The following is a 59,547-nucleotide window of genomic DNA, read 5'->3' on the forward strand; positions in this document are numbered from 1 at the left end:
AGATTAAATTCAAAAAAATCTGCCTTCAGTCACCGCACTACATGACAAACTGTTGCAGTAGTACATTAAAGTAAATAAGTTCAAAGGGGTGTTACTCCTAGAAAAATAATTGAATCGCAATTTCCCGTCGATATGCACAACTACATACTATGTCCTTATTATCTGGAAAGGTTTTGTGAAATTCTGTTGTGTGGTTTGAGAAGAGTTGTGATGACAAACTGTTGCAGTAGTACATTAAAGTATATAAGTTCAAAGGGGCGTAACTGCTAGAAAAATAATTGAATTGCAATATCCCGTCGATATGCACAACTACATAGTATTTCCTTATTATCTGAAAAGATTTCGTGAAATTCTGTTGTGTGGTTTGAGAGGAGTTGCAATGACAAACTGTTGCAGTAGTACATTAAAGTAAATAAGTTCAAAGGGGCGCAACTCCTAGGAAAAAAATTGAACCGCAAATTCCCATCGATATGCACAACTACATAGTATGTCCTAATTATCTAAAAAGGTTTTGTGAAATTCTGTTGTGTGGTTTGAAAGGAGTTGCCATGACAAACTGTTGCAGCAGTACATTAAAGTAAATAAATTCAAAGGGGCATAACTCCTAGAAAAATAATTGAATCGCAATTTCTTGTCGATATGCACAACTCATAGTATGTCCTTATTATCTGCAAAGGTTTTGTGAAATTCTGTTGTGTGGTTTGAGAAGAGTTGTGATGACAAACTGTTGCAGTAGTACATTAAAGTATATAAGTTCAAAGGGGCGTAACTGCTAGAAAAATAATTGAATTGCAATATCCCGTCGATATGCACAACTACATAGTATTTCCTTATTATCTGAAAAGATTTCGTGAAATTCTGTTGTGTGGTTTGAGAGGAGTTGGGATGACAAACTGTTGCAGTAGTACATTACAGTAAATAAGTTCAAAGGGGCGCAACACCTAGAAAAAAAAATTGAATCGCAATTTCACTTAGATATGCACAACTACATAGTATGTCCTTATTATCTAAAAAAGTTTCGTGAAATTCTGTTGTGTGGTTTGGGAGGAGTCACCATGACAAACTGTTGTAGCAGTACATTAAAGTAAAAAAGTTCAAAGGGGCGTAACTCCTAGAAAAAAACTTGAATCGCAATTTCCCATAGATATGCACAACTCATAGTATGTCCTTTTTATCTGAAAAGGTTTTGTGAAATTCTGTTGTGTGGTTTGAGAGGAGTTGCAAAGGGGCGTAACTCCTAGAAAAATAATTGAATCGCAATTTCCCGTCTATATGCACAACTACATAGTATGTCCTTATTATCTGAAAAGGTTTTTTGAAATTTTGTTGTGTGGTTTGGGAGGAGTTGTGATGACAAACTGTTGAAGTAGTTCATTAAAGTAAATAAGTTTAAAGGGGCGTAACTCCTACTTTAAAAATGAAACGCAATTTCCCGTGGATATGCACAACTACATAGTATGTCCTTATCATATGAATAGGACTGACGGACGGGTCAAACACATTATACCTCCACAACCCGTTGCGTGGGGTATAATAAGTATTGTGTATACATGTACATGTAAGTGTGATATCAAAGAGTTGAGACAAACTAATGAGAACAGACTCTGAAATTCAGCAATTTCCTAAACTGTTAAGGGGCATAACTGTACGTAGGAAGTTAAAAGTGACACCACCAAAATTCAAACTTGATCTGTGTTTGTGGTAATAAAGCATTGTGTTTAAGTTTAACAACATTTGATTAAGGCATTGAAACTGTACTTGGGGAACAGAAACCAACTTTTAGAAGTATGGACGTATAACTGGATTCAAGTAAAACTTTATACTGGTTCTACTTAAACTTGTGATTTCACAAATTTGTGAACAGAAACTATGGCGAAGTCAATAGACCATGATTGAAGGCGTGTAACCAAATAATCCAAGATTAATATATGTATTGACAAGGGAATTGCGTAAGAAATTGCAAGGTATTAAGGTACTTGATGTTTCAATGCAAATTAATTTTTTCCTAATAAAATTATATAAAGTAAATAGCTGCATAACAGGAAGAATGCTGTTTGAAGCCTGAAATGATTTGGTTAACTGGAAGTACAATATACTTCATAATTAATACCACTTCTGAGGGGGAAAATACATAGCTAATTTACTACTATAGTACACATGCAAAAAGGGAGGCATATTATGCATGTTTCATCTTTTCATAATTTTCAACAATTCTAAACTACTCAACAATTCTAAACTACTGATAAAAATTGTAAACTGTTTCTTACCTTCGGAAAGTGGATTGCGTTCACTTTACTACATATACATATAAATATGGTCAACAATACTGCAACACCTAGGATAAATAGGATATTGTTTTTAAAATAGATTCAGAAATAAGCAGTCAATATTCAAAGCAGAATTTAAATATATGAAGAATTAAACGTTCCCATTGACTCAAATGATGTCGACCCCTTTAAACACAACATTCAATGGGACATAACTCAAGTATCATTAAATTGACACTTCTCAATTTCATACTTATTATGTAGTAATCAGTATGTATTGTGTAAAGGTCTCGTAACATTTAACATTTGCAGGTTTTGGATTTATAGTGGGAAATAACTCAATAATGATTATAAAGTGACACCAAAAAAATATCAACTTGATTTGTGTTTTATGATAAAATACATTGCGTATAAGTTTCAGGACATTTGGTTGTAGCAAAATTAGTTATGTGGAAGTCTTATGCAATAATCATAAATAGTTTCTGAGAAAGTTTTAAGCGAAAACCATATATTGATTTTGAGACACAGCTGGACATGTGAACCCCCCCCCCCCCCCCCCACCACCACCCTCACCTGGGTTTTTTTCTTCCAAAAAACTAAATATTACTTAAATAAAATTTTGAATTAAAACCAAATAGTTTACAGATCTTAAGATTAATATAAGCAAAGAAGTGTGTAAAGTTTTAAGCAACAATCATAAATTATTTTTGAGATACAGTGCGACATGTAAAAAACTCTCCCCTCTTTTACAAAATACTCAATAACTCAAAAATAAAATTTTGAATCAATCAGCAAAAAGTACACAGATCTTTAGATGAATAAAACAAAGAAGTGTGTAAAGTTTATAGCAGTAATCATAAATCATTTTTAAAATACTAATAACTCAAAATTTGAATCATCACCAAAAAGTATACAGATCTTTAGGATAATATAACAAAGACATGTGTAAAGTTTGAAGCAAAAATCATAATTTGTTTTTGAGATATGGCCGACATGGAAAAAAACCTCCCCCTTTTTTACAAAATACCCAACAATTCAAAAATGAAATTTTGAATCATCACCAAAAAGTACACAGATATTGAGATTAATATAACTAAGAAATGTTTAAAGTTTTAAGTCATAATCACGAATGGTTTTTGAGATACAGTGTGATAAAGACACCCCCCCCCCCCCCCCTGTTTAGTTATAAAGTGCAGTAACTCAACAATTTTATTTTCACCAAAAACAGATCATTTGACCATCATAAGGAACAACTATATTAAATTTCATGGCATTTGGATAAGTCGTTCTCAAGTTATGGTGAGACATGTTTACGTCAGACACCGATTGGTAACAAAGTACAACATGATTAATGGAATTTTTTGCGTTGCTATTAAATCATTGAAACCACGTGATTGAGGCCATCTATTTTTATTGCGGGTTCCACATATCTAAATCGGAATTATAGAAAAAATGGAATTTTGTGAGCAGAATCAAAACAGAAATGATGAACACTGCAACATTTCCATCAAAATAAAAATAGGATGGAGGATCTGTGTATTCACATTATTTGTAAAACTCTCCTTCTTCCTGTGAAGCGTGTGCTTTACATCGAGGCTTATTATGCTAAGCATCGACGCCACAGTACTTCAACCAATCAGACAATGTTTATTTGGGGCATTCTATCTAATTTTACTCAGATTTTGGAATATTTTAATCGAAATTATAGAAAAATGGAACATTGTTAGTACATATAAAATAGAAAAAGATGAATACTTTTAGCTGGAGATAATTTGGATGGGGGTTCTGTGTATTCACATTATTTGCACAACTCTCCTTACTGATGCCATATTTTGGAATTTCCGTGACCTAAATGGTTCGCGAAAATTAATATTTTTATATATAGTATAGTAATAAGAAACGAGTGACCAGCGAAAAATAATGTTATTCCAATTCTTGAACCAATGCATACAAACATCTTAAACTTAGGCCGTGTTCACACCAAACGCCGTGTAGAGTAAACATGTTTACAATTAGTTTAGTGAAGTGTGCACTGGTTTCACATTACATTTGTTCACATCTATACACATTGTTTAGCTACCTGTACATAAGATTTGTTCTCACTTGTAAACTATGTGTCATTTAAATGTTCATTACGTAGAACTGAACAACCATTTGACTTCAAAAGGGGGGGTGGGGGGGGGGGGGGAATGGAAATATTCCGATCCCCAATTTGATAAAAAAAAAAATGATCATACAGATGATAAAAGAAATATTCTGAATCAAAGAGTTTCCCCATACATTATAGTGTTAAATATTGAAAAAAATGTATTTGATCAACAGCATCGAAAAAAAGGAATAAAAACGTACGCGCGAAAAAAAATCTTACTCAGATAAAAAAAAAATAACCCTCCCCCTTTTTAAGTTAAGTGGTTACTACTTTATGAAAGCCATTTTTATAATTTGCAGTAGTTTGAATATACTAGAGATGTCTCGATTACGCACTAGAAAACGTTAGCTGCAACAGCGTGCTTACAGCCGAAAAAAAAGGATTGAGTTATTAGGGATCTCTAAATTTTTATCTTTTCTGTTTGTTTCAAATGGTATTTCTTCTCCCAGGAGTATTTGGTAAAAGAATAGGGTCACGTTTTTTTAAAATTTATTTTAAGTGTTATTTAACGGATTTCAGATACTAGACAAACATATCATTTACCCCACACTTTTTTTAGTCATGCATTTATGCGTGAATCGTTGTTTGAGTAAAGACCAGTGGCAAATATTTCTATGTACGTCAAGTCGATTCGGGAAGACCTTTTCAAATGAATTAGGCAGCAACTATTTACTTCATTTTTTAGGGAGGGAAAAGGGGGGTAGAGGGGCGTGGGCTATTGATTTTTCCAGGACAAATTTTGGTGACAAGTCGAAATCAATTTTAGCATTATATATATAAAGTGGCAGCTGAGGGTGAAACAAACAATTTTTTTTTCAGGGTCAAAAACTGGAAACATTTTTTGTTTCCAAAAACAAAATCCATAGCTCACCCCCCACCCCCTTGCCTTTATGTTTTATACTCAACTATAATAGCCCCACCCCCATGCCTTTGGGTTCGGCAATGATGCTGCTTTGAGTCTTAATCAGGGGTTAATAAAGTACGTGAATTTGTTTTTAACAAAAAAAAATCTGTAAAATTTAGACAACAATTTCTGTAAAGAACTATACTAATAATTATCAAAAATATCAATTTTACTCAAAAATAGTTTCCTCCTTAAATATATACACGGTAAAACTAATGTCCTAAATGCCTAGTTTTGTGTACACTTAACCTACACAAGGCCTACATTGACTATCGACTGTGTGTAGATAAAACATGATTTAAACTACATGTAAACATTGAGTTTTATCAATGGGAACGCAATTGTGTTTAGTTTACGTGTGAGTTACACTAACACAACACCGAATTTAGGTCAATGTGAACACGGCCTTAGTCTTCTGTGCACGATTTTATCATTTTTTTTCGTGTAAATTTCGTATAATCGTTATTTTTTTTTCAATCGGTCAGTGTTGTTGTGAAAATATGGCAGGTAATTAAAGTTCGTGTTTTGAAGCCGAAGTTTAACGATTGTCACCTGTTTGTCAACAATCGACAAAAAATCAACAAAAAAGGATGGAAATTGAGCACGTGTTTAACATGTAAATCCAGATAATAGTTTATTTTAAGGACATCCATGCGTATTGTGATCACCGGATTTTTACGAGATGGGTCACACTGAGGTCACTTTGCATACGGAAAATATGTCGGGGGGGGGGGGGGGGAAATGTTTCCTGGAAGGAAGGAAGCAATTAAAATAAAGTAAACATCTTCTTAATATGAATAAATTAAAGAATTTTCTTCAGAAAAAAGTATATGTATATAAGTTTTATAATGAAAACTATCCATTGAGTTATAAAAAAAGTATGCATTATTTGTTTTGATTTGAGATTTCTTATGACTTTAATAACGGTTTATAGTGTTCTTTCAACTTCTCTTTGATAATTATTAACCTTTACTTTAAGTCCAGTTTTGTAAATATCCCTTTGGCTTTTCTCGGTATACATCTCGCCATTTTGGTATATTTTTGTATTAATGTCTTTTCATTATTGCTTATATGCTTTGTCTATTATATGCCGCCAAGTTTTTCTATCTTGACTAGCTGTAAAATCAGATTTAATCTACCATTTACTACGTAAATAAATTCATGTACCAAGTCTGGAATTTTATAGGTTTTTTTTTTATCTTTTGATTTTGCCATTTGAAAAAGAATTTTTCGTTTGAAATTTTCTTCTGAGTTCGGTATTTTTGTTATCCTACTATTAACAACTGTGGTTATATTAAAGTAATTGTCAATAGTTGTAATGAAGTCTAGAGTATTCGTTTGTGATTATTTGTCAATTATATCATCTGAGTATGCTTTCAGTTTTTATCTCCATTGTGTATACCTGTATATTTGATTTTTTTTGTACTTTGTTCACGAAGTAAATATGTAATATTGTTTTACTCTACTATACACACTATCAAAAATTGTTCTTACATTTCCCTACTCATTCGGTATTCAATAACTTGCAGGTGCTGACGAATCTTTATAAAACAACACCAGTTTCTGGAGTGAAAGTTTATGAGCCAAATTTAATGTGTCAAAGAACGTCTCGACCTGGTTTTTTTTTAAATGTTCATTGGAAGATAACAAAACCTTGTTGGTAATGACTTTGTATCAACTTTTCAAATAATACATGATAGTCTTGAAGTAAAGACTTTGGGTACTGTCGTTGTTTATGGTGTTGATTACGTGTTAAATTTTGTAGTATTATTGTTGATATTCACCCCAAATTTACCAAATTTTAGAACAGTTTCATTGCTATACAAGAAGTTTCGTGGTGTTCCTAAACGAAAGGAAATACAGACAGAAGAAATGTACATAATAACAAAATGATTTTTATTTACCTGTGTATAAAAAAAAAATTCAGGGTTGATGTATTTTTCTAAAATTGTTAAAAGTTATTAGCTGTTTAATACTTTTACTTTTATTATTTATCGCTTAATTTATTTAAATTTTTATTTCCATTGTATCATAGATAAAATTTATTCGTTCTGTGTATGTTCATTTGGGTTAAGTAACTACGTCTTTTGATTGATTTAAGCCATTTCAAGTGATATTTTATAGTGTCTTTCTATGTTGTGATGTTACACTATTGGTTCAGATAAGGGTGAAGACTTGGTACAATTTAAACCCGCTGCAATTGTTTGCATCTGTCCTAAGTCAGGAATCTGATGGTCAGAAGTTGTCGTTTGTTGATGTGGTTGATAAGTGTTTTTCGTTTCTCGTTTTTTATATAAATTAGACCGGTAGTTTTCCTGTTTGAATGGTTTTACACTAGTAATGTTGTGGGGCCACTTTAATATAGCTTGCTTATCGGTGTGAGCCAAGGCTCCGTTTTGAAGACCGTACTTTGACCTATACAAATGGTTTACTTTTATGAATTGTGACTTGGATGGAGAGTTGTCTCATTGACACTCAAACCTCATCTTCTTGAAGTTTCCCTTTATTTGTCCTTGTATGTTTTTAACCTTTACTTTACTTTTATTATATACTTAAAACGTTCCGCCATTGTAGTACTATGGTAAACATTTGATTTTTGTCAAAAAACGGGGAGAAAAGAAATGTCATAAAGGTAGGATACTTTTTTACGTAGCTATAAAACTAGCTTTCACCCTCAATTTCCTTCATAAAATGCTATTACCAAGTCAGAAATATGACAGTTGTTTTCCACTCGTTTCATTGTTTGACATGGCTGAGCGTTCGATTTTGTCAGGTTTTATGTATTTTATGTTCGGTAAATAAAATCCCCTTGTATGGATTTACCTAGGAGACCGGTTTGTTTTCATACTTCATTCTCTCTTGTATACGATTTATATATTTAACACAAGGTTTATTCTGTATATTACAAAATATGTGAACTTTAGCTTAACACTCTCGTAGAAAGCTAAATCACTCTAGCGCGACCCCGAAGAAGACACCGTACACATGACCTGAATCCTCAAAGTGAGAGATTTAATGCTTCTTCTAAATGCATGAAACTTTTATTCGGTCGGTTATTATTCATTGTCTCAACAAGATGTTACAGAAAGGTGTATTTTGTATTTTAGAGTACGGATGGAATTTTTTTTAAAGATATACAAATTCACATCACATCTATCCAAAATGTTATAAAGTGCTTTATACCTGGAAAAAAAATATCACGTCTTTCTTTTATTAACACCGGTAAGTATTGAAGATGCAAAAATTTACGAACATTTTTAGTGAAAATTGAGTTTTCATGTAATTCTGACAGGTAATTACTATGGTTTGAGATATTCAAATTCTACATGAATGCCTTGGAACCCGGATTTAAGATGGTCTTATCACACAGCAATGCTTAAATTAATATTACGGATGTCATCTTTTCAGTAGATTATTGAATTTAACGTGAACAATATACTGCACATGTCAGATTCCATATGCACTAGTTATTTCTTAGAATAAAGCATAATCAACAGCTCAAAAGGATAGACAAGAGGAACCAGTACATTTTATTAGTTCAAAATTGAAAAGAAGAAAGAAGCTGCACGACTGTTACTAAAGAATGATAATAGATTGTTTAAGACGAACCTTCACTCAGTATAGTGGTGATGTGCACTTTCAAATAAAGGCTTTTACTGAAACAGTTGTTGATCTCCTCCAAATGTTATTATTTTTATCAAAGTTCGAAAAAAAAGAAGTAATTGGTGAATGTAAAACAAACATAAAGAAAAAAAATAAAAGGATTATTATAACTTTGTACACTTGATGTGCGATTCGTCTACAGAAGACATATGTATAAAAATGTGTATGACGGTTGCATGGCAACTTGTTTCAATTTGTTCTCTCTAAAAGAATACTGGTTGCTCGTATGGTGTTACTTTTCAATTAAAACATCGTTAATAGATTTCTTATACATAATCTTCACTAACATGAATACTATTAGTGTCATCATTTATAGATGTGACCAATTTCAACAAAGAACTTTGTGCAATAAGCTCATCATAGATACCAGGATTAAATTTAGTATATACGCCAGACGCGCGTTTCGTCTACAAAAGACTCATCAGTGACACTCGAATCCAAAAAACTTAAAAAGGCCAAAAAAAGTACGAAGTTGACGAGCATACAGAACAAACATTCCTAAAAGTTTTGCCAAATACAGCTAAGGTAATCTATGCCTGAGGTAGAAAAGCCTTAGTATTTCAAAAAATTCAAAAACTTGTAAACAGTAAATTTTATATACATGTTTGTCAGAAATGCTCTCAAAAATGATACTTTTACCCAGTACGTTTAAATAAATAATACGATTGCCTATGAGATTACTACCACAGATAGTCTACATAAAGCAAATTTAAGCAAATATAGGTCGCCGTACAGCCATCAATAATGAGCAAAACCCATATAATACTTCAGTCCCTACACATGACAAAAAGTGCACGATTTCAAAAAAAAACGTGGCGTGATCTATGACAAAGCGATTAACGAAAAAAAAGTACTAGCATGGCAGAGAGCAACAAACGATAGCCACTTAAATACAGGTTCCTATGATATGAGGCGTGAGCGCTTAACCACTTCCTAACCTGGGACAGTGGTGTAACAGCACAATATGGAACAAAAACGTAGTAACAAAGTTGAAAATTACTTGAATCATCAGATCGACCTGAATCCAAAAAAAAAGAAATACGCATTAAAAAGGCAAAAGTTGTTAAGTATCGATATCAGAGTACTCTGAGTCACGGTAAAGCTAATTCAAAGCAAATAAATTAAATCTCTGAGACTAAAGTATCAATCAGAACGCATTCAACAGATGCAATGAAAGTACGTCATAACAAGTCTCAATCCGAGCTCGAGAAAGGCATGTCATAGTTTCAATGCAAAATGATAAGTATATGATATTGACAGAATTGAATTCAATGAAAATGAATATTAAGTAGTCCTGTTTTAATTTATCGAAGCTAATCTAAGTAAGTATCCATAATATGGATCGTATCTTAATCTCCGAGATTTATAAACGACATTACAGTTAAACTTTAAAAGGCAATATTTGTATCTATAAAGGACCAGTTATTATATTTTAACTAGAACACACCCGCGAAATCGCGGGCATTCAGAGCGTAGTTTAAAGTATGTAAAGTGTTGTTGGAAGAATTTTGTAAAATATTGAATGACTGGAGAATTTCAGCAAAAGTATCATAAGTCATATATAGGTTATTTGGGACAGGAAAATGCTTTTTTTTTTTTTTTTTTTTTAATCCCTCCTCCTTTATTTCCAAAATTCCCAATTTTTGGTTTTCTATCAATTTCAATATGAACATAATTTTCATTTAGTATGTTATGAACATTTAAGTAAGGAGCCTAGCTGTAATTCAGTGGTTTTCGTTCGTTTATGTGTTACATATTTGTTTTTCGTTCACTTTTTGTACATAAATAAGGCCGCACGTTTTCTGGTTTGAATTGTTTTACATTGTCAGTTCGGGGCCTTTTGAAGCTGAGTATGCGGTATGGGCTTTGCTCGTTGTTGAAGGTCGTACGGTGACCTGTAGTTGTTAATTTCTGTGTCATATTGGTCTCTTGTGGAGAGTTGTCTCAACATTGCAATCATACCACATCTTCTTTTTTTTGTAATCAATGAATTTTGTAAAAGATTTAATGACTGGAGAATTTCAGAAAAGGTATCAAAAGTTCACATGAATATTTTTAGCGCTTATCTGTATCAAGGAATTGTATATTCAAATATACAATTCCTTGTCTGTATATTATGAACATTCATTACTATATAAATATAGTGTATTTACTTTCAATTCTAAGTTTACTAATCGATCCATGGTGGTCATTGATATAGTATACAGACCCTCTCTATTTAATAAACTCTGTGACCGCCGTGGATAGTAAACTTGAAAATGATAGCAGATAGAATTCTGAAAATACACTTTATTCTTTGTATATGTATGTTAAAAATATACAGAAAACGCAAACCGGAAGTCTAATCTGACTTAAAATTTTGTCCAATGACGGGACAATATCCGGATGCCTTTTTTCTCGTTTTTCTCCCAAAATAACTCAATCTGAATAATCATATGAATGGATGACAAATGCGACTATGCACTGTACCTATAGGACACAGAGGCGTGTTGATTAATTTATTGTGGAAAGGAGAGAAGCGACACCAAAAATGAGGTCTTCTCGTTTAATAGTATAGATAACGTTCATCGAAAAGTGAAATATCAATACAGACATGTGTATAGCGAACTTGTTGAAAAATGAACGGTTTACTCCTGGTTTGCCCACTTTTAATTCTACCAATTATCTATTAGTTATGAAAACAAAAAAGACAAAAGGTTTAATGAGCATACAATTGTATAGTCTGTTCCAACTTCGGTAAATAGTTTGTAAGTGTTTTCCAAACATTCAGGTTGTTTTATTGTATAGCAAAATTATAAAAAAATCAAATATTTTTTCTCAGTCATTTAATATCAATTCAATCAATTAATTCAACATACATATACAGCAAATAACTAAAAAATGATATTGACTTATAAAAGTGTCTTTGTGTTCATTAGTTTCTGAATGATTTTCATTTATACACTGAGTACTCTTTTATTGCAAACTTTATGTAATAAATTAATTAATTTTATAAATGCATTGCATAAGGAAATCAATTAAGCACAGAAAAGTAAATAAGGGCACTACATGTAAAATGATGAGAAATACAATCTTTTATATATACATCAAAAGTAACAAAACATTTAGAATCATATTCAAAACAGTGTAGCTGTGGCCATTGATTGACGACCTTAAATTGTCCCATTGACTGGGACAGATTAGGTGAACGTGTGTCTGTAACGACAACTGCTCACTACTTACTTATTATAGGATTTAAACTGTGGGGTCACCAAAGGTTCTTAACTCCTTTGATATTAAAATATTCGAAAAGTTAATTAGGAATAACCCTATGTTTTGATTTATATTATTGATATAGATTTCTAAATCAAAACATCGTGTTATTCCTGATTAGTTTTTCTAATTTCTTCATTTAGGTGTTGAGAACCTTTTGTGACCCCACAGTTTAAGTGTCTTTAACAAGTACATAGTGAGCAGCGGTCGTTACAGACAAACGTTCACATAATCTGCCCCAGTCAATGGGATAATTTAAGGTCGTCAATCAATGGCCACAGCTACACTGTTTTGAATATGATTCTAATATATTTGCAAAGTCACAATTAACAATAATTCACTTCATTGTTCAGTTCAAATGGAGAAGATGGGATGTTGCGTCAGAGTAATCTACCACGTTGTTGGGTCCTTGTTGGTATCTGTATATGAGTCTGGTGTCTATTACTCTGTATGGTCGTCTTTAAGGTGAACGGGTTCCTCCTGCTGCAAACTGGATAATGTTGCATTCTGTTAAATAAAGTGCTTTTGTCTTCTTCAGTAGCTCAATGATCTCGTAGATGTTTGGGTGGGCGTGTTTGAGTCGCTTCTTATGTTTGTTGTGCCATCCTTCCAGGTGATTTGTGCATGGTGCGGGGTCCTTCTGTGTAATAGTGGTTCCATAGAAAGCGGTAGTTTTCAACCAAAAACGTCACGTAATCTGCAAATGAACTTGTAGCGGGTATGTTTTCAGTTTCTCTAATGTCTTCTAAAGTGTTTAGCCAAACATCTTCAACAAGGTGGGGTGGAACAAGAGGTACCAGTAGTACTGCGGCTCGTCGTATCAGTTAAGTAATGTCTTCATTTTCTTTATAATAGGACTAGTCCATATTTCTGTGCCTTTCGCCATATACACTGTGTGAAGTGGAAGAAGCAGCCTTTCACGGTTATCCCTCATATCCAGAAATCAACGCCACTTTGCTTATTTGAATATTATACTAAAGAAATCGGATACGGGTCACGGAAATTACATTAAAATGATAGGGAATTTTGAAAAAAGGTCTGTTTTAATTTTGATTTAAGTGATAGACAGGTTGCCGGGGCAGAACATGAATATACACAACAATATACACCATTTAAACGAAACATAATGACTGTTGTTGCAAAAATACAGGTTCCTGAGCTATTTTAAAAATCGAAGCGAGAGGCTTTTAACATTGCAGTGTAAAATACAGGCTAAAATGGCTGAAACGTCAAATTTGCAAACTTCGTGTTGAAAATTGGCTTACAAGGACATTACAAAAACAGGTTGCCGGGATGAAATATGAAACTTGAATTTCCAAAGAATAAGCAAGTCCAAACCTTGTATGTGTAGTCGTTGAACTCTGGGTTCCCACGTAAAACTAAAATGTCACTATTTCAAAAAGAATAAACTCACGAAAGCACGAAAAATTCACTAAATTCGCGTTCATTGTTTTGATTTTGACCGCCTGACAACTTTACGGAAATATCAAAGTGATTGTAAATAAGGACTCTGTGACGGGCAACTTATAATATCCGTGTTTTAAAGATTTTAATGATATCAAGCCTATCAAGCCAGTCCAGTTCAAAGTACTATCACGTGGTACAATTCTCATTTACATATTATGAATATTAATTAGCAAAACCACTACTAATTTCTGGCTATGTGGACATACTGTCTGTGTTGCGTTGTTGGTTGCTGTCTCGTAGTCAATAGATAGTGTTTCTGGTTGAAGCTGTAACTGGTGTTGTTGATCAATGGCTACTGAACAGTTGCATTTATATTCTAGTTGTTAAATTTTATTGAATAATTTTATATTTTACTAAATTTGAAACATTGTATTGTATTGAAATTTAAAAAAAATAAGTTGAGTAAATTTAAAGATATATTTAAATGAGATTTATTCTATTTAATCTTTAGTTTCATTATTTTACTTTTCACCTTTTTTCAGAATGTACCAATAATTAAAAATATTTGTTTATAAATTGAAATATTTATTCATTTTAGTACACATTTTCCCTATTTTTTTTAATAAAATACATTATCCTGCCAAATATATATGAAATACAGAATTTTTTTGAACATTTTCCTTGATTTAATAGCAGAATATAAATTATTCTTTTTAAATTTTACAGGTAAAATATAAGGTGAAAAATATGACAATAATTCAGAAATAAACTATAATTGTTAAAACAACAATTCCCTCTATGTTTACATATACATGTAATTAAAAGTGGGCAAACCAGGATGACACCAAATGAACACACTATGAGAAGGGGCATCACCGTTCAAAAAAAGAAAAATCAACCATTAGAAGTAAATAATCGTGTGTTTTGTTTTATTATTATTTGATTTCTTTTTATTTCCCGTGTGTAACTGGAAAATTAAAAAAGAACAATATAATGGTTAATATTAGTTACATTTCGATGCTTCATTATTTATAGAAAACATCAATGATACAATGAGTGTTTTATCAATTCAAACTAAGTTCAACTTTATTGTGATTCATAACCATCTTGAACAAGGCTGACTGTTATTAAAGTGGCACAATTTGTCCCAACGGGAGCACATAAATCCAGTCGATAAAGTTTATTAACGAAAACAACATCGTCTGAGAGAAATTTACAACTTTAGATATCTCAAAACATTTCCAATAAGTAGGTCTTATAAAAAAAGAAGATGTGGTATGATTGCCAATGAGACAACCGTCCACAAGAGACCAAACTGACACAGAAATTAACAACTATAGGTCACCGTACGGCCATCAATAATGAGCAAAGCCCATACCGCGTAGTCAGCTATAAAAGGCCCCAAAATGACGGTATAAAACAATTCAAACGAGTCAATGATCGGATTCGGATGTATAAATACATAGCCACGCCAAAAGTATATTACCAAACATGGTCTAAACAGTAAAGGTTAACAATATATAAAGTCATTAAAAGAACACTATAACACGTCATAAAGTTTAGATAGCAATTGTAAGCTCTTGCATAATGAGTTGTAAAATGTATATCCCATATGTAGGTGGAGAAAATTTAACGCCGTATGGTATACAAAAGTAGTACATTTATAACAAATACTACCATTTTTAAATTGAAAAGCATTGTGGATTATTTCTTTTAGACAATTTTTCAACTCACATGGGAAATAATGGGATACAGGATTGAAATAATTAAAAGAATCCACACATGATTTAGCTACGCGAGTCAACAATTTCACAGTATTTCTAAATACCCTCTTTCACTGTTGAAAAAAACTTTTTCAATCTAATGGAAACTTTCTTTGTAGAACATGCAGATTTAGTTTTAGTTTAAACATATTTTATTTGTTAAAGTACAAATTGGATAAGACACAAGTCAAACAGACTTATGAAGTCTTCTCCATTTAACATTTATAGCAATATAATACAAAAATATATGTATGAGCATGCATGTATAGAATGGTATATCTATTTAGTATATAAATATATATATAAATATGGATCAAAAGACGGAAAATTGAAGAAAAAGAAAATAATAATAATACAGAAAAGAAAAGAAAAAATATATATAAATGAATAATCATTATTTAGAAAACAGAAACAAAAAAAAAAAACGAAAAAAAACAAAACGAAAAAATAAAAAGGACAAAACAAGGGAGAAGAAATTTTAGTTTGATGATGATGTGTGTGCGATCATGGTTTGCTACCTAGAGAATTTGAAATCTTTCCGAACTTTTAATGAACACAAAGACATTTTTGAAAATGGTTTGGTTTTGCTCTAGAGAAAGAAGACAACTACCCGAGGTTAGTAGTTCTATGTTAATTTTACAATCATTTGGAAGCCAGCGCAGACTTTCAAACATTTTATTTCGTATGTCGGAATATAATATACATTTGAAAAAGAAATAATAGGAATATTCACGATTAACACCACGGCGGCAAGAAAGGTCAGAAATAATATTGACCCTATATAGATCATAGTTTAAGAATGATGCAAAACATCGAAGTTGGGTGAGAATTATATTCAATTTTCGATTTCCAAATTCATATATATTGCTTCGGTACAAATATATTACTCTGAGGATAACGGTTTTTTAGTTCAGTTTTAAATTTATAAATTGATTCCACATCATCAGTTGAATCATCAAGATTATTCCAAGGACGTATGGTTGATGGAATAAAAGAATCATTAGTTAATGCTAGTCTGCAGAATGGAATAATGATGTCAATTCCATTGCGTAGAGGATAGACCGTCATACTTTGTATTTTTTTGGGAATTAAATTTGACAAATATTATGTAACATTATTATTTTGAATATTATAAAACATTTGGATTTTTCTTCTCTCTCTTCTTTTAGCTCATGCAGATGCGCAGGTATCCAATGTAAACACAGTAAATCTTCAGATTTGCTGTTCAATGTTTTATTCATTGACGCCAATAAGGACGTATGATTCGCCGAAATCTCATTCTTGTCAAATGATATGTACTTGTAGGTGGGATAACCGGAGTGCTTATGTATTCCTAATTCTTTTACACTCCTTATTCATTGTCAATATTATTTTCCCATTCGACCCACTTTGCACAATCTGTTTTATGGTCCTGAATATTCATTTACAGTTTGCTGCTGTGTCGACAGACAATCAATCGAATTTTTGCAACTGAACGTACATTTTAACATCCATGTTATTTTATGTATCGAAAAAGGCTATTTATGATTCGCAGTGACTGGAAATCCCAATTAAATAAAAAAAAAATTATTGGTTAGCAACCACAACTACCAACTAATTAAATACTGGCCTATTAAAATAACTTTATTGTCTGTATTTTAATTATTTGTTTCAACCAAACACCAATCAAATTGATGGAATCGTGAAAGTTGCAAATATAATATCATGTTATTTCGAGACGTATCAACTGACTTAAAAATGAGACATTATATTTCGTTTTTCACAATATTTTCCTTTTGGGGGATAACAGGTGGAAACTTAATTTTAGTGGATATTTACAAAAAGGAACATGTGTTCAGCGATGTTTTGTGTAATGATGGAAAATTAATAACTCTCAATAGTACTAGATCAGCATTTATATGTGCTAAAGTTTGTGCTTTAGCTTTAACCTGTGTCTCGTTTTTCTTCAACCAAAATGGAACCTGTCAACTGCATAATATAAAGGTATCCGACACTGTGGATTGTATTAAGCATTCGGGTACATATTATTATGTACGAAAAGGTTAGTTTCTATGCATTTTTTGCTCAAACTTTCTTATTTTTCGACACATGAATCTATTTGATTGAATTTTATTTAAAAAATAAATATTATTACATTTTTTGTTTTAAGAAAAGTTTCACAAAAGTAATATCAATTTAAACTAAGACAAGCTGTTTGTTTGAATTCATCACCATTTGTTAAAATTTATAAAAAAAAAAACACCAGTAGGATTGGATTTTTTTGTAACAATATATAAGGTACCTCAAAAGTTGGCTAAGGTTATAAGATGTAATAAGTTGCTTACGTTTAAGTATTACATTATATATTTGAGAGTGGCAAGGTGACGTGAAAATCAGTTCACTACTGTGAAGTCGGTATGGCAGAAATTGTGTCCATTTATACAAATAACAACAGACTCATGATAAGCGGCGAAGAAACAAATGAAATGTCTTGAGTAAGACCTGGTCGGGTATCGAAAAACAAAGTGTTCTTGATGCAAGCATGACAACATGAGACCATAGACGCGCTAAAGAGATGAAATGTATATACTCACATTTCTTTCGTGTTTTTAATATGAAGATTTTGTATGACTATATATACATCTATCCAACAGAGGATTCAAGCAAACAAATATAAAAAAAAAGATGTGGTATGATTGCCAATGAGACAACTCTCCACAAGAGACCAAAATGACGCATGAATTAACAACTAGAGGTTACCGTACGGCCTTCAACAATGAACAAAGCCCATACCGCATAGTCAGCTATAAAAAGCCCCGAAATGAAAATGTAAAACAATTCAAACGAGAAAACTAACAGCCTTTTATATGTACAACAAATGAACGAAAAACAAATATGTAACACATAAACAAACGACAACCTCTGAATTACAGGCTCCTGACTCTGAACAGGTAAATACATACATAATGTGGCGGGTTTAACATGTTATCGGGATCCCAACCCTCCCCTAACCTGTGACAGTGGTATAACAGTACAACATAAGAACAACTATAAAGATCAGTTGAAAAAGGCTTAACTCATCAGATGAACAAAAATACAAAAAGACCATCGTACTGCCATCAACAATGAGCAAACCTATTATGTATAGTAAGCTATAAAATGCACCCGATATGTGTACAAAACAATAACCGAAAAAACAATTATGATGGTGGGGCTCGTGTTTTTTAGTCTTTCGTTTTGTTTAATATTATGTGTTTGTTTGTCTTGTCTTTCTAAGCCATAGCGTTGTCATGTTTTGTTTTCGATCTTTGAGTTTGAATGTCCCTCGGGTATCTTTCGCCCCTCTTTTATGACAAATAGCAAACATCGATAACCACTGAATTACAGGTTTCTGACTTTGGACAGGCACATTTAGAATATGGCAGGGTTAAACATGTTTATAAGCGTTTGCTATCTTTAACTGGAACCGTGTGTAACAACACAGTATAACAATAAACTTAAAAGTCGGTCGTTATAATATTTATTATGTTATATGTTGTAATATATATATAAAGCTTTCGGAACAAACTTTTAGATAAAGTAACTTTTTTCACTATTAGGTTTTATACCTGAAACGACAACTACTGCAAAGATAACAACAGCCTCTGCGGATCGTATACCTGACGCGACAACGACTTTAAAGATAACAACAGCTTCTGTAGATTTAATACCTGAAACGACAACGACCCCAGAGTTAACAACAACTTCTGTGGATCTTATACCTGAAATGACATCGACTTCAAAGATAACAACTTCTGTTGATTTCATACCAGAAACGACAACAACTTCAAAGATAACAACCGATTCTGTGGATTTCATACCTGAAACGACAACTTCAAAGATAACAACAGATTCTGTGGAGCTTATACCTGAAACGACATCGACTTCAAAGATAACAATAACTTCTGTTGATTTCATACCAGAAACGACAACAACTTCAAATATAAAAACAGATTCTGTGGATTTCATACCTGAAACGACAACTTCAAAGATAACAGATTCAGTGGATTCCATACCTGAAACGACAACAACTTCTATAGATTTTTTATCAACCGAAACATCGATTCCGACGTCCCAGTCAACAAGTAGACAAGTATCATGTGACCTAGACTGGATATTGGTGGGTGCCAGCTGTTATCGAATTACGCCTCCAGATACTATTACTAAGCAGCAATGGAAAAATGCGTCGGTAAGGTGCAAATTTAATTGATTTATCATAATTGTTGTTTTGAGCTAAGAGGCAAATATTTAAGAAGCGTGGAGCGACCAAAAGAGAACAAAACCAAAACACTTGGTCTACCGATAATAGTCTTATTAAAACTCGTAATTAACTCGGGTGGGATCTGAATATCTTTTGTTCTTATTTTCTAGATATTCAAAAATTTGTTATCATCGATTGGAATATGAAATTTAGAAACTATTATTCTACATTGAGGTCAAAAGTTTCGTAGTGATATACCTTCGTGGCTAAATTTTAAGTCATTGGAAATACTGAGATAAACGGTTTTTTTTCTTTAAAATTATGTAGGAGAAGATAAAACAACCGAAATACTGCTAAAGCAATGTGTGTTCTTAAGGGAAAAAAAAATAATTTAAGAACAACAGTTTTAGCCAATCCTCGTGAAACATTATCATTGTTTACTCTGAAATTAAAACGATCTCCTTTACTTAATATTGTTTATCGCAGATCGAAGGTAGTTTTTTTTTTTTAATTTTCCTCTATGATCAGTAAATTGCTTTAAACCAGGAATTCTAACCTTATTTTGTACACATACGTATATTGGATCTACGTATTTGGAAGGGAAAAATGACTTTATTTACAAATATGAAATTTTAATACATTTGAATGGTAATCGATTAGTTTGGAGAGTTTTTAACAAGTATTACCACTTAACACACCCTTTCACCTAGCATTTGAGATAATAGTCAGTAACTGTGGCGCTTTGGAAAACATATTAACATAAAAGTTCAATCAATATTAACATAGAAAAAATATATATTTTATTTCACTTTTGTTATAAGCAAATAAATCATGTAATTGCAATGCACTGATAATTTAAATAAGATGTGAAATATATGGAACTGTTTGATGTCGCGTTCAATGACTTTTGTAGTGAATTCAATGAATAACCAATTACTCCAGAACGAAAAGACAAAATGTTCTTTGTTATGACTACTCGTTTAAATGAGGTACCAAATATTAATTCAAAATGTGACGTCATTTTAATTGCCGATGAGACAACTTTCCTCCAGAGACCAAATGACATAGAAGTTAACAACTCTAGGTCACTACGTCCTTCAAATATGCGCAGAATCCATTACACAAAACAAGCAAGCTATACAATGCCCCCACATGAGAAATGTTAACTTGGCAAAAAACAAAAATTCAATGCGAAGCCTCAATTATTTTTTTACGTTCACGTTAACTTTGCTTTTAAAATATACTACACATAACATATCTATTCTTTGAGCAAGAAAAACAATTACATGTCACTACAAAATTTTGTGTTGACGAAATGGGTGTCTGGAGTCGATTCGATTACTGGCAGTCTTAGACATTATATTCGTATTTTTTAAATCATTTAAAATTGAGAATGAAACTGAAAAATGTGTCAGAGATAACAATACGACCAAAAAGACAAAAAACCAAAGCCAAAGCAACAAATTGATCTTTAATACAACGAGAAAATCTCATACCCGGAGGCGGGCATCCGATGGCTTCTTGTTTATACTTTTTCGTTCTTTTCTTCTTTTTTTTTTTATCTCTCATATCTGTTTTATTTCGAGTTACAATGTATCATAACTAAATTCAGGAAAGATCCATCGAAACAACATCTGATACAAAAATGTTAAAATCACAAAACATGTTTAACCCCGCCACAGTTCTGCGCCTGTTCCAAGTAAGAACCCTCTGTCTTGTGTAAGTCTAGTAAGTTTTTTAAAAAAAGTTTATTTATATGTTTCGGAGGTTTAGTGTGACGTCCATATTTGCTGTTCTTTTTTTTAGTGGGCCATCTGGATAAGCTCATAGATACCAGAAGCCCGCCTTTGGGTTCGCTATTTTTCTCGCTGTGTTGAAGACCCATCGGTTTTCTTCTCTTTGGTCTTTTGTTTATCTCTTTCCCACATTTTCGTTTCAGTTAATTTTATAAAAAAAGTGTTTATTCATTAAATTAAATTACAGTTTATGACCAAACTTAGTAACGACCCGTCTAAATTTCATTTTATTGATAAACACTGTTATCTTGAGGATATTTTTTTTTGTTCTAAATAATCTGCCGAAATTAACCCAAAAGGAACATACTTTATATAAATCAAATGTAAACGGTATTTGTTAACCGCCCTTTCCTATCTTTAGATCTTTCAGTTTTACACAAGTAACTCCACACTAAAATTCACGACAAAAGGGACGACTTTTTGTTACTTTGGCACCATCGTACGGTGTTTACATATCACAACTCATTCGCTATGCCTGTGTCAGTTGGGACGGTTCATTTTATGTCAATGAACTTAATCTATGTATTACTGTTCAATCATTTGGTTAGAATTTCGTTACTATAAATCACCTGAACCTGTACTAACGTCTTCCATAGTGACATATATGTGGTTCTGAAGTTTGGTTGAAGAAAACTTATTTCAAACGGGATAAAACATTTTTACGGAGATGTTGTTTATCGTGGTCAGAAATTCAGAAACGAGTCAACAGTAATAAAGGCAACAGGGGTATACCGCTGTTCGAAATTCATAAATCGATTCAGACAAAAACAAATCCGGGTTACAAACTAAAACTGAGGGAAACACATCAAATATAAGAGAACAACGACACAACAGAAACACATCAAATATAAGAGAACAACGACACAACAGAAACACACCATTAAAATGTAACACACACAGAACTGAACTACAATATAACAACGGCCATTTTCCTGACTTGGTACAGGACATTTTAATAAAAAAAAAAAATTGGTGGGTTGAATCTGGTTTTGTTGCATGCCTAACCATCCGCTTTAATGGCAATGTTAAATGTACATTAAAATGACAACATTCCATGATAGGACTACAATAAAAATAAATGGGATAATATATAAGAAACAAACAAATAACAGCTAACAAAAGGTGCCAGGTTTAAAATTTAATACGCCAGACGCGCGTTTCGTCAACACAAGACTAACCAGTGACGCTCTGATGAAAAAAGTTCGGAAGCCAAAACACAAGTTCTAAAAAGTTGTGTCATATACGGCTAGGGTTGTCTGCCTGGGATAAGAACATTCTTATCATTTAGAATAACTCATACTTTTGCAAACAGTAATTTTATATAAAATGACTATATATTAGATATAAATGATAAAACTTGTGACTAACTACAAAATAACAAGAATGTGTCCCCAGTACACGGATGCCCCATCCTCACTATCATTTTCTATGTTTAGTGGACCGTGAAAATGGGGTAACATCTCTAATTTGGCATTAAAATTAGTAAGATCATATCATAGGGAACATGTTTACTAAGTTTCAAGTTAATTGGACTTCAACTTCATCAGACACTACCTCGATTAAAAACTTTAAACTGAAGCGGGACGAACGGACGAACGGACGCACAGACCAAAAAATATAATACCCATAAAAATGAGGCATAAAACGGATAGATGAATAACCTAAACCTGCATATAACAAGAATGTGTCCTCAGTACACGAATGCCCCACTCGAACTATCATTTTCCATGTTCAGTGGACCGTGAAATTGGGGTAAAAACTCTTATTTGGCATTAAAATTAGAAAGATCATATCATAGTGAACATGTGTACTAAGTTTGAAGTCGATTGGACTTCAACTTCATCAAAAACTACCTTGACCAAAAACTTTAACCTGGAGCGGTACAGACGGACGAACAGACAGACGGACGGACGGACGAACGGACGCACAGACCAGAAAACATAATGCCCCTCTACTATCGTAGGTGGGGCATAAAAATTCACAGCGGCGTAAGCAAAATCGATAAACGCACAAATTTAAATGAGGGACGAACAATACCAGAGGGACAGTCAGATTTGAATTTCTAAATATTTCCCAACAAATAGCATAGAATTCAAGATTAGGTTTGTAATGTTGATATACCATTTATTAATAACAATGAAAATTACAATACGAATTAATATCAATTTGTGGTAGTTATAAGATAATTAATTTAATATCTAGCTATGTCGGTATTTCTTCTAAATCAAACTGTAAACCAAACATATCGTATATAGTCCAGCTGATTCGTGCATATTTTTTAAATAATTGTGGGTTTGATGATAAAAGCATGAAACTTTGCACAAGGGTAAACATGTATATTGTGGTCAATTTAGGCTATGGACCCACTCTGAAAAATTCAAAATGGCGGAAATTTTCAAGATGGCGGACAAATGCTATAAGTTTCACTAATTTGTAAAAAAAAAAGAAAGCAAAGAGATTTGAAACTAAATCTTTTTAATGTAAATACAACATAAGCAATCATTTCTGATAAGTTCTATCACTATTTCGAACTATTCAATAATTTTCAAAACTGGTGGACATTTTTAAAATGGCCGCCAAAACAAGTGAAATGGACAAAACTAAAACTTTGCTTCAAACTTCAAATATTTCTTTTTCTATCAAATTGTACTTCAAACACATTCTTCAGTATTTACACTTCGTCAGTTGTCAAATTATATCACTAATTGATTGGCCATCTTGTCTCTTTCACTTTCCCCACCAAATTTACAAAGTGCTATACATGCAGCATGGCCTTCACGCATTTGCAACGTCCACGACATTCATTATCAATTTTACAGCCACACTTTATCAGCTCAATACAACAGGCTGAAGCTTGTTGCAAGTATGTCCAATAGGGTACCCACATCTGTGTTTTGTCTTTCTGCCATCCACATTCACTCGGTGAACCTGCTTAAGGATAAGGTTCTAGACATTTCCCCAAACAAAGGTTTGACATGTTAACATCTTGTTTTGTGTGTTCTAGTAAAGCAGATACTGATGGAGGAATGTTATCTATTGCCTTTCCTTTCCTAGTGAATAGATCTTTCCGTGCATCGTTCACCTTCGTACATTCACCTGTACCAAGTCAGGAATATGACAGTTGTTGTCCATTCGTTTGATGTGTTTTATTATTTGATTTTGCCATTTGATTAGGGACTTTCCGTTTTGAATTTTCCTCGGAGTTCAGTATTTTTGTGATTTTACTTTTTGTTTTATCATACATCCGTATAACATTTTCCTCTATCTGTAGCATGAAATTGGAGATAACATAAGTTGATGCTGTTCTACATAATGTTGCAAACACAGGTGTGTCCCATGCAATCAAACGACGATACTTGATCACAACCTGTAAAGGAGTGAAAGACTTAAAGTCCCCATGACCTTGAAGGTGGAAGACTTTTGCCGATTTCATAAACAGCTAAATATCTGAACCCCAACCATAAAAACAATCCAAAACTGATTCACCTCAATTTCATGGACAACAGAAAATGCAATAACTATGACATCCGTATCAACAGACCGAAATATAACTCGTTGTTATCCTTCTTCTACAGCATCATACACATGCAGCATCATCCGTGTATCTGCTTCTTTGTGTGTGCACGGTGATAATTTACTTATATCTTTTGGTACAGTCTGCATAGAATAACAGTTCCTTTCGTAGTTATCACCTGTTTCTGTTCATCAAACTCTTTTGCTGAAGCTACCAATAGTTCAGCTAAATATGTCATGTATGTGTCCCAGTTTCCTGGTACTCTTGAATCTGGAAGGACATGTCTTCTCACACCTTTGCCTCTTTTACATCTTGTTGAGGCTTTCAAACTATTCGAGAAGTATTCATCCCAAACTACATCAAGTCGACTTACAAAACGCAACTAATCATGTATGTAAGGCATGAAAATGTCGTTGAAATAGTCTTCAATAACATAAATGGTACCAATTTTTTTGGCAACAGATGCGCATTTCGACAATCAATGTCTCTTCAGTGATGCAATGTCTTTCACGGGGTTTTAACATAATAATTATTGCTGCACCAACTATGACCAAAATATCTGCATTTGGTGCGTACTCTTGCATGTGAAAATAAGAACATACCTGTACTCTACATTCAATGCACTTGGTATCTCTGTAACATCACTAATCATCGGACCATGAACCGTTGGTATTTCTGCTGGTTCTTTTGGACGATGGTATAATTTTTTGGTAAAAGTTTCAGGTTTTCTCTCTTTGATGATGTAGTATCATTAGGTATGGTTGATTTCTCGACACCCTCATTTCATGGAATCGGATGCTGAAAAAGTGAAATGGCAGTGTCATGCAACGAACCGTCAGCAGTTGTCGAACTCGGGTTATGGTCGATATTATCCACGGCTGCAGTTGTAAACACACCACTCCGAAGTGTTGCGGGAACCACCACATTTTCATTAGCAAATGCCCCACGGATGGAGATGCCAAGTGCTGTAGATAAATGCATAATTCTGTCATAGGATAATGATAAACCTAAACAGTACATTTTATCAATTAAAACCTCGATTCAGCATGCAGCAGAAGGCCTAAATATATTGATAGAGGTGGTTCTCGCTAGGTTGAATGGAATACTTTGGATGAATCCTTCCGTCTGCGAATAGAGGAATTTAACTGAAGCAGCTGTGAAATAGTCAGTGTCGTCTGTGCTTCAATGGAATTGCTGGACTGCATTACAATAGTTGGTCCACCAAGGATCATTCCGACAAATGCTTTTAAACATTGTGGAACAGAGTTTTGTTGACAGCCTGTCTCTATGTTCCTTTGAATATAAATTGCATTATCATCATGCTCTTTCGCACTATCTGTGCAGCTTTAGACAATATCATTGCCTCATCATCGTAGTTTGTTTTAGATGCCTGTTTGATTGCAGCACCAACATCATCGTAGACTAGTAGAAGCACGTCTCTTCCTTGTTTAGGGTCTGCAAGTCTGGGATAGCTGCAAGAACTCTTTTGTTTAGTTCAGTCAAATGCACTCTTCCAGATGTGTCTACTCTAAACTGTTCTATGCGAGAGGTATACATCCTCGTTTAGTCTGCTAATTTGAAAACAGGAATGACATCAGAGTATATGCGTGATTCTTCTATGTACAAAACTATCTTCGCAAGTACAATACCGTGGATACGGTTGTCTGAACTTTCATCACTAATTACCTTTAGTGGTCTAGCTCTATTATATAAATTGGTCAGGCACTTGAAATTAGAAATTGCTTCTTGGAAATCATGTCTCCTGCATTTAGTTTTGCCAAAAGTACTGTATATTGCAAGTCGAGTGCACATTTACGTACATGTTTGTCTATTTCAATTGTAGATGCTTTGTGTAGATCTCCTAAAGGCTCATCACAGAAAAAACAATCTTCGGTCATTGTCATTGTTGCAGAGCCAAAATGTTGTCGTGTTATTCTACTTGTAGTCCCAACCTGCTCACCACTTTATCCTTTCCTCTTCTGCTTTTCATGCCTTTCAATCTTTAATTCTGAAAATTTATTTCTACATGTTTTGTGCCATTTTGCATTGTGCAACTGCTGAGAAATGGGAAATAGATAATTGGGAAGTTAAAATCGTCCCGTTTATCTGGTAAACTCGTCGATCTTTTAAATAAACTTATTCTAAAAGTTACAAATTAAACACTGTAACTAGATCTTTGAATTATCAAATCTATACCCGTTCCCCCGTAAGAAGGGTCCAAGTAACCAAATGGAAATAAATATTAATGTTAGCTTCATCATTTTTAAATTAGAGTACCAACAAAAAATGGCACTTAATTGTGAACACTTTCCCCATCATTAAATGCTTTTCATGTCAACACAATAACTTTTTGAATATAACATATTAATTTAAAAACTATCCCTTCCTTATTTCGTTAAAAGTGTTTTTAAAACAGGAGTAATACTATACAAAAATATGAACAACAGATTTCATCAATTAATGCTGGATTCTTACATATGAATTCAATTTCCTGTGTTCTTTTCTGTCATTCTACCAATATGTTACTATTGTCGTTCGTAACGATTATGTTTTTTTCTCAAAAAGTAAAATGAAAGTGGTCGAAAGTAGTCTTCAAGTGAACGTTTTCTAAATCATTTTTAATCATACCTCTGTCCAAGGTCGGGAACCTGATGTTTAGTGTTATCGAAAGGTAAAAAATATCGTGAACCGAAATCATCAATTGGAAATACAAACTTTAAAATTCTGCAGGATTTAGTCGAGGATTATGCCAGGCAATGGACTAAGCGCGAGAAGGAAGACTCTTTCCGAATGGATTAAGGCCGTGAGGTCGAATTTATAGGTATTGACAATCACTTGGATACCCAGCATATACCCTCACGACACTTACCAAAGAGAAAATCCGGGATAATCATAGGTCTGTTCTATGTTCCTTTGGAATTTTAACCAAAGATGATGATCTGGATCTTCCATCACTGTATATTGGATACCTAACTGCATAAGTGTCCTTACAAACAACGGTATATTGCTGGGTCTTCCAAGTGCTCCACGAAACCTCTTTCTAAATTATTAACATCTTTCTTATCAGCAATCAAAGACTGGCTTCAAAGTTATTGTGAAACTGCCTATTCTAGAGGTGGCGTGAATCAGATATGGATACTTAAAAATTCCAAAGATCTTTTAGAGTACATACAATCTAACTCTCTTTCATCTTGTAAAAGTATTAAAACATTTGACTTTTCTACACTTTACACAAGTATTCCACATTCCAAACTAAAAGACAAATTGATAGAGTTGGTATTGCTTTGTTTCATAAAAAAGAATGGCCAACGAAGATACAAGTATCTTGTATTAGGAAGGGATAAATCCTACTTTGTAAAGGATCACTCTGAATCAAACAAAAAATTGTCTGAAAATGACATTATCAAGATGCTTCATTTCTTGATTGACAACATATTTGTTACGTTCGTAGGACGTGTTTTTCTACAGACTATTGGCATTCCAATGCCAATGGGAACGAAATGTGCCCTCTTCTTGACGACTTCTTTCTTTATTGTTATTAGGCTGACTATATACAGGAACTTCTTAGGGAGAAAGATAAGAAGTTATCAATATCCTTTAACTCTACTTTCCGCCATATAGATTATGTTCTTTCACTAAATAATTCAAAATTTATGTTGAACGAATCTATCCCATTGAACTAGAGATAAAGGATACAACAGATACAGTTAAGTCGGCCTCATATCTTGACTTACATCTAGAAATTGACAATGAAGGCGATTGAAAACAAAACTTTACGACAAAAGAGATGATATCAGCTTTCCAATTGTGAACTTTCCATTTCTAAGTAACAATATTCCAGCAGCACCTGCTAACGGTGTATATATCTCCCAATTGATACGGTATTCCCGTGCTTGCATTTCCTATCATGATTTTCTTGATCAAGGAAGCTTTTAAATCAAGAGTTCCAAATGGTGAAGTTGAAATCATCACTACGTAAATTTTACGGACGCCATCACGAGTTGGTTGACCGTTATGGATTAACCGTTTCACAAATGATATCGGATATGTTCTTTACGTCGTAACTACAATCCCCTTCCCCTTCATGAATGTGACCTACCGAATGAGACTATTTACCGGATTTGTTATCTCATAAGCAAAACGACGAGTGCCACATGTGGAGCAGGATCTGCTTACCCTTTTGCAGCACCTGCGATCACCCCTAGTTTTTGGTGGGGTTCGTGTTGTGTATTCTTTAGTTTTCTATGTTGTGTCATGTGTACTATTGTTTGTCTGTTTGTCCTTTTCATTTTTAGCCATGGCTGTGCCTGTTTATTTTCGATTTATGGGTTCGACTGTCCCTCTGGTATCTATCGTCCCTCTTTTGTTGATGTGGTTCGTAGGTAATTCTCGTTTCTCGTATATGATATAGATTAAACCGTTGGTTTTCCCTTTAGATTTGTTTTACTCAAGTCATTCTCGGGGCCTTTTATTGCTTGTTGTTTGATGTGAGCCTAGGCTTCCTGTCGAAGAATGTACTTTGCAATTGACGTATAATATTTTTTCATTTTACAAATTGTGACTTGGATTGAGAGTTGTCTCATTGACACTCTTACCACATCTTCTTAAATCTATTGAAAGTTTAATTATCGTGTTAAATATGTCTGTGTTAATCTTTGTATACTTTCAACCCTTTATTTAATCGCTATTAAAATCTAAAATGGTGGAATAAAAAACAATCATCGAGTACAATTTAAAATAAAAACTTCCATTTATACAGGAAATCGCTAATACCGTATAGTATTTCTGGAAAAATGTGACACGCAAAACGATCATTTTGTCATTTAGGAAGTTAAATATAACGATTGAAATTGTGCATGGAATGCGAAATTTAATTGATTTAATGCAATACTAGTTCAGGTCGTGCCATCTTCTACATTAACCGTATTCAATGTAAATATCCGAAGAATTTCCATTTTAAAACTATGCAGCTCTAATGTATTTTTCTTTGAAGTGTTTAAGCTTCGAGATAGTCGATTTTTATTTCTTCAACTGCAAGATGTGGGCATGTCTTCGTATTAATAGAGATTAACGGAAAGTATCGGTACCGACTGTTTGCAACAACTTTGACACGTAAAATAAAGAAGATCGTCTCAAAATTAAATCAAAGTACTGAGGTACTGAGCATCGGATGACCGCAAGTTCTTGTGGATGGCCCGACAAGCACTTGTCTCAGAAAAAAAATCACATCTCTATACCTGAAAGTGAGTTTAATGTACAGATATAACTTTTTTCTGTGACAAGTTCGTGCGTGGATGATAAATAAATGACAGGGAATTCAACCTCAACGTTATGACTATTATATTGTAGTGATACAAATCAGATTTTTTTGTTAAATAGTATATTAATACTTGTATATCACAGTTACATGTATATATAATTTTCATGCATTTGTTTATTAGTCTTTTCTACTATATTGATAATAGTGCAGTGCAAGTGCATGGTGGACACTGTTCTGTAATAATATCGTTTTTCTTATAGAATGGATTTTAGTAGGCATTCGTATTTTCCAGCAAAAATGTTTTATCATCCATGTAGATTTATCATTTGATGAGTATTCATTGAAGAAATGAATTTATAACAAGCGATACGAAATGTTAGTTTGCACTTGATGATGTCTACGTATTAATCATGTGCATTGATCGATTAAAAACCCAAAACGAAAGTTACTAAATGTAAATCTAGGCGATAGCATTACACCGGAATGCCCTATCGGTCATCCGCTGTAAAATTAAAGTATTAAAAATTAGCATTATGAGGTAAAAGTTTAAAAATATGATTTTAATACAAAACTCAATTAGCGTGCCATTATAAAGGTGTTCTATTGTTTTGCTGACCTGTTAATTGCTTGATGGTGGGATGCCCATTTGGTTAAATCTTATCTCTTGGCCACATACACACACTCGTCCGGAAATGAAAAGACTCGCCTTCGTGTAACGATGTATGTCGTTTTTGGTTATCTAAGCATCCTCTTTCACTTGACAAATGGTCCTTCCTGGACAAGCACAATTGCGTATGGATTGCGTGGTAGTGATGATGACCGAACAAAATACCTAGTTTTCTCCTCAATTTGTTCAGAGCCAGCCACTACACGAACATCTAAAAATACCTTTCAAATATTGGAATTCATGTAATAATTTAAGCTTGAATTGTGGCAACACTTACATCGAAACATGATAATAACAATCAAAACCATGGTTAGACGGATAAGTTCAAACCACATTATATACAAAATGACACGATTTTTATAGATATGATATGAAAAACGCATATTTCAAATAGGAAAAAAAATCGAAATCAAATATATCAACATTTGTATTCAAAAATTTGATATCCAAAATATTTAACAGGAAAAACGATTTGAGCGTGAAGCTGTCACATATATAAAGTTATATATAAAATACCAATTTACAGGGCATGGGCTCGATAATAAGTAGGCTCGTTTCGTTTGTATTTTAGTTTAGACGCCATCTATTTAACTATCGAGTTGACCTCCGAAAGGTAAACGATAAAAACATAAAAATAGATATAAAAAGATTGCGAAATCGTGCAATTGCATTTTTCTAGGTTCGTTTAATTTCATATTATAGATTTAAATATATGTAAATCATCGTGTTTACCTGTATAAGGATCGAATCAGTCAATACAATGATTTACCTTTGTTTTACTTTCAGTGTCGACATTCTATAATTGAGTTCAGGAGTGAAACTATATCAATACTAAATTAATGAAAAAAGACGTGTATCGTTTACAATGGTTCTATATTTGGACGCTAATGAACCTTTGGTTCAATTTTGTGGTGTGTATATATCACTTCTTGTTCGCAATGTTCGTTTTTTGAAGTCGAATTTTGGTTTCATTGAACGTAATTTATGCATATCTGGTAAACTATTAAACCAGGGATTTCGTCAACCGAAATTATTTAAAACCTTTATCAAATTATGTCATAAATATAAATATTTATGGTTAAAAAGTTTGTCTGTGCTTGTAGAATTCTTATAAAAAAAAGGTTACCACATCTTAATGTGAACGGTAATCTATAATACTAAAATTACGACGTCCAATTTATCAGCCGGCATCACGTTAAAACGATGAATCAAATAATTCAACTTTATTTATAACTAATAAAGTACAATGGTGTAGATTAAAAATTACACCACTCCAGACCCTTTTGTTTTCCAGATAATTAATATTGCCAATAATTAACAAGTTCCGGGTCGAATCCGATACCGATACCAATTTAGTATATTCACCTGTTACTTTAACCTTAATATGTACGTTCCGCATCTGACAGGCGCACCACCAAATGGTGTATTTGATTTTGCTTTAAACACGGGTCATAATCACAGGGTCGACACAACTAAATTCAATCATTGTCAAATTGTTCCCTATTGTAGTTTTTTTAATTAGTAAGACTTTCTAAGATAACAATACGAATACTAAAAATGTGGACTTAACTTGAAATAAGGCGTATAGGTACAGTTTTCAATTTGTTAGCGGGCATGACGTACAACAGCGAATCAAAGAATTGAACTTTATTGGACAATGCTGTTGATTAAAAATACTCAATTCAAGGACCTGAATATTACCAATAATTGAAGAGTTCTAGGTCGACGGGTTCAAACAGAAAGATTTGAAAGCAGAGAAACTGTATCTTATAATCGGCACGACTTTTATCAGATGATAATACCAATACTAAAATAAGGCTTACGCATAGTTATATACTTTAATTCAGTCACGGACCCGCGATATCACGGGTGTGTTCTAGTATTGTTTATAAAACCCATCAATGTAGATGTGTAAACTCACAGAATAACTTACCTGTTTTTTGCACAACTTTAAGGAATTTTTGGTGCTCAATGCTATTCAACTTCGTACTTTATTTGGCCTTTAAAACATTTTTTTGATTCGAGCGTCGCTAATGAGTCTTTTGTAGACGAAATGCGCGTCTGGCATATGTATAAAATTTTAATCCTGGTATCTATGATGAGTTTATTTACAACCAAAGGGTTGGTGCAACTGCTTGTGGAGATTTATTTCCCCGAAGGTATCACCAGCCCAGTAGTCAGCACTTCTCTGTTGACTTGAGTTATCATTGATATGTTCATAATAATAAATTAACTGTTAACAAAACTTTGAAATTTGAAATACTAAGGCTTTTCTACTTTAGGAATAGATTACCTTAGCTGTTTTTGGCACAACTTTTAGGAACTTTTTGTGCTCAATGCTCTTCAACTTCGTTATTTATTTGGCCTTTTAAACATTTTTGTATAAAATTTTAATCCTGGTATCTATGATGAGTTTATTTACAACCAAAGGGTCGGTGCAACTGCTTGTGGAGATTTATTTCCCCGAGGGTATCACCAGCCCAGTAGTCAGCACTTCTCTGTTGACTTGAGTTATCATTGATATGTTCATAATAATAAATAAACTGTTAACAAAACTTTGAAATTTGAAATACTAAGGCTTTTCTACCTTAGGAATAGATTATCTTAGCTGTTTTAGCACAACTTTTATGAATTTTTGGTGCTCAATGCTCTTCAACTTCGTACTTTATTTGGCCTTTTAAACTTTTTTTGATTCGAGCGTCACTGATGAGTCTTTTGTAGACGAAATGCGCGTCTGGCGAATGTATACAATTTTAATCCTGGTATCTATGATGAGTTTACTTATTGTTTCATTGAATTAACTTATTCTTAAAGGATTTCAATTTAAAACAGCAGTAAAATATTTTAATACGATTTTAATCGGCACTGACATTGATTTTGTTTTTGAAAAAAAATTAAACATATACTATAAAAAATATATTGCTTTATATGTAAAGATATGCGAACATGGGACTATTATACTTTCTTTTAATCAATATACTGTATCCCAGTGCAAACAAGATACTTTATCCTATCGGTACTGTTTACTTGTATTTTTGCATTGCACAAGGTCATGCGTTTCTTAGACTGTTTATGACGTCTTTACACGTGAACCGCTGGATGGGTACTGAATTCATTCTTGATTAAATTCATTAGTAGATCGGAAAGTAAATAAATTAATAAAATAAATTATCCGTACTTGCCTTTTGACAGATTATTGATTATCGTTTTGATGTGATTATTATTAAATGAAATATCAACAGACTGGAAACATGTCAATGTCTTCTGCATTCAAAAAACTGGAGACAAACACAATGCCATAAATTAAAGCCCAACAGCTTATATGCATATTTTCAAAATAATGGAGCATATATTAACTAGTAAAATAATGTAACACCTTGAAAAACAACAATATAATTATACTATCTATAATATGGCTTTCGATCAAAACGCTCATTTGAAGCTCAATCAATAATACATTTTATACAGAACCAGACAAAAGACATCAAGAACAACATACAATCTGATGTCATTGTGATGGGCTTTGCCAAAGACAAAGTGTTCTACACATTCCCTCGCGAAGGGTTACTGTATAAAATACAAAAACGGCATGGATAATACATTGGGTTGATTGATGATTTTCTACATAAACGTAAATAAAGGCAACAGTAGTATACCGCTGTTCAAAACTCATAAATCCAGGGACAAAAAACAAAATCGGGGTAACAAACTAAAACCGAGGGAAACGCATTAAATATAAGAGGAGAACAACGACATAACACCGAAACGTAACACACACAGAAACGGACCAAGCATCAGACAAAACACCACGAGAATAACAAATATAACAAGAAAACCAAATACATGAATTTGGGATAGACAAGTACCGTGCCACGTCTGATCTAAAAGAGTCATGCTAGATGAAGATTAATCAGAGAAAATCGAAGTAACATCTGGTGTGCCACAGAGCACTGTCCTTGGCCAAATTGTACTCCTTATTTATATCAACGATTTCCCAGAATAATAACAACATGGCACGGTAAGGTTAATTCTTTTTTACCTTGTCAAAATCATCAATAGAAACACCAAAACAAAAATGATGCATCAATACTACAACCGGAATTATATTCAACGGCAAATAGAAAAAAAGGTTGGTTGGTGTGGTACCATTAAGACAAATGCTCTATACTCAGAATCACTCAAAAAAGTAACCATTCAACGAGACTACATCGTTAATGGTCACACTGCAAACTAATATCTACTAAATATTTAGGCATGACCATGACCATGCCAGTCAGATCTTTAATGAAACAAACTCGGTGACCGATAGCTGTTGTCTCATTAGCAATCAAACCACATCTTATTTTCGCATGTAGATAATATAAAAGCAAATGCATATCGACCGATACATTTTCTAAAACGTTACCTAAAAGTATCTTTCAAACAAAAAAATCAAAGGGTATGCAAATCATAGTTCGACTCAAGCTTAAACGCAGCCGTTGTTTATGGAGCCCTCACAACAAAAATCAAAACAATCCAATTTAGGCGGTTTAACGAAGAGCTGTCCGCTATACATATAACATATACCACAATACCAGCTTTGTCTCAAATATGAATATCTACTGTGGCCCACACCACGAACGGATAAAAACTAGACTAGAGGTATTCTATAAAATTATACTTCCTCGTTTAGCCATCTACACTAAGATTTTCTTATTTCACCATACAGCAGACCAAGATATAAACATTCTGCATTCTCATTTTATCTGCAATCAAAAGAACACCTCCTACCAACATTAAAATAACAAATATCTATACCTTTTCGTTCACATAAATATTCTAAGCACTGCATTACATGTACATAGTTTTACCCAAAAACAAATACATACCAAGGTAATAATCCACACACAAATAACACAAACAATAAATAAATCGGTACAATATATTTTATTTTTCTGTTCGTAACGTAATATTGCTGAAAAATGACCGAGGAGGAAGATAGATAGATATATCATGGATAGATATCCAAATAATGATCGCTCAACTATATATGTTTTGGGAAGCGACTAACTGTACGCGATGTACCATGTGCTATTGCGCATTATCTGTTAAAATTAGCTGATTATTTTTCTGAACGTTTTCCATGTGATATTTCTATATACAAAAAAAAAATACTTCCAGTAATAGATACTAACAAAAGTTGACGTTAATATCAAAGGAATATTCATTAAATCATTAAGGTTTCAATTGAAACTCGAGTCTTAAAAATAAAACCAAAGTATACTCTGAAATATACCATTCCAAGCTGAATTGAAATATATCCTTTAATAATGTTATATAATGTCCCACATGTTTTGTTTTATTATTTCCCTTAGGTTTTAATAGTAAGGATTTTTTCAAGGCTGTACAAATAAATGTAAACTGTAAAGAATGCGAAGAAAATTAGTTCGTTTCAAATTACTAGAATTTAAAAAACTTGCATCTCATAAATACGTAATTAATGTTTCGACAATAATTATGCTATTGCGACGTTCATTTATGTATACGGTTTTATATTCGTTTGCTTAGTCTATGCTTATATTTTGTATTAGTAATACAATAAATTTTTAAAAAATGAAATAAAAAAGGACGTCAATAAATACTGCATAATATATAAAATTAATTTTCCGAAAAGGTGTATTGTCAAGAATGTAAGTTAATTTATTTTGAATTCATTTATTTTTATAGCTGTTTATTCTTACAGCATTTAAATCTTGGCAAATTGGTGCAATTTTCAAAAATAAACAAGACCAATACGTTATTTCTGCTATGACAAACTTACTGCTTTTAATTAACATATTTTATATTTTATTATGTCTGTTTAGTTCACGTATCATTGTAAATATAACGGAATTTGATGAGACTGTCATCAAAGTGAGAGGTTTAGCGCTTTAAAACCAGGTTTAATCCACCATTTTCTACATTTGAAAATGCCTGTACCAAGTCAGGAATATGACAGTTCTTTTCCATTCGTTTTTGATGTGTTATGTCATTTGATTTTGACATGTGTTTATGGACTTTCCGATTGGATTTTCCTCTGAGTTCAGTATTTTTGTGATTTTACTTTTTATAAATTGATTTGCTTTGAAACTAGTATCAATAGAGGTTTTTATTCCTCAAAAATGAGAAACTGCATACTCTATCACGATAAGGCGTTAAAGAGTGGTCTATTAATGACTAACTATTCATGGCAGAGGTGGAATAGTGAAATTGAAAATCTAATTATTATTTGAAGTTTATCTCTGTGTGAAGCAAATTATTATGTGTTCTTTGTTCTTGAGCGCGAAAATAACATACAAGACAATACCTCTCATATACTAACAGCTATTATGAATACTAGATTATGCTCTCGAAAGAACAAATTTCTTCAATACATTCAGGTTAAAGAAACACTGAATTAAATATTAGAACTTTTTATATTAATCACGAGGAAAATGAAAAACCCCAAGTAATAAATGAATAAAATAGTGAAGGCATAACAGGTAAATTATTATTGTACGTAACTACAGTATCATTTTTGTAATAAAAGTGGTTCTTCATCATCATTACTTACTTGCAGTCAAATATTTCAAATCAAAAGGAAACATTTTTTCTTGATCAGTCATGGACCTTGGATTCACGTTTGGGCTTTTCTTTTTTTTTAAGAAAGCAACTGTTTTTTTGCAGAGGGTGAAATTATGTTTGTCATGCAAGTTCACCTTTTACGACCCAGTTGTATGTACTAAGTAAGTGATAGCAGTATATTTGCTTGGGGAAACTTAAAGGATTTTATAGATGAGAATGAACATATCATATTGATCCAATGCGTAACACAATTGCATGCATTCGAACCTGAAGCAAAGGAACAGCTCTTTAACATGTCTGCTTTTCGGGGTAGAGTGATACCTACAGGCTATAAAAAATGAATGATAGAAGAGTAAAATGGAAAGAATTCAATGCAACTATCAATTACCATCAGTGCATTTTTTTTATAAATCGAGGAATATGGCGTTTGGTTTTGTTGCACTTCGGTGTTCCTGTTGTTCCTTTGTTTCCCTCTTATAGTTGATGTGTTTCCCTCAGTTTTGGTTTGTAACCCAGATCTGTTTTCCCTTAATCAATTTATGACTTTTGAACACCATCCAAATTCATTCAACTGTTGAAACTCCATTTATTGAATGTGAATATCGTGTCAGATGAAGTACTAGTAATCAATAAGTGTTTATAACTTACAAATATGTTTTAACTTATTTAATAAAGAGATCTAATTGTATTACAGGAAATTTGTAAAGATAATGGTGGTTATTTAGCAACATTAGAAACAGCGGAAGAAAATCAGCTAGTAAAAGATTATGTAGGGACTTTAGGTAATTTAATTTAATTTATTATCACATTTCGTTTAAGTACTTAAAAGCTAATCAATATCAGCTAGAGGATGACTCAATTTCGATAGGATTATTTGTATCGTTAACCTACTGGGTTCCTAGTTATAATCTCAATGTAGCCTGGAATCCTGGTTGATTGCTCGACAGTTTAATGGTTTGACCAGGATGCCAGATTTATCCCCATGTTCAAGATGCGACTTAATAATTTGCATGTAAAACAGTTTATGAACTATAAAAGAAAACGATGAGAGTGAAGAAAAGAAACAAAATATAAGTATTAGCTGATTTTGTTAGGAAACGAAGACTCCAAAGTCTAGAAAAAATAAGAGTTACTCAATAGTTTTTCTTTACTGGACAGCTTCATCGGATGTCAAATTTTTCACTGTGAAGGAAATGAAAAGATTTTTTTTTTTATTAATTATAATTGTGTAAAAGAATTTTTGCTTACTTGTTTGGAGTTTTGCATCTTATAAATTTATAGGATCAGAATATTTTCGTAATAAAGCAAATTTTTTGTTGAACAGCCTGTCCAAAAAATTCCAAAGTATCATGTCATTTTTTTTGCAAAGACTACTGTACTATACAATAATGCGTTGCAGACAATGCGTAAAATATAAAAAAAAAAAAAAAAGTATATGTATTATTGCGGAAACTCAAATGGGCCGTAACTCTTATTGTACCTCAACTCCAATTTTTCATCAGATTTAACGTACAGTAATAATGTCAATCTAAAATCCTCTTTCTCTAAATGGACTGGCTAAAAATATAATGATACATTCAGTCATTAGACCAAAAAAAGTGCAGTTAACTATTTTTTAAGCACTCTCCTTAGCACATGGTACAATTAACTTCCGTATTAGTTTGATTACAATAATAATTGAGAACATGGCGGAAAATTGTTTATAAAGCTTGTGAACAACTATTCTATCAAGATATCCAGCTTCCATAGGTAAAATAACAGAAATACCGAAATCCAAGGAAATTCCAAACGGAAAGGCCATAATTAATGGGAAAACCTAAAGTTCAAACACATCAAACAAATGGATAACAATTGTCATATTCTTGATTTGTACAGGCATTTTCTAATGTACAAAAATAGGGTTACACCCGTTAATGTTTAATCTTAATTAATATAATAATAAATAAATAAGTCAACAAAGAAAAGCTGAAAGGCATATAGACAAACCACATTAGCGAAAACGGAATACAATAATTTAGCACAACGACGACGGGATGTATAAGTACCGAGCCACGTCGAGTGGATATTATTGTTTGAAAGGTAAATGAAAAATTCGATTAGGAATAATACAAAATATTTCGAAGTGTGGTTGAAAATATGAAAATAGAAATATTAGCTTAATTATGAGAATTAATATATTTAATATGTATACACTTATAAATCAATTGATATATTTCCAGTGAGTGTCCGTAAAAGCGTTTCCACTTTAATATTCCAACGAGGTCCTTTTAATTTATATCACATGTTGACAACGAGTAAAATGGCACAAATTTAGTTTATGTAAATTAGAAGATGTGGTATGAGTGCCAATGAGAAAACTCTTAATCAAAGTCACAATTTATAACAAATTACAAATTTTAGGTCAATGGCAAGACTCATAGAATGAGTATAAGTCAGACTAGATACCGACGGACATATCGTTTACATAGTAACAAATAACAAGGGTCCAATAATACTTCTTTGGTGAATTTCATTTGTGACATTAATGAGTTTAGATTCGACCTACTAATATTAACAAGCTATTTCTTTTTAGATAGGTATGACTCGAACTGTTTTAGATTATTAATCCCGATAGATCTTTATTAACTATAGTTGTAGTATGTGGTGGGCGACATTGGCAAAGGCTTACATTTCATTTTAATTTGTATCCTCGTAAAAGCAATAGCCATAGTCGAAAAATTAAGACAACGGCTGCATTTTAAAAATACTTAAATTTAAAGAGGAAAATTAAATTGCCAGCAAATGTGTATCAATATATGAATATTTTTTTACTCTGTGAAAAAAAAAAAAAGATCTATGAACTATGTTTTTCTGTATGTCCAACTCTCGTAAATAATACAGATTTTTGACCATGAATGTATATTTTTATATTTTTTTAACGGACAGAAAATTTGTTCTTTTAGGCAAAAAAGATTATTTTATCGGAGGATCTGATCTACAAACTGAGGGTACGTTTCTTTGGGAACACAGTGGTGTAATAGTAAATTTACACGGCAGTGGATTGTTTTATGACTGGATGTCGTTAAATCAGCCTGATAATGGCAATGGTAACCAGCATTGTATGATACTTGCTGGACGATACGGTCATATGTGGAATGACGTGCAATGTACCGTTGCAAGAGCTTTCATTTGTGAGAAAGATGCAGCATAACAAATTGAATAACTGCTATCATGTATTGCCTAAAGTATTACCACTTGTTCTGGTTATAATTTTGTCTTGTGTATGCCCCCGTCGCGGCGGATGGGGAATTAAGTTTCATCCTTGTCCGTGTGTATGTACGTCCAAAATTTGTTTTTGTTTTTAACTTTAGTTTGACTCAACCAAATTATATGAAACTTATACACAATGCTTAATCCACAAAGCACAGAACAAGTTAGAATTTTGGTTGCCTTTCTTTTGATGTTCTTGCGTTATGTCCCTTTATATCTTAAATTGCAAGCGAGTGCAACATCTGTGTCTGAGAGACATTCTCCATTTATGTTTTTTGTTTTCTTTCCGCAGATAAAATTTAAAGCTTGTGTTATCAATGTACTTTAATAGTTAGTTGTCTTTGTTAAACAATTTACTACGCCGCATTTTTGCGCCTGTCCAAAGTCAGGAGCCGCGGGCCTTTGTTAGTCTTGTATGATTTTTAATTTTAGTATCTTTTATATAATTCGGATTTAGTATGACGTCCGTTATCACTGAACTAGTATACATTTTTGTTTAGGGGACAAGCTGAAGCACGCCTCCGGGTGCGGGATTTTATCGCTGCATTGAAGACCCATTGGTGGCCTTCGGCTGTTATCTGCTCTTTGGTCGGGTTGTTGTCTCTTTGACACATTACCCATTTCCATTCTCAATTTTATGTCTCTTCACATTCACTGGTTATTAAACTATGGAATTTATCACATGGAAATCCGGTCACTGCGTTAATTAAGTGAAGAATTAATAAAGAAAAAATAATATTGGCTGACAATTTTGAGGCACTCCATTGTGCATATTTTTTGGAGTATGGCGCAAATACGAAATGTGTTTTGGTCTACGTTTTTACTCCCCAAGAACCTTTGTAAAAGAAACATTCAGTTCTTATATAAATTTATCCTGGACAAGAAACTGAACATAATTTTGTTAACTTTGTTAATTTTTTAATTTGTTAATGCAAACTAAAACTTCCTTATAACAACCTGTTCCTGTTTTTATAATCAAATAAACATTCTAAAAAGTAATTAATCCATATTATTTGAATGATGTATTATTGTTCGTTCATATGCGCTTTTGTAATTTCAATTTTATCACTTTGTATTGTTTACAATTGTGTGTTATACTGCATTTTTATTGATCTGCATTAGTTGGGTTTATTATTACAAATGTTTATTAAATATAAAGTTATATTAGTTATTCGTATCATTTTTGCATCTATCTATCTATCCTAATGTGATGAATGTAGCATTACCTGTTTACTAACGTATATTGCATACAGCCATATAAGGTTTCAGAGTTCTTTTCCGCATGAAAAGAGTTTTATTTGATTTTGAAAAATATGGTTTATGATGTGATAAATTGATTTTGAATGTTCGGTAGATACATAATTTAGGGAGTAATGATGTCTTATATTGTTATATTTTGTATACACTTGACCTGTCAATATGTAATTTGAAAATCAACAGGAAATTACCTCTTCTTCATCCTCTATGACCACATTTCCAAGTAAGATTGCAATCTAATTTAATATATCTTAAATCAATTTTCAGTTCATTTTTTTTTTAGTAACTTTGACCTTGACCTTAGACATAGAAGCAAGAGCGTCCTATCGTTGCATGTGACCATATCCAAGCTGATTTGCAATCCCATAAAATTATGTAGTATTTTATTAAACATCCGGTAAGCACTTTTCTATACAATTTTTATTCCGTTTCCAGAAGTACGACCTTGACATTTGACCTCAACAGTTTATACGGATCCTCCTCTCACTAGATGCAATCATATATCAAAGTACCGTTACAAGCTGACAAAAATTAATTGTGTTAGCTTCGGGAAACAAAAATGACTGTCGGACTTAATTGTCAAAAATATATACCCCGGTAGTTTGTATCGAGTATTTATAGAATAATTAATCGAAGAATTCAAATAGAGAAAAATATTCACCGAGTGAACAACACAATAATTCACGAATGCACGGTCACGGTTCCTTAATACTACACGCAAGTCGTTAAAAAAGAGTGATAGAACAAAACATCCCTGTAGTAAGTTAATTAGTTACTTATTAACTAATTCTCTTTGGAAGTCCCTTTTTACTAATTTACTTCATGAAATCATATTCATATTGATTTAACCGACAATTTTAGTGCATACAAATGAAAATTAATGATTGATTATTCTGTAAATGAAATGCCACAACTAAGTCATTACATTCACTTCCGGACAACTACGATAGACTGCACGCTCTATGTACGAGTATCAATTTTGATAACGTAATTTTATTTTTCTTTAATGTTGTGATCAATGTTATTACATAATAGTTCCTGAAAGCGTCTGCTCATATGAAATAATTGACATTAAACCCCACGTTAGTTTCTACGTTTGATGCACAGCCAACAACATTGGAAAGTCAACTACATTTTTATACTTTGAAACCTGAAAGACACTGAACCGTCCCACACAATCTTTTCGAAGCCCAATGGAGTGATAGCAATAGTATTGACAAAATTTTAAAATCATCAACTAAAGATTTATTTTAAAAATATACGTAATGAATTTTGCGCATTGTCTAAAACCAAAATTGCACGAGGAAGTTGATACCTAAATATTTACATAATCTAAGGCAGCATTGAATTTTCTCCGTTTGATGCATATATTTACATATGATCACATCACAGGTATGTTTCGTTATAATACGTTATTTGATTGGCCAACAGAAATTCCGCTATGTGTTTTTATTAGCAAAACAATTTAATTATTATATATTAGTATCTAATGCTTCCTTTAATAATTGTATATGGTTACAAAGGCGATTTCAACGAGCGTTACCTATGTATTACTACACGTAATCAAATCAAGGAAATCGTGATCACAAATTACTGAAAATCTTTACTAAATTATTCCATATGTACAAAGAGATAATTTGGAAGTTTGGCTGTACATGTAAAAGACTTATTCTGAACGTTATAGCACACCATACCTTTTGCAGTTTAAATAAACTTTAGTCTTAAAGGTTACAAAAACTGTAACTATATCTAAGAATATTGTTTCATTTGAAAAATACAAGTAAATTAAAACCATACTAAATATTATTGTTACTTGCATACACATTAAAATTCATGGTACTACAAGCTGGATATATCAGGAGACGCCAATGATTGACTGAAATATAGAGATATATTCACCTTCCATATCCTGCAGTTAAACGAGGAGCATACGTTTGGTTATGGCAGATATAGTCATGTCCTATAAGAACGAGACGAGGCCTCGTTTCGGGGTAAGAGTTAAACTTTATGCATGTTGAAAACCTTGAAACAACTCTTCAAAGGGGTTGATAACGGTATGTAGGTGTCCTGTAGCCATGCTTAATTTCTGCCTTTATCAAACCCTCACAATCAAGTCTCAGTTTCAAGTTTTTAAACATATTTATTTATAGTGGATTGGGAAACAAGTTTTGCAACTTATATTAATCCCTTTCCACTTTGCGGGTGCGAGTGCTGCCTTGTAGCGGCATTAGCCTACTATTTTTCGAAATCTACAAGGGTGACTTTAACGTAAAAGAGATGTGGTTCTCTCTTAACACGGGTCAGCCCTTTATCGTCCCCTTCCGACGGACCATCATCGTTTCCTCAAGACCATACTCGCAGATGGTGTCAAGGGAGAGCCGAAAATTGAGTTCCTGAAATTGTCATCCCAAACGGGAATCGAACCAGGAACCTTTGTGTTATTAGTCCGATGCACTAACCACTACACCACGGCTCTCAGTTCGACAGTCCTATCTATTTCGGACTTGAATGTGTCTGTTTATCAATAACAACCTTCACGAGTTTGTCAACCTTTATGGAATATCTGTTTCACATATATGTAATTTTAGTAACCAAAACCCTCTCCTCTTTCTTTAATGTCTCCTACCGAATAAGACTTGTCACGAGATTTGTACTTGCATGTGGAGCATGATTTGCTTATCCTTCTGGAGTACCTGAGATCACCCCTGTTTTTGGTTTGGTTCGTGATGCTCAGTCTTTCGTGTTCTTTGTTGTGTTTTGTGTATTATTTGTCTTTTTCGTCATTTCTTGATTTTTGCCTTGGCTTAGTAAATTGATTTTCGGATTAAAAAGTTGAATAGCTCTTCAGTATCTTTCGTCTCTTCTATACAGTTAAGTTCTATATTCATGTAGCTGTAGCTATTTTATATATATATATATTTCTCTCGTAACTTAAATCATATTTCAACAATTTGTCATATTTGATAGAACAAAATCGTTTGTAAGATGCATGCACATTTGACCAAAATTTATTAATAATAATGCGTGGTGTACTTAGTTAGATCTTGTTATTGTCAAATACAAATTCATGTTTTTGCTAGAATGAATATCATTTGATTACATTTAACTCGATGTGTTCTGGTTGTTTATATGTTTGTATTTGGGGGGTTTTCCAAGCTTTAGTTTAAAATTTTAGAAATACTTAAGCTTTTCTACCTGAGGAATAGATTACCTTAGCTGTATTTGATGAAACATTTATGAGTTTTTGGTCCTCAATGCTCTTCAACTTCGTACTTTATTTGGTTTTTAAATTAAAAAAAATTGATGAGGTTTTTGTAGACAAAACGTGTGTCTGGCGTATTAAATTATAAGCATGGTACCTTTGATAACTATCTATGATGAGTTTATTTTAATGTGATTGTCTGGTTAAACAATTCATGTTTGATTTTCTTTACCAGATTTATTTAATGAGGTTACTTCCCGACTTTGTCCTTCAATTCACAGTCAGTCTGCAAAGAATTCCTCTCAAACCGGTGATAGGAGTCTTCTTAAATTGTAGTGAGATGAGAGTGTTTTGCTCGGTGTTGAAGTCCTCACTGTGACTCTGAAAAGAACAATATTTAAAGAGCTGCTCCTTTGCTGTTTGTGTTTTTGCTGTACATATTGTTATAAATGGGTATTGATTATAATCTCAAAGAAACAACACATTTTATATTTCTAAATTTTATTGGGATCAATATCTGAAAACCTGAAAAATAGCGGTCTTAGATGATTTTCATACACTAAGACAACTTTGGCAAACTCAATTTGGGGAGATCAAATTGCATATTTTTATAATAAGTACCAATTTTATCATATAACATAACATTTAACATAACGTCTATCAATTTATCAAGTTGACATAGCGGTAAAATTCAACTGTCAGTGAACAGGCACTTCGATCACGATTTTCACGGGTCTACATTAAATTCACACTTTCAGGGGATAATGGGTTTGTAAAACATGATTGTCGTTACCTATTCATTCAGTCTCAGTGTTATTTGACACATCTATTGGGTAGTTTTCCCTTAAATTCCATCGTGGCGAGTGCTTGTTTACGTATATTGGAAGTTGCCATTCCAACGAATGGTCACTTCCGGGTAACGGTACTTCTTTATATAGTTATAATAATACATAAAAGTATTATTAAGATATGATTAAATTACTTGCTGGCCTTCCTTTTATTGTGTAAGATATTTAATAATAAGATATCATTACGTTAAGTACGTTTTTGTGAAGCGCCGTTAAGCGGTCCTACTAAAAAGCGCCCGGGAAAAGAAAAAGCGCCCGGAGAAAAAAATTAGCGCCCGGGAGAAGAAAATAATAATATTTTATAACAATATTTTTTTTTCCCTTAAAAATAACTAATAATTGCTTGTTTTGTCCTTTATATAAATGCGGATATGTACGATGCTTAAATTTAAACCAAACACCTGTTTTTTACCCCCTTGTTTTAACTACGGTACATGTATAGTACTGCTTTTTTTCATGTGCTGATTTATTATGTGTACCTCTTTTAATTTTGTTTAAATTGATATTTATCTGTGAAATTTGGGTTGTCTTATCCAGTATGGAATTTTAAGGTTTATATTTATTATGTCACTTATTTATTGGTATTAAAGGCAAACTTTCGCGATTTTATGGATTTATAACGACATTTTGGGACATGAGCCAGAGTTTTCCTTGGTATTTCAAAGTTATTGTAGATTTTCAGTTTTGTGAGTCGCGGATGTATTTCACCGTCAAGTATAAATACGGCGTCGCACTAGCACTTTTGCATATCGTATCTGGATATCAAGCAGAGCAGAACAATAAACAAAACAACCCTTAAAGTCAACCAAGCTATTTAGGTACAGGATGCATTTCGATATAAAGCTATTTTACCTTAAGCTATGAGATAGCATTTCAAGTCTATATTTATCTTTTTACATCTTTTGGAATATTAAACTAAAAGCTTACATAAGGACGTCTAGGAACCAAATACCGTTTTTATAAATATTCCCGCTTAAGCAGGTCTTCAACAGGAAGTGGCTTCATATTTGAAAAGATGAGGAACCAGTTCAATATTTACAATTTCTATTAGCAGTTTTTGGCAAATTATACAATTATTAAAGATGTAAAGATACGATGTCCCACCACGTTGACAACTTTCTAATATCGTAATTTAATGAAATAAGTATATTTCATTCTCCCATTATTGTATGATTGATAGGATAAAGACTTGTAAATCTGTATGTATAACTTACATCTGGGGTTCGGAAGGCCAGCATCTTACTGTTCCAATTTATGATTATACTGTGTTATTGCTGATATTTGCATGCGTTATTTATTGAGAGATATATATGTTACAGTAAATAGGTGAAATTAGGAATTACATGTAATTACTAAAATTTAGGAATTACATGTAATTCCCGATGCACTTAGTAAATGCATACAATTCCTGAATCTGCCCAGTTATTACCAGTAATTACTAATTTTTAAATGAATTTTTACAGCTATTTACTAACTGTTAAAACAATGTTGTAATATGGTCAGCGGAGATAAAAGATCAGTGAATATTATCAAAAAGTGATCATCCTAAAATATTACATACCTTTTTGCTATATTAAACATGTTAATGGGGATTGCAGGTATAAAACCATATTTCTTGTTTAAATATAGGATTTCGCTATTTTTTTCTATAAATAAACTTTATCCTAGTACACTTTATAGAATTTTTTGTTAAAGTACTTTTTTTCTGTTGAACTAATAGGAGAAATAGAGGTAATATACTTTGTTTCTGTTGAACTAATAGGAGAAATAGAGGTAATATACTTTGTTTCTGTTGAACTAATAGGAGAAATAGAGGTAATATCGAAAAATAAAAAGATTTCCAATTTTGTAAATTTCTAAATTTTAGAATAGATAAGTTTCAGTACAGCTTATTTGACATATATTATAAAAGATATATGTCGCTGAGGAGTTAACAAAGATATTTCATTTTTAATGCCAAAAAATAAACATTTTTGAACCAAAAGGAGGTAAATACGATATTTGTTTGATGTGTTTGAGATTTTGATTGTCCAATTTGATTAGGACTTGTGCTTTGTCCTTAGTTTTCGATGCTGTGTCTCTTTACTAGACCAGACCAATTTGTATTGGACAATGACCAATGTCAGGCGACCGTGGGAATGACTAACTTTTTGAGAACTTTGTTTTGGTGGAGACTTCGTAGCAGCATCCTGTTACAAATATTACTTGTATAAAGTTGGGTTTTTTTAAGTAGGAAAAAAAGTTAACCACGCAATCTACACATTTATAATCCATTTGAAAAATTACAATCTACCGTTGCAAACTTTCCACAGGTGCTATCCAGCACTTTGATTATAATTCTATTGATGAAGAATGTCAGCTTCATCGTAAAAGTCTGACAAGAGAAGTCGGAGTTAAACCTTATTTTACAGAGGAATTTAATCATTTTATGTATAAGGTTGGTCTGATTGATATGCAAAGAATGCCTTAAATACAGAATTTAATTTTTCATTATAAAAAATTCAAGATCATTCAATCAAATTTGGCATAATAGAATGTCTATCATCAAAAAGAACTGGCGAAGTTGACTTTAAACTTCTTGCAAATGCATTTTTCATATTTGGATTATATCAATGTCTTGCAATGTGCAAATGATTTTTTATCGAGTTTCAAAAATTATAAAACAACCATTTTCCAGTCTCAATTCATAAACAAAACTATAGAACATAAAGTCTTTGATTCATTTAACTTTAAGTAATCCCTACAATCTCTAACCCGTTACTTTCTAACTTGGTTTCTCGAATTAGTCTCAAATTTAATACAAAACATCAAGTTAGTAAATAGCTGTAAACATGACCAAAAAAATCAGTAAATACCTGTAATCACTGAAACAATCAGTAAATACATGTAATTCCTAAATTGATTAGTAATTACAGGTATTTACTGAATTGTTTAGTTATTACGTGTAATTCCTAATTTCACCTATTTACTGTAACATATATATATATGCATACTGGACAAGAATAAAAGTCATTCTTTTACGCTGGATTCATCATTTTATATATGATTATGCTTGAGTCAACAAACTACACTCAAAACAAGACTACGTAGAGGAACACTATCAATAATAAATCATACGGAATTAAAAGTACACTCGACCCCTACTCGCCCGCCTGTAACAAACTGGTGTCAGAAGTGGGATGTCACAGTCTAAAGTGGCATCCAGGATGCAAACCTCACATTTATTTTTAAATTCAACTATCTACTAGTATAGCAATATAATGTGTCAACGTCTACGATAAAGATGGATCTTAACGTGGTGGAAATTTAATTTTATTACAATAATTATTGTACGTTATATATATATATATATATATATATATATCTAGGTTTGAATCAGTCTAAGTCTCAACATGGCCGAGTCGCCAGATCTGGAAATCAGATTAAGATCGGAAGAGAGAGAAAAAGAAGTAAGGCATGAAAGAAATACCGAATTTGCAGATGCAAATGAAACTTTAGAAGAACACAGAGCAAACGTATATGCACATGGGGAGGGAGACGTAAATAGAGAATATGACATGTCTGGACAAAGAGAACAAAGGGGGTAAATACTGACGGATTCCGATAAAACAACCCACACACAGTCTCTATTAGACCAGAACCATATGATGGAGGAGAGGATTGAGAGGAATATATTTCACACTTTGAGGTGTGTGCCGAACTTGGTAGATGGCGGGACGCAGACAAAGTATTAGCGCTAGCGGCAGCATTAAGGGGACCAGCAAGGACATTTTACATTAGTTTAGAACAGACCGAAAAACGGGATTACGGTATTTTGACTCAGAGATTTGGATTATGATTTGGGAGCACAAGGCAACAAAACAGATGGCTTTCTCGTCTTAAAATGAGAAAAAGGAACCCAGGAGAAGCAATAGCGGAGTTGGCGGACGATCTGCGCCAGATGGCTCAGAGAGCTTATATTGATCTTGATGCAAGGGCTCAGGAAGTATTGGCACTTAACCAGCTGTACAAAAGCGTTACACCTGAAGTAAAATACCAATGCACTAACCAAGCATGTAGAACTGTTGCAGGAGCTGTAGAGGTAATAGAAAGATATGAAGCTATAATAGGAGATGGCTCAGAAAAGAAGAAAGGCAGTGTCAGAATGACAACAGATACACATTTAGGAGAAGCATCTAATTTTTCACAGGAACCTTCGGAAAACCAATTTCACGATAGCATTAATGGACTAACAAGGAGGATTTCACAGCTTGAAGGTACAAAACAGAATTACCGCAACTCTTGGCAAAATAATAATAACAGAAGGCCTCAATGAGGAAATACTAATAACAGGCAAGCTAAATGCTTCATTTGTGAGAGCACAAGTCACTTATGTAGATATTGTCCATTTTATCTCCGATACAAGCAGAAAATGCAAGACATGACAATACTGGAGGACAGCATGGCTCCAAGGACCAGGATAACAGAAACTCACAAAGTATCAACCAGGGAAACTTCAGTTCCCATTGGCTCGTTAGACCGGGAACCAGTGGGAAATTTACGGTCACAGGAATTAAGTCACAATATTAGGATAGGACAAATGTGAAATACATGTGGTTTTTGGGATAACGGATTTTATACAAAAGGATACCTACAAAACTTACCTTTGACAATATTAATAGACAATGAATGGATCAACCTCCTCTATATTAAATTATAAAATTTACAGACAGTTAACTGATGTACTGAAAAACGCAATACTAGAACCAAGCACATATAAACTTTTTGATGTAAATGGCAATCCTTTATGCTCATATGGGACACTTAAACAACAGCAGATTTTAACACAGAATTTCTTGTCTGTGATATCAAACAAGATGCGATCTTGGGGCAGGATTTTCTATTGGATCATATAGACAAAATTAATTATAAGAGACAGATATTATCTACAAAGGATACAGATATACGTTGCTGGATAGGAGGAGAAGCAAATGCAATATGTAGTCATTGTAAAGGAGACAGTCACTTTGCCGGGAAAATCTAAAATGCTCATTCCAGTAATAATAGAAAATGCAGAACACTTAGGACCACTGGGATACGTTGATAAAACTCAGAAAAAGGAAACAGAACATAACATCACTAGGGGAATTTTAGATCCACACCAGAAAGACATTAGAGTACAATTAATCAACTTTCGGGAAGAACCAATTACTGTTCATACTTCGAAATGCCAGCGGTAGGAGTATGCAATTACATTGGAACAGAAGGGACCAGTTCAGACAAGCTACAATCACATATTGAGGACCTATTTAATAGAAGTAGTGTTCATTTACAGGAAAAAGAAAAGCAACACCTGAAGGAACTTCTTCAGGCATACTCAGACGTTTTTGCAAAATCAGCGGATGATTTAGGGAGGACTAATAGAGTACAACATAGGATAAATACAGGAACTGCACATCCGATAAGACAAGCACCTAGGAGGCTACCATTGGGGAAAAGGGAAATAGAAAAAAAGGAAATAGTCAAAATGTTGAACCGAGGAGTCATTGAACCATCAAACAGCCCTTGGAGTTTTAGGACAGTACTTATAGCCAAGGACGGAAGTACAATAGTTTGTGTGGACTATAGAGCTTTAAATAAAGTGAAAGTGATTATTAACAAGGACGCCTATCCCTTGCCTCGTGTGGACGATTGCTTAGATTCGTTAACAGGAGCCAAATGGTTAGGATGTCTGGACTTAAATCAAGGTTTTTATCAGGTGGAGCTCTATCCGGATGACAGAGAAAAGACAGCATTTTCGACCAGTCAAGGACTCTTTCAGTTTACAGTTACCCCATTTGGCTTAGCCACTAGCTCAGCAGTTTTCGAAAGATTAATGGAGGACGTATTTAGAGGACTACAGTGGGAGGAATGTCTCTTGTACATGGATGACATAATCGTTCCAGGGGCAACGTTTAGAGAAGAACTACTTAGGCTAGAGCACGTATTTCAAAGAATGAGAGAAGCCAACATAAAATTGAAACCATCAAAATGCATTTTGTTTCAGAAAAGCGTAAAATTTCTTGGGCATGTAGTCTCAGAGCATGGAGTTCAAACCGATCCTGAGAAAAAAGAGGCAGTTCAAAAATGGCCAGTTCCACGGAATGCAAAGGAAATAAAGAGCTTTTTAGGACTTTGCTCCTACTATCGGAAATTTGTAAAGGGTTTTACTGATCTATCTAGACCTTTACATAAGGCAGGTGACAAGGGGACCAAATTTATTTGGACAGAAAACTGCCAGCTTGCTTTCAACTCACTAAAAGAAGCACCAACTACACCACCAATATTGGTTTACCCAGTTACAGACAAACCCTTCATTTTGGACACAGACGCCAGTAATTACGCAGTGGGAGCCGTCCTCTCACAGGAACACGATGGTCGTGAGCATGTTATTGCATATATGAGAAAGGCACTCAATAAACACAAAATTTCATACTGTACGACTAGAAAGGAGTTACTAGCTGTAATCATTGCCTTAAAGAATTTTCATCCATACGTCTATGGTAGACCAGTTTTACTCAGAACTGACAATGCAGCCGTCAGTTGGCTTCAAAGTCTGAAGTATCCTACAGGTCAGGTAGCAAGATGGCTTCAGACATTAGGAACATATAATTTTAAAATTACTCATAGGGCAGGGAGGAAACATACAAATGCTGACGCAATGTCAAGGAATCCATGTAAGTCATGTAAACATCAACAGGATTTAAATCAAGCTGAAAACTATAATGCTAAGGAGGAAAGTGAACACCTTGTAGAATGCCATTCAAATTTAGAAAAACAGGAAGAAGCAGTAGAACACCTTGCTACACCCCTCACTGAGGCAGATGAAACACCAGATATCTCTGAATTATAGGGATAATTCCAGGAAATATCCGAGCTGTAACATGGAATGAACTCAAGGAGCAACAGAATGAAATGAAAGTCAATGAGGCACTTTTAGGGGGATGGGAACCATCGGAAATAAGACAACAGCAATTAGAAGATGACAAGTATTTGCAGCATTTGAAAGCGGATCTCAGAAACCACCATGGGAAAGTATCTCTAGTGGAACATCAGCATTGAAAACTCTTTGGGGACAATAGGACAGATTAGAAATGCATGGAGGAATTTTATACAGAAGGTTTGAGACAAACATTGGTCAAACGGCCAGAAAACAAATGATTGTTCCTAAGAGTCGAACACAAGAGCTATTACACTATTTTCATGACGTACCATCAGCTGCTCATTTGGGCGTAGACAAGACACTTGAAAAGCTCAAGAACGGATTCTATTGGCCTAACATGAAGGAATATGTTCAAGCATATTGCCGTTCATGCGACAGTTGCTTTGCAAGAAAACCAAAGAAAGAATCAACTGAATCACCTTTGGGTACATATGTCTCAGAAGAACCAATGGAAAGAGTAGCGTTAGACATTTTTAGACCACTGCCGTTAACAAAACGAAACAATAAGTACATCTTAGTCATCTCAGATCTGTTTACAAAATGGACAGAGGCTATAGCCCTACCAAATCAGGAAAGTTCAACAATTTGTACTGCATTTATAGACCATTTCGTAACAAAATTTGGAGCCCCTCTACAACTACTCTCAGATCAAGGGAGAATTTTTCAAGCCGATATTTTCCAGAGAATGTGCAATCTACTAGGCATTCATAAAACAAGAACTACGAGTTTCAGACCACAATCCAACGGTGGTGTGGAACATTTTAATATAACACTTGCTTCTATGTTATCGATGTACTGTAAACAAAAACAAGATCAATGGGACCAGTATCTACAACAGGTGATGATGGCATACTGATCTTCCGTACATGCATCTACTTCCAAGACACCAAACTCAATGCTCTTTGGAAGGGAGGTCACTTTACCGCTGCATGCTGTGATCCCACAGCCAGATACTGAAATTCAAGAAAACCGGTCGCCAGATGACTATGTGGCACACCAACAAAATAAATTAAAAGAAAATCATGCATTTGCAAGGAAAGCACTCTAAAAGGTCTCTATATATCAGAAAAAGAGATATGATCTTAACTCCAAGAAAAGAATCTTTAAAAGGGGGGAAGCTGTTTGAATTTACGACCCAATAAGGAAAAAGGGAGTATGCTCAAAACTCACACCTAAATGGAAAGGACCATTTATAATTGAAAAGAGAATAGATGATGTTACTTACCGAGTAAAGAGAAGCTTGAGGCAGCCGTCGACTGTATATCATGTGGACCGTTTACCACTGTATCAAGGGAGGAATGTACCATCGTGGGCAAGCAGATTTCGAAGAATGATGGATTTAGAGGAAGCAAATAACGACCAGCAATTGGATAAGCCAGTTGGCTAAATGTTGGAGGAATATTAAAGGTCCTCCGCATTCTGTACCTGTTCATACTTACATTTTTGGATATATACTGCAGTATATATTTTTATGACAGATCTGTCGGAGACCGATTTTGGGGTGGTCCGATCAACCACTAGTCAAATCATTGAGATATAGGATAGGGATCCTGACTGACTAATGCGGAGCCTAGTCAAGTTTATTTTTGGATATGAACAGTTATAGATATTTTTGGAGTTGTTTCGTTGGTGTTATTTGCATGGTTTGAGTTCAGTTTACTTGCCTACGAATGCTGGCCTTCCATGAACACATTTATAGAACGGGACGGGGGGGGCGGGGGGGGGGATTTTAACTTATTGTATAAACAATACAGGGAATTAATGGCAGTATTCCTTGTATTTCAGAATGAGTTCAGTGGTGTCAACAAAATGCTGGTTATGTCCGGAAACATATGAGAAGAAAAAGGACCTCAAGAGCCATGCCATCTCGGAGCATTCAGTGTGCAGAGTTGTGTGTCCATGGTGTGTGGATAGTGAGAGGACGTTTGGCAGAATGTCGGAGCTGACCAAGCACAGTAAGAGAAAGCACAATGATCTCACCATAGACCTCCTGGAGGGTGATTTTTTTACAGAGCCAAATGGATTTTTGTTAGCCAAGCGGGCAGATGATTATATAAGAATTATTACACCCTCAGAATGGACTAGCACCATTGCCATCAGGACCAGGGCAGCACTGTTGGGATGGGTGGAAGCCACCAAGAAGAAGGAGGGAGCAGACAAGCATAAAAAGACATGGGAAGACTGCACTGGGTCATTCCGTTTCCAGTGAGCAGCCCACCAGCTCCCGGAAACGGAAGTACAGTCCATCCAGACCTCTAGTGGACCTCCCTGAACTAGCAGTAGTCAGGATTGATCTATCATCTAAGGGGAACATAAGCTTTCTTAGAATGAAGGAGTCGTCTGCAGAAATATGGTTCAAGGTAGAAATGGTACATTGGGTCATGGAGGACTCCAGGGCAAAGGACAATTTGGTTAGGAGAATGGGAATTGCAAAAACAGACCACGAGCCACCACAAAGTTTTGGAACAGAAATTAAGTTGTCAGAATCAAAGCACACCTTGAATCAGGTAACCAAGGCGTTGGGGATTGGTGAGAGACATGTCAGGAAGCTCTTTAGGGGAAAGGTGACATTTGAAGCTAAGTCCCGGAAGAAGGCAGAGAAAACAACCAGGGAAGAAATTGGTAAGTCCGATATTGGAGAAGAGCCTGAGTATGAGATTATGGACTCCATTGGAGAGGTAGACGACCTAGAAATTATCTCAGAAGAAAAGGAACAAACAGAAAAAGCTAAGACCATCACAACAAACCAGGAACAACAAGAAAAAGTTGCAGATGTCGTACCTACAGCAGAAAAGAAAAAACCAAGCAAACCAGTTCCAATTCAAGACAGCCCTCTTAAGAAGCTAGACAACGAGGAGAATGATAGATATTAACCGATGCTGAGCGATGACGAGGAGGAAGAGGAGGCAGCATCAGAGACGTCAGATAAGAGGATAATAATGGTGAGCCAAAAAGAAGTGTTTGATATAGAAACTGATGAGGAAGAAACTACCAAGATTACACTTAGAGAGAGGGCGGAGACACTATTAAAGGCAGGAGGGATGCCCCTATTTCCACCAGGGAGGAGACAATGGGCCGGAGAAAGGCTGCAGGTGTCTACTAAACCCACACCAATGTTCTGGCCGCCCAAGGACTGGAAGAAACTGACGGCTGATCAGAGGCTAACGGCTTGGCGGTTTGTCGCCATGACCTTGGCAAGGGAGCATGGAGCCGACACCGTCAAGGAAGAGAGGGTCGTGCTTGACAAGTATGCCATGCTTGCCTTGCCGGGAACTGCTGTAGCAAGTCAACCTGGAGAAGACATGGTTATAAAGGCTCGGTTGGCCAACTACAACTTACTGAAGGATATTTGTCTCGAAAAACTGGTAGGAAATGAAGCTCAGGAATTAGGTCACCATGCTAGAGGCTGCCACCCAATCAAAACCACCAAACTACTTAGTGAAATTATTATGCAATGTACCTCTGAGAATGTCAGAAGATGTAAAGAAGGACAAATGATATTAACTTTAAACACTTTTCATACTATCCAAGATGACGACGACCATCGCCAAGAAGAATAAAGTTCAAGATTATCAAGAGAGACTTAGAACTGTCAAATTGTATTGTTATTGTTCTTTTGTGTTTTAATGCTTTTAGTTCATTGCATATAGAATTAATTGCATAACAGTGTGGTCGACAGTAAAACGTTTATAGGTTGTAACTTGTTTGTCAACGGCTATGATTTTATGCTCACCCAGTCTGTCAGAGGCCTTCCAGTGGGGATTGAAATATTCACTTGTTACACATTCCGATACATAAAATGAAACTTTCTTTTTACAAAGCTTGAAAGGAATTTGTTTTAAATATTTATTATAATCATCACATACAACCGTGTCATTTATAAGAATAATAATGTTCAGGGATGATATTATTTAATAATAATAAAAAAAATAGGTTTATCCATTGTAAAAAAAACTATTAAGTTGATGGGGTTAATTCACAAAATATCTCATTGATTAAGAGCACAACTACTTCTACGGTGTGATCATTTAAGAATTGCCTACTATTTATTCAATGCGTATACATGTGGGTTTTGTTTGTGAAGAGTTCTGTTTAATACCATAAAACGATTCATTCTTTCAGATATTTGTCACTTTGCCTTATCTTCAAGTCCAACACAATTTCTCACGTTTCTTACAAAACTTATATTCTTGTGATGTATTCTTTTGTTGAAAAAAAAAATGTATAGATATAGATAGATATAGGAAGATGTGCAACGACCTGCAACACGGAGCCTTGGCTCACACCGAACAGCAAGTTATAGAGGGCCCCAAAACTACTAGTGTAAAACCATTCAAACGGGAAAACCAACGAGAAACGAAAAACACATATGAACTACATAAACAGACGACATCATGCATTGTAACTTTTAAAGCCAATTAAGTAAAAGAAAAATCTGAAAGAACGTACGATATCATATTAGGAAAATTGATGGTCAAACCATAACAAAAAATCAAGTAAAGAATTTTAAGTATTCAACCTTTATAGCTTGCTGTTCGGTGTGAGCCAAGACTCCGTGTTGAAGGCCATTTTTATTTATTTTCAAATTACAAAGGTTATTCCTGATTAGTATTTTTAATTATTTTATTTAGGCGTTTAGAGCCTTTGGTGACCTCACAGTTTAAATGTGTATGATAAGTACGTCGTGAGCAGTGGGCATTACAGACGAACGTTCACCTAATTTCCCCCAGTCAATGAATGGCCATAGGCTGATAGCTACACTGTTATGAATTTCATTCTATATTAACATGTGTATAATACAAAAGAGAATTCGGGAGAATTCTTTTTTTTTATTGGGTGGGGAATGTGTTATAAATGGGTATTGATAATAATCTCAAAGAAACAACACATTTTATATTTCTAAATTTTATTGGGATCAATATCTGAAAACCTGAAAAATAGCGGTCTTAGATGATTTTTATACACTAAGACAACTTTGGCAAACTCAATTTGGGGAGATCAAATTGCATATTTTTATAATTAGTACCAATTTTATCATAACATAACATTTAACATAACGTCTATCAACTTATCAAGTTGCCATAGCGGTAAAATTCAACTGTCAGTGAACAGGCACTTCGATCACGATTTTCACGGGTCTACATTAAATTCACACTTTCAGGGGATAATGGGTTTGTAAAACATGTTTGTCGTTACCTATTCATTTAGTCTCAGTGTTATTTGGCACATCTTTTGGGTAGTTTTCCCTTAAATTCCATCGTGGCGAGTGCTTTTTTACGTATATTGGAAGTTGCCATTCCAACGAATGGTCACTTCCGGGTAACGGTACTTCTTTATAAAGTTATAATAATACATAAAAGTATTATAAAGATATGATTAAATTACTTGCTGGCCTTCCTTTTATTGTGTAGGATATTTAATAATAAGATGTAATTACGTTAAGTACGTTTTTGTGAAGCGCCGTGAAGAAACTATTTTGTGATTTCAATGACGTCAGATAGAAACGTAGGCGATAAGGCTAAGAGTATGGAATTTTAAGGTTTATATTTATTATGTCACTTATTTATTGGAATTAAAGGCAAACTTTTGCGATTTTATGGATTTATACAACATTTTGGGACATGAGCCAGAGTTTTCTTGGTATTTCAAAGTTATTGTAGATTTTCAGTTCTGTGAGTCGCGGATGTATTTCACCGTCAAGTATAAATACGGCGTCGCACTAGCACTTTGGCATATCGTATCTGGCTATCAAGCAGAGCAGAACAATAAACAAAACAACCCTTAAAGTCAACCAAGCTATTTAGGTACAGGATGCATTTCGATATAAAGTTATTTTACCTTAAGCTATGCGATAGCATTTCAAGTCTATATTTATCTTTTTATATCTTTTGGAATATTACACTAAAAGCTTACATAAGGACGTCTAGGAACCAAGTACCGTTTTTATAAATATTCCCGCTTAAGCAGGTCTTCAACAGGAAGTGGCTTCATATTTGAAAAGATGAGGAACCAGTTCAATATTTACAATTTCTAATAGCAGTTTTTGGAAAATTATACAATTATTAAAGATGTAAAGATACGATGTCCCACCACGTTGACAACTCTTTAATATCGTAATTTAATGAAATAAGTATATTTCATTCTCTCATTATTGTATGAGTGATAGGATAAAGACTTGTAAATCTGTATATATAAGTTACATCTGGGGTTCGGAAGGCCAGCATCTTACTATTCCAATTTATGATTATACTATGTTATTGCTGATATTTGCATGCATTATTTATTGAGAGATATATATATATGCATACTGGACAAGAATAAAAGTCATTCTTTTACGCTGGATTCATCATTTTATATACGATGCTGGAGTCAACAAACTACACTCAAAACAAGACTACGTAATGGAACACTATCAATAATCAATCATACGGAATTAAAAGTACACTCGACCCCTACTCGCCCGCTTGTAACACATATATTGGTTTTGTGTCATGGATAAGGACCTCATATCCTCTCTTTTCTATTGCAAATAAATGTTCAAACTCTTTTAGGTCATTTTTTAGTAGCAATAAACAAAAAAACTATGT

The 59,547-nt window shown here is 33.6% G+C and overlaps 1 protein-coding gene across 1 annotated transcript; it reads left to right on the plus strand.

Annotated features, from left to right (window-relative positions):
• The first annotated feature begins 16,881 nt into the window (after positions 1–16,881).
• Positions 16,882–41,857, plus strand: LOC139498377 (uncharacterized). Its single transcript, XM_071286761.1, has 4 exons — positions 16,882–17,446; positions 18,984–19,612; positions 38,138–38,225; positions 40,386–41,857. The coding sequence occupies exons 1-4, from the start codon at positions 17,110–17,112 to the stop codon at positions 40,631–40,633; spliced, it is 1,302 nt and encodes a 433-aa protein (XP_071142862.1). The 5' UTR covers positions 16,882–17,109; the 3' UTR covers positions 40,634–41,857.
• Positions 41,858–59,547: the final 17,690 nt, after the last annotated feature.

The sequence above is a fragment of the Mytilus edulis genome, chromosome 1 (genome assembly GCF_963676685.1).
Source record: "Mytilus edulis chromosome 1, xbMytEdul2.2, whole genome shotgun sequence".
NCBI classification, from domain to species: domain Eukaryota; kingdom Metazoa; phylum Mollusca; class Bivalvia; order Mytilida; family Mytilidae; genus Mytilus; species Mytilus edulis.

Bases quoted from the DNA above. Each gene is read 5' to 3' on its own strand.
- LOC139498377 (XM_071286761.1), top strand. From the start codon at position 17,110: ATGTTATTTCGAGACGTATCAACTGACTTAAAAATGAGACATTATATT. The intron at 17,447-18,983 runs GTTAGTTTCTAT...TTTCACTATTAG, and splicing joins ATATTATTATGTACGAAAAG to GTTTTATACCTGAAACGACA. The intron at 38,226-40,385 runs GTAATTTAATTT...TTGTTCTTTTAG, and splicing joins AGATTATGTAGGGACTTTAG to GCAAAAAAGATTATTTTATC.